Raw genomic sequence first — 72089 nt, forward strand, 5'->3', positions numbered from 1 at the left:
CCACCCAAAATCACTCGATCTATTCCCCTCACCTGACTCTCTATCCCCATTCTCTCTCACCCCCTCTCTTGCCCCCTGTCTCTCACCTCGGTCCCTCTCACTCCCATTCACGCCCCCTCTCTCGCCCCCCTCTCTTGACCCCCTTATGTCAACTCCCACTCTCGAACCCCTCCCTCGCCTCGTCGCAAGCTCCCTCTCTCGCCCCCTCTCTTACCCCTCTCTCCTGCCTTACCTTGTCCCCTCTCTCGTGCCCTCTCTCGTCCTCCTCTCTTGACCCTCACCCCTCCCCCCTCTCTCCAGCCTCCTCTGTCTCGCCCCTTCCCTCTCGCCCCCATTCCCTCCCCCTGTCTCACCACCTCTTTCTCGCCCCCGCTTCCCCCTCCCTCGCCCCCTCTCAAGCCCTGTCTCACGTCCCTCTCTCTCTCTCTACCCCCTCTCTCACCACCTCTCTTACCCCATTTCTTTCACCCATCTCTCACGCCCCCACTCTCTCGCACCCTCTCTCTTGCCGCCTCTCTCTCTCACACCCTCTCTCTCTCGCCGCCTCTCTCTCTCGCCGCCTCTGTTTCCCCATCTCTCACCCCTTCTCTCGCCCCATCTCTCGTCCCTCGCTCTCTTCCCCCTCACGCCCTCTCTCTCGCGCCCTCGCGCCCTCTCTCTCGCGCCCTCTCTCTCGCGCCCTCTCTCTCTCGCCCCCTCTCTCTCACCCCCACTCTCTCGCCCACTCTCTCTCGACTCCCTCTCTCTCGGCCCCCTCTCTCTCAGCCCTCTCTCTCTCTCGCCGCCTCTGTTTCCCCATCTCTCGCCCCTTCTCTCGCCCACCTCTCATCACTCGCTCTCTTTCCCCCTCGCGCCCTCTCTCTCGTGCCCTCGCGCCCTCTCTCTTGCCCCCTCTCTCTCGCCCACTCTCTCGCACCCATTCTCTCTCGGCCCGCTCTCTCTCTTGCCGCTTCTGTTTCCCTCTCTCTTGCTCCCTCTCTCTCGCCCCCCCCTCTCTCGCCCCCCACTCTCTCGGCCCGCTCTCTCTCTCGCCGCTTCTGTTTCCCTCTCTCTCGCCCCTTCTCTTGCCCCACCTCTCGTCCCTCGCTCTCTTTCCCTCTCGCGCCCTCGCTCTCGCCCCCTCGCTCTCGCCACCTCGCTCTGGTCACCTCTCTCTCGCCACCTCGCTCACCCCTCTCTCGCCCCCACTCACCCCCCCCTCTTCTCCTCTCTACCCCCTTGCTCTAGCCCCCCTCTCTCTCGTCCCTCTCTCTCGCCCCCTCTCTCCTCCCAACGCCTCTCAACCCATTCCCCCCGCCCGACTTCTCACTTACCTCATCTCTCATCACCTCCCTCATTCGCCTCTCTTGCCCCCACTCTCTCATTCCCTCTCTCTCGCCTCCCACTCTCTCTTGCCTGTTCTCTCACGCTCCACTCTCTCTCTACCTCTCTCTCTACCTCTCTCTCAACACCCTCTCTCTTAAGCCTCTCTCTAGCCCCTTCTCTAGACCCCATTTCGCCCCCTTTCCCGTCCACTCTCCCCCCTTTCTCGTTCCCCTCTCTAACCCGGCGATCTCGCCCCCCCAACAACCCTTCTCTTGCCCACTCTCTCGCCTCACCTCGCCCTCCTCTCTCAGGGCCCCTCTCTATCGGGCCCTCTCTCAACCTCCTCTCTCGCCCCACTCTCACGCCCCCATCTGCCCCTCCTCTCTCACCCCAATCTCTATAGGCCCTTCGCTCGTCGCTCTCTATTGCCTACTCTCTTATGGCCTCTCTATCGCGCCCGCTCTCTCGCCTCAAGTCCATCTCGCCCCCACCTCCCTTTACCCCTCTCTCGCTCCCTCCCCTCGCCCCTCTGCCTAGCCCTTCCTTTCTTACCCCCATCTCTCGCCCGCTTTCTCGCGACCTGTCTGGCCCCCTCTCTCTCTCGACACCCCTCTCTCGACTCAATCTCTCTCGACCCCTTCCCTCGCCCCCTCTCAAGCTTCCTCTCTCGCCCCCATTACCCCATCTATCATACCCTACCTCACCCCATCCGTCATGCCCTACCTCGCCCCCCCTGTCTCGCCCCCTCTCTCTCTCCCTCTCTCATTCCTGTCTCGTTCCCTCTCTCGTCCCACCTCTCTCGAACCCCATTCCTCACCCCTTTCTCTAACCCCCTCTGTCTCGCCCCTTCCCTCTCACCCCCATTCTCGCACCGTGTCTCGCCCCCACTTTCTCGCCCCCTCTCCCCCACCTTCGCCCCCTCTCAAGCCCGTCTCAAGCCCCGTCTCATGTCCCCCTCTCCCTCTCTCACCCCCTCTCTCACCCCCTCCCTCGTCCCCTCCCTCGTCCACTCCCTCGTCCCCACCCTTGTCCCCTCTCTCATTCCCTCTATCGCCCCCTCTCTCGCCCCGCTCTCTCACCCAAACCTATTGCTCACCTCTCTCGCGCCCTCTCTCTCGCCCCTCCCTCATTTTCTCTCTCGCACCCTCTCCAGCCCCCTCACTCTCTCACTCCCTCCCCTAGCCCCCTCTATCTCGGCCCCCGAGCTTTTGCCCTTTCCCCTCACCCCGCTATCTCTCACCCCTCTCTCGCACCGTTACCTCTACCCTTTTCTCGCCCCCCTCCCCCACCCTCGCCCCCTCTCAAGCCCCGTCTCACGTCCCCTCTCCCTCTCTCTACCCCCTCCCTCGTCCCCTCCCTCGTCCCCTCCCTCGTCCCCACCCTCGTCCCCTCTCATTCACTCTATCGCCCCCTCTCTCACCCCCTCTTTCTCGCCTCCCCTCTATTGCGCACCTCTCTCGTTCCCTCCCTCCCCTGCCTCTCAGACCATTCTCTCTCTCGACCTCTGCCTCTCGATCCCTCTCTCTCCCTCCTCTCTGACTCCCCTCTCTATCAAGCCTCTCTCTACCCCACCTCTCTAGACCCCCTTTTTCTCCGACTCCTACCCCCTCCCTCACCCGCCACTTACCCCCTCTCGCCCCCCTCTGTCGTGCCCCTCTCTCTCCCCCCTTTCGCGCCCTCGTCTCGCCCCCTCTCTCCCCCTCCCTCACCCCATCTCTCTCCACCCCTCTTGTCTCCTCACTCACATCCTTTCTCTTGCCCACCTCTCTCTCGCCCCCACTGTCTTTCCCCTCTCTCTCGCCCCCTCTCTCAGCCCCCCTCTCCGCCCTCTGTCTCTCCCCCCTCTGTGTCTCTCCCCCTCTCTCGTCCCCTCTCTCATTCCTCACTCACCACCTCTCTCACCCCGCTCTCTTGCCCAACTTTCGACTGCTCTCTCTCCGCCTCTCTTGCCTACCTCTCTTGCCTCCCTCTTTCGCCCTCTCTCGGGAACCATCTCTCTCCCCTTCTCTCGCCCTCGAGCCCCTCCTCGCCTGTTCTCTCTCCCTCACACACTAACTCTCTCTCGCCCTCACACTCTCTCTCTCGCCCCTCCGTCTTACCCCCCTCTCTTGCCCCCATCTCTTTTTTGTACCCTCCTCTCTCTTGCCTCTCTCTCTTTCTCTCTCTCGCCCCCTCTCTCTCACTCTCTCCCTTGCCCCTTCTCTCTCACTCCTCACTCATTCTCGACCCCCCACTTTATCCCTCTCTCTCTCATCTCTCTATCTCTCTGCTCTCTCGCTCTCTCTCGCCTCCTCTATCTCTCTCTTGCCATTCTGCCCTCTCTTGCCCCCTCTCTATCTCTTACCCCCGTCTATCTCTCACCCCCTCACTCTCTCTCTCACGTACCTCTCTTTTTTTATCTCTCTCTCCTCCCCGGTCTATCTCGCCCCCTTCCTCTCTCTCATCCACCCCCCACTCTCTATGTCTTGCCCCATTTCTCTCTCTCTCTCATTTGCTGTCTGGCTTCCTCTCTCTTTCTCTCTCGCCACCTCCCTCGCCCCTCTCCCAGTCTCACGCTTTGTCTTGCCCACTCTCACTCTCTCCCCTCTCTCTCATTATCTCCTCCCGTCTCTCCCTGCTCCCTCGCCCTATCCATCCCTTTCCCCATCTCCCTCTCCCTGCTCCTTCACTCTCTCTCTCCACCTTCTCTCACTCCCGATCCCCCTCCCTCGTTGTCTCTCTCTTTTTCCCTCCTCCCTCCTTTACCTCCTCCCTCTGTTTCTCTTTGACAGAATCTCTCTCGCTCCTGTCCCTCGCTCCCTCTCTAACTGACACAATCTGCCTCCCTGGTTCTTCCCTCTCCCTCTGACCAAGAGACTGGTGTGTGTGGGCGGCGTGGGTTGGTGGTGAGGATGTGTCTGCAGGGGGTGCGAGATGAAAAGATAGAGAGAGGTGGGAGGAGGAAGGAGTGGGTAAATGGTGTAGAGACGGATTTGCGGGAGGGAGACAGAGACGGCAGGAGAGTGAGTGCTTGGGAGAGAGTGAGAGAGAAGAATGGAGACAATTGGGGAAACCGAGTTGGGGATGTGGGTGTCTGAGAGAGAGAGAGGTGTGAGGGAGAGTGAAAGGGAGAGGTGTTGAGAAAGAGAGAGAGGGGGAGAGAATCGACGAGAAAAATGTGGGGAAGAGGAGATGGGAGGCCAGGTTGGAATTGGCGGACAGAGGGAGTTAAACCCAGCTCTTGAGCTCAGGGCGTTGTGCCCTCCCCATCCCTGAGGACCAGGACTTGGCGCTGAGTCTGTCTCTCTCCAGCTCAGCTTCTCCAAAACAAAGACACACAACAACATCGTTCACTCTGCTGCTCGGCACGCTTTTATGATCATTTTTTATTATTTCGAAATGGAAGTGATGGATACAGTTAGTGGGATGGTGCCCTTTCTCACTGGCCCCTGAGTTGTGAGAAACATTGAAATGTTTCCCTGTAACCCCCCTGTGGGATAAGGAGGGACAAACCAGCGCTACCCTCAGTCTGTTACCATAGCGACAGGCTGCTCCATCGCTGTAACACTGAACTGAAATGAGCAAATCCCGGATGGGTTGATTAATGAGGGAATTTGATTGATTGATTTATTTGGGTAAAGGGATATTTCAGCACATTCTTCAGCTGCTGCCTGAACTTAGTCTGGGTCACGGCATAAATTGCGGTGTTTGTGCAGCAACTGAAGCTCTGCAGCATGAAGCCCAATTCCCGCACAAAGTTACAGAGATGCACAGACCGATACCCAATCAAATACATCCGTCTCCATATAGAATATAGCATGAACGTTGACCATAATAGGATGAAATTGGCGGAGATCACAAACAGTAAAATGACGGATTTTTTTTGGTTTCTCATTTCTGTGTCAGAATGAGCATTCCCATTGGTGTGAGCACGGAGTCTCTTGCGGGCTCTGCTGGTCACTAAAATTTGTCTGACGGTGAGAACATTGAGCAGCAGAATCAGGAGAAATGGGACACACGGGGTTAGAATGTGATGGAGGAACTCGATTGTGACCCAGACATTGGAGAATCGAACAGCATCTGTTACATCACAAAACCAGGGGGTGTTCACCAGCCGATACCGAGCCGTGAGCATAAAATACCAGAAAATGTTCTTTAAACAGCTCAGCACAGTCACTGCTACCAGAACCACAGCCGCCGTTTTCTCACTGCAATATTTACTTTTCAGCTTCTGGCAACAAATGGCCACAAACCGATCAAAGGTGAAAGTGACGGTGAACCAGACAGAGCAGTCAGTGGCTGCATAAAGCAGGACGGCGTGGATATTACACACGGGAACGGAGTACAGGAAATAAAACTGTTCCCGATAAACAATGGGAATGTGTCTCAGTATCAGGTCGAGGATAATGACCAGGAGATCCGCCGCTGCCATGGCCCCCAGGTAACGTCTGACACATGGAGACAATCCACAATCTTTATTAATCAGGACGTAGATGGTCACTACGTTAACTGTGAGGAAGGAAAACAAACGCATTATCCATCAGCCTGGAGGCAAAGAGACCCGTTTGATTGTGGAGCCAGTGAGATTTTCAAATGTATCCCTGGAATCAGGGATTTATTAACATAATTGGAGCTGGAATAACAAATGGGAAGGTCGGAATTACTGACAAAAATGTGACATAAACCACAAGAAACCCTCCCTCCCCAAACACACAGAGATACATCCATCAGGACAGATGGTTTCTTGAACATTCCCACACACTCGATCACTCTAGAGCAGACACAGGTCACTCCTTCCCAGTTCCTAATATGGAGGGTGGAAACGTTGCTGTCCTGAAGGATTCTCTCCCAGTTTCCTGAAGACAAACGGAGTTTGGGAATTCCTGTATTTTGGTCTAAATTGTGGTCGATCCTGTGTCATAAAGATATGTAAACGCAGGGAAAACGTATTCACCCCTTTAACTGCTTGAGGGACCTTCGGAACAGTGTCTCCTTCTCCCTGGAACGGGATCTCTTCCATCGGGATCTTATCATTTGTTCAATTCACTGACGTCCGGCCGTTCACGAACAATGTCAGGGACGGAACGTTTCGGGGAATGTCAGTTATAGAATGTCTGGGACGGAACGTTCCGGGGAATGTCAGTTATAGAATGTTGGGGACGGAACGTTCCGGGGAATGTCAGTTATAGAATGTCAGTGACAGAACTTTCTGGGGAACCCCTTGACCTGTCCATCACCTTTACCCCCTACCCACCCCACCAACATGATGTACTGTGCCTGGGCACACTGTAACATTAATGGGATGAGAGACGGAGGGTCCAATCACAGGAATGGGAACTAAAGGCATTGCCAGATCAGCTAAAAGGTTGAGATATACCACATTCTCAACCCATCTCACAGAACCAGCCCAGACACCATCAACCCAGAGGAGATATCTGTTCACCATGGAACACTGTGCAGACCAGGCCAGTGTCCTGTTCAGTCCAACCCAACAATCTGTCCAGATTCATCCATTGGACTGGTCAATACAATCCAGCAATCTTTCCAGAGTGGAACACGGTGCAGACCACAGCAATGCATTGATCTATAAACCCGGAATAGATATCTGTCCAGCGCTGGGAGCTGTGCAGACCACAGCAGTGCAATGATCTATAAACCCGGAACAGATATCTGTTCCAGCACCAGGAGATGTGCAGACCACAGCAGTGCATTGATCTATAAACCCGGAATAGATATCTGTCCAGCACCAGGAGATGTGCAGACCACAGCAGTGCATTGATCTATAAACCCGGACTAGATATCTGTCCAGCACGGGGAGCTGTGCAGACCATAGCAGTGCACTAATGTGTGAACCTGAAACAAATATCCATCCAGCATAAGGAGCTAAACAAACCACATCATTACAGTATCTATAAACCTCAACCAGAATGACTGACCAGCACAGCGATCTGAGCAGTGATCACACGTGAATTAATTTGCAAACCTGGAGCAGTTACCCTCCAAGTGAGTAGAACGGTGTACACCACCCCAGTGCATTGATCTGTAAATATGCAGCAGATACCCGCCCCCAGCACGTAGGACTGTGTACACCATCCCAGTGCACTGATCTGTAAATCAGGAGCAGTTACCCTCCCAGCATGTAGGACTGTGTACACCACCCCAGTGCATTGATCTGTAAACATGTAGCAGATACCCGCCCCCAGCATGTAGGACGGTGCACACCATCCCAGTGCATTGATCTGTAAACCAGGCGCAGTTACTCTCCCAGCATGTAGGTCTGTGTACACCACCCCAGTGCATTCATCTGTAAACCAGGAGCAGTTCCCCTCGCAGCATGTAGGACAATGTACCCTACCCCAGTGCATTGATCTGTAAACCTGGAGCAGTTACACTCCCAGCATGTAGGACTGTGTACCCCACCCCAGTGCATTGATCTGTAAACCAGGAGCAGTTACCCTCGCAGTATGTAGAGCTGTGTACGCCACCCCAGTGCATTCATCTGTAAACCAGTAGCAGTTTCCCTCCCACCATGTAGGACAGTGTACCCTTCCCCAGTGCATTGATCTGGAAACCAGGAGCAGTTACACTTTCAGCATGTAGGACTGTGTACACCACCCCACTGCATTGTTCTGTAAACCAGGAACAGTTACACACCCAGAATTTAGGACTGTGTACCCCACCCCAGTGCATTAGTCTGTAAACCAGGAGCAGTTACCCTCCCAGAATGTAGGACTGCATAGCCCACCCCAGATCATTAGTCTGTAAACCAGGAGCAGTTACCCTCCCAGCATGTAGGGCTGTGTACCCCACCGCAATGCATTGTTCTGTAAACCAGGAGAAGTTGCCCTCTCAGCATGGAGGAATGTGTACACCACCCCAGTGCATTGATCTGTAAACCAGGAGCAGTTAAACATCCCAGAATGTAGAGCTGTGTACCCCACCCCAGTGCATTGCTCAGTAACACTGTGTTCGATCACTGCCCAGCGCGGGGAAACTTGCAGCCCGGGCTGGAAGTGACAGGATGTGCAGCTCCCATCCATTTACAGCTCCGTATCTCCATTGTTGCCATGACAAGGGGGTGCTGTGGGTGTTAACATCACTGCCAGAGAGAGATGGCGGGGGAATCAGTTTAAATATCACCACATGTGAGGGGTTTGGGAAATAGACAGAGAGGGGGAGACTGAGAGACAGTATCTTGGAAGGATTAGGTTAGATTACATTATAACAGTGTGGACACAGGCCCTTCGGCCCAACAAGTCCACACCGACCCGCCGAAGCGCAACCCACCCATACCCCTACATCTACCCCTTACCTAACACTACTGGCAATTTAGCATGGCCAATTCACCTGACCTGCACATCTTTGGACTGTGGGAGGAAACCGGAGCACCCGAAGGAAACCCACGCAGACACGGGGAGAATGTGCAAACTCCACACAGTCAGTCGGATGAGGATGTGTTCCCAGGTTGCAGAATGCTGAAATGTAGACACTTCGATAGCATCCTGTAACATAAGCCTGTCTTCCAAGGAAAGATGGGAAAAATTGATATTGGTGTGAGGTCAGATGATGGAGAGTTTTGGATGAGCATTTGTTCTACAGCTTTGTAAATGGAGTCCTTCATGGCTGGAGGTACACACCATCACCCAGATGCCCCTGGATATTCCGTGATCTCTGACACTGATGTCATCTTTAAAAGCCCAATGGGCACACGATTGAGCTTTCTCAGCTTGGAGCTGCTCTGCATATTTTACTCCGAGCATGGCAGATAAGGGACAATTACACCACGGTTTGTCAACAGGGCCAAGGGGGTCCTGGTGGATGGGCTAGTACAGAGGGGTCCATTCTCTTCCCAGAGGGGGCGACACCACCAAACCCACTGAGCATGGTCTGAGCTCACCACCCAGCTCAGTGCAGTATCTGCAGTCTGACGAAAAGTCCAGCAATACAGGACAAACATCAATAACCTTCCCCGCTCTGTCAGGATAAGCGTCACCATATACTCTTTGCTCCCTCACACTCACTGTATATCCCCTTTATAGCACCGACCCCGAACAAGGCTCATGGTCCACCACTCTCACTGCCGCATGCTGCACCTTCTCTCTCTGTCTCTGTCTCCCTGTCTCTCTCTCTCTCCCCCCCACCCCCTCCCTCCACTTCACCCCCACAGTAATAACACTGCATGGATACAACACTGTGGACTGACTCCCTCCGGATGCCTCACCATAACTCCCTCCCCACCTACACTAACACTAACAGCAGGACCACCCACTCCCACCCTCACTCCCTCCCTCCCCTTCTCCCATTCCAGGAGAAACAGCCTCGAATAGGACAGAAATGGCCAAGTTGGGTGGTGGAGTGCCCGATATCCGTTCCCTCACCCCCCTCCTCCTGCCATGTGGGGAGGACCCTAGTACGAGCCGGAGAGGACCGGGACGCCTCGTGTGGAGATTCAGAAACATCCACGTCCCACCGACCGAGTAAGGAGCAATGTTCAGTGAAGGACAATTCTCACTTGTCCTTCACTGTTGTCCTTCAGTGAAGGACAACCCACTGGCAGCTCCGTTTCCACCCGGCACAACTTAGAAGCCGTGGCCCTGATGCCATCTCCCTTTTGTGTTGAGATGGTACAAATGGAATCCCCACGGTCTCAGTGGGCAGGAGGGTGGACTCACAACACATCATCACCCCCACCTCTCAGGAAGGGAGCACGGAGGCTCCCTCCTACACCTCCCCCTGTAAACAGCTCAGATGCTGAAACTAATCTGTGATAGTAACTGCCCTCCCCACTTGACATGATATCTTCAACAATCTGTGCTCATATACACGCAGCGCTCTCTGCTCCTGCAGCCCCTTTATAACGGTACGGCCTGTTTTATATTGTCTTTCATTGTCTTTCCTACCAAAGTGTATCACCTCAAACTGCTCTGCATTGATCCACATCTGCCATAAACCTGAACACTGCATTAACGTGTGATTGTACTGTTAGAGTTCCACACTCTCCTCCATAGATTTCAGAGTTCTTCCAGGTTCGGTGCCATCTACAAACATTGAGGTTGTTACAGCGTCACAGTCCCCATGAAACATTTGAAATCCTGACCCACATACACGACTGTGAGCAAGTGAAATACTGATATATTCCTATGGACAAAGTCGAATAATGACATGCTGTCAATGGAGCAACAAAAGTCCTGACACACACCAAACGGAGCAAATGAAATATTGACAAACCACAGAGCAAAGGAAATCCGGATAGGTCCCACTTATTTATATTCATCAGGGTATAATGTGATGAAGTTGGAAGCGTGTACTATACCTTCAAGAGAGAGGGAATGCTGTTCTGAACTGAGAGCTTACAAGCACCTGTGGTATGGGAGGATGGCAGACCCAGAAACAATACATTGCTATAGAGCTGGAGTCGGGTAATAAGCAGTTAAGAGAAAGAGGGTCCCAGAGTTGTGCATCGTTGATGTAAAATGTTCACTTTCAGAGTGAAAAAATAAATTGATGTTTTTATTTCAACAGTGGAATTTGGCAGATCTGTCTGTCATGTTTTAACAGTTTACGAGGCGAATTGAGTATTTCTTTATGTTTCATTTAAGTTACCAGATGAGCTTCACGCCGTGTCCTCACCATCCCCGTGTGTGTATCTGTGTGTCTCTGTATGGGGCAGGTCTGGCAGTCTCTGTGGTGTTTAAAGTGATGCAATGCCACCCTCTGATGGCCTCCACACGCCACTGCACAGGCATTGGCAGAGGGTGAAAACCAACAGGGATTCATTCAGAGATGGGGAGGGAGAGGGCAGCTGCTCACAGCACCATCCAAACTGACGTCTAATCCATGTACTGATCTAAATGTCCTTTAAACGTTGTAACTATCCCTGCTTTCACCTCTTCCTCTGGAAGTTCATTCCACACACAAGCCAGCTTCTGTCTAACATAATTACCTCTCATGACTTTCGTAAATCTTTTTTCCTCGCATCATAAAAATCCTTCAGTTTTGAATCCTCAACTCTAGAGAAAAGACATCAGCCCTTCAGCTTCTCTGTAACACGCATTATTTTATAAACCTCTGTAAAGTTACTGCTTAATCTCATATTCTTCAGTTAAAAAAGTCCCAGCCTATCCAGCCTCTCCTTATAGCTCACTCCCTCCTTTCCCAGCAACATCCAGGTTAATCTCTTCTCAATCCTCTCCAGCTTAATAATATCAACGTCAGTAATATCAAATTGAATAGTCAAGGTATTTTCTAAGGGTACGGGGAGTCCAAATCTAGATGACATACGTGAGAGGGGAAACATTTAAAAGTGACCTAAGGGGCAGCTTTTTCACCCAAAGGGTGGTGCACCTATGGAATGAGCGTGCAGGATGACCAGACTGGACACAGTATTCCAGAAGAGGTCTCACCAATGTCCTATAAAACCACAACATGACATCCCAATTACGATACTCAAAGGTCTGTCCTATGAAGACATGTGTGTTAAACACCTTCTTAACCACACTATCTCTATGAGATGCAAATTTTAAAGAATTAAACCTGACGAACTAGGTTTCTGTACTATAGCACTGCTAAAGACCCTACTTTTAATTGTATAGATCCTGCTCTTGTTTGATTTACCAAACCCAATACCTCGCATTAATCCAAACTAAACTCCATCAGCCGCCCCTGAGCCCAGTGAGTGATAGTACTGTCACCTCCCCCACCCCCTTCAATTTAAAATGCCCATCCGTCTCCAGGATGCCTACACACTCCGGCCTTGATTTTCACAAAGACCCTGAGCTTGGGTTGCCTTGTGTTGTTAGGGTGAGGAAGGGCAGATTGCAGACACAGTCAGTGGGGAGGAGAGGCTGGACAGTAATCAGCGGCCTGGTGTCATTTCATGGTTTTAGGAAAAGGGGAGTCGCACGTGAGAGTTGGGTAAGAGTGATCGGCGTTTTGGGGTCAGAAATTAAGCTCTTCCTTCGTCTCTGGTGTTCAGTAATAAATATCTATTTGAGACCCTTCATTAGGCAGAGTGTGTCTGCAGGATTTATTTCCCTAATATTGCAGACTACAGATAATAGCAATTAAAGTTGTTTATAGTTAATTTCGATGGCATAGCACGTACACGCAATGTCCGACAGTTGAGACAAATATCTTGCATTTGTTTAATAATACAAAGTGTTATTTGTAATTCAGTAATGGTAACCTGATTATAATAAATCCACACCAAGATGAAAGTGGGCACTAAAATATGACCCAAAATCTGTGTATGGTAGTGTGGTGGGTAGTGTCCCTGTATCTGAGCCAGAGCTCTGGATTTGATTCCAATTCCTGAACTTGTGTGGTAGTGTTCCTAGCTCTGGGCTAGAAGGGCTGGATTCAAGTCCTGCCTGTTGCAGAGGTATGTCCCAGCATGTCAGGACAGGCTGATGAACAAACACACAGGAGAATAATGTTACAGCTTTATGGGTATTGCTGAGTGATGCTAGTGTCCCTACCTCCAGGCACAAAGGTCTCGGTGTAAAGCCCACAGAATTGTCTCAGGTTACATCTGAACAAACTGATTAAAATGGATTTAGAATTGTGACTTGATGGAGAAGGAAGAGGTGTCCGTATTGTATTTCAGAATTTAGGCCCAGGATGACTGAAAGTACAGCCATTCGTGTTGATTGGGGTCACATTTTGCAGCAGTAAAGATTTATAAAATCAAAATGGCATTATAGAGTGAGTAGTCAAGGGTTTTTCCCCAGGTTAAGGGCGTCCAAAACTAGAGGGCATTTGTGGAAAGTGAGAGGGGAAAGGTTTTGAGGAGGTCTAAAGGGCACCATTTCACACAGAGGGTGGTGTGTGTATGGAATGAGCTGCCAGAGGAAGTGGTGGAGGCTGGTAGAACTACAGCATCTGGCTACTGAGAGACCTAGCGAGCTTTTCCAGCAATTTCTGTATTTCTTTAAAAAATGCAATCAGGTTAACCCAGGTATTCTGAATAAATTAAACATTTTTATTTTTTAAATTGACCGAGACCATTTTCTGTGAAGGGTATGGCTCTGTGTATGACAACAGCAATGATGCACCTACATGGAACAGGGAATGTGATGGAGACATAGTTTGGACAATGTACAAGGAGACCTCACATGGTCCAGTTTGCGAAACAATGACATTACTGTGTGATTCAACCCTGAGAGGGAGAAAATGTAATCTGCCTGAGAAGGAATGGCTTATTGCACTCTCTCTCCTTCATTGTTCCTCATCACAGTAATGTGTGCGAGCTAAAAAAAACAACTCTACAGTCGTCAATACCTTTCGTATTTTTATAGAGTTCCTGCAGTGTTGAAACAGGCCCTTCGACCCAACAAGTCCATACCAACCTTCCCAACCCATTTCCTTATATTAACCCCTGACTACAGCACATAACAGAGAAATCCCTGACCAATCCACCAAAGCTACACAGTTTGTGGTAGGAAACTGGATCACCTATTAGAAGCTCACACAGACAAGGGGAGAATGTGCAAACTCCACACAGACAGTCACCCAAGGCTGGAATCGACCCCAAGACGCTGGTGCTGTGACGCAGCAGTGCTAACCACTGTGCTACCCTTTGGATGATCCCTAACCAGAATTCACCAAAATCTACTCACTGCCTAAAGGGAATTCAGCCTAATCCAAACTTTCCCAGGATGAAATCCCATTGCTAGCAGCTTGTGTGAATACAATATCTTCAGAAGCAGAATAACGTTTTGGACAATCTCACAATTTTTCCTTTGTCTTGAGTTCCAATAATATTTGGACCAAGTTCTTTCAAGTTAAGATTGCAGAGATTTTGTGTGTGTCAGCATTTTTAGAAAGAGAAATATTGATTAAATAATTGCAATACCCAAACACTTTGCCATTCATCTTTCCATCATAGTTTGAGTAACATTGCTCTGGATCATAAACATGTTGTTTTAGCAGATTAAAGAAACTAGCCTGACTTGCTCCTAAAACTGACCCTGACCCAGTCTGAGACCGATATGATCGGCCATATCACCAAGCTGGTTACATTTAATATTTTTTGTTAGCAGTGGAGGAGTGGGACCAGAAAAGGAAACAGTGAGCCAAAAAGCCGGGGAACTACAGACCGCTGAGCCTGATGCCAGTGGTGGGTAAGTTGTTGGAGGGGATTCTGAGGGACACGATTTACATATATTTGGGAAGGCAAGGGATGATCGGAGTAGACAACGTAGCTTTCTGCATGGGAAATCATGTCTCATTAATTTGTTTGAGTTTTTTGAAGAGGTGACAAAGAAGATTGATGAAGGCAATTTGGTAGACATTGTCTATATGGACTTCAGCAAGGTGTTCTTTTAAAGAACAAAGACCAAAGAAAATTTACAGCGCAGGAACAGGTCCTTCGCCCTCCAAGCCTGAACCGATCCAAATGTACTGTCTAAATCTGTCGGTCAATTCCTAAGCATCTGTCTTCCTCTGCTCCCCACCTACTCATGCATCTGTCTTGACGCATCTTAATTGAATCGGCCGTGCCTGCCTCTACCACCTCTGCTAGCAACGCGTTCCAAATGCCCACCACTCTCTGTGTGAAGTACTTACCGCGTGTATCCCCCTTAAACTTTCCACCTCTCACTTTGAAAGCACGACCTCTCGTTATTGAATCCTTCAACCTGGGAAAAAGCCTGTCTCTATCCACACTGGCTATACCCTTCATGATTTTGCAAATCTTAAACAGGCCCCCCCTCAATCTCCTTTTATCTAGTGAAAATAAACCTAACCTACTCAGCCTGTCTTCAGAGCAAGTATTTCATTCTGATTGGTAGACAGATTAGTAAGTTTCATTCACATAAGATACAGAAGAAGCTAGTCACAAATGGCTGGAAGGAAGAGGGATATTTTTCTGCCTGGAGACTTGTGAGCAGCAGTGTGCTGCGAGAATCAGTACTGAGTTCACAGCATTTCATCATTTATGTCACGGATTTAGATGTGAATATAGGGGCCATAGTTAGTAAGTATACAGATGACATCAGAAAGGTGGTGTAGTAGATTATCTCAGAGTACCACAAGACCACAATTAGATGGGACAAAGAGGCAAGGCGTAACAGATAAAGTTTAATTTAGATAAATATGAAGCGTTGCATTTTGGGAAGGCAATTCAGGGCAGACATTATATACTTCGTGGTCCGGTCCTGGGGCATGTTGAGAAACAAAGGGGCATAGGGCTGCAGGTGCATTGTTCCTTGAAAGTGGAGTCGCAGGTAGATAGGGTGGTGCAGAAAACTTTTAGCACATTTGCCTTAATCAGTCAGAGCATTGAGTATAGGGGTTGTGGTGGCATGTTGTGTCTGTACAGGACGTTGGTGAGGCCACTTTAAGAATACTGCGTACAACTCGATTTTCTGCAGAAATGACTTACACGGATGTTCCAGGACTGGAAGTTTGAGCTTTAGGGAGAGGTTGATGAGATTAAGGTGTTTCCCCCTGGAGTGTCAGAGGCTGAAGGGAGACATTATAGAGATTTATAAAACCATCAGGGGCATGGATATTCTGAACAGTTACGTTCTGCTCTCCAGGATAGGGGAGTCCAGAACAAGAGCTCACAGGTTGAAGGCGAGGGGGATTGATTTAGAAGGGACTTGAAGATAAATGTTTCACACAGAGAGTGGTGTGTGTACAGAAAATCCTGCATGACTCTCTGGTTCTATAAGAGGGATGATGAAAAATTCTGTAAGGTCCTTTCAAGTCGTACTTCTCTTCTCTGGAAGTTTATCGTGACTCTATGTTTACATTGATTGAAAGCTGCATTAGTTAAATTTTTGACACAAGAAGTGAGTCACGGATAATGGGATACAGACAGGAAAGTGGGGCTGAGACCCCAACCTGATCAGCCACAATCTTCCTGCCTGGTTGAGAAGGCTCAAAGTATGTAATGACCCACTCCTGCTCCTCAGTCCCATGTTCCTGTGTTCCATTTAACCCCTAATACCTGCTAGACAGGAACAGTTGGAGGCCACTTACTCCTATAACCTGGTGCACAGAAACAGAGGAGACCATTCAGTCCCTCAAGACCGTCACACACGCTTTGAGGTGATTTGGGAAATGTAATTGGAAAATCCAGGCTGGGTATGAAAGAGGCCCTTCATATCTCTTTGGAAAACTTCCCCTATCTGCAGCTTGTGCTCCATTTGTTGGTCATTTTGTAGACCCAGATTCACTGTGAATACAGCCCACATACCTCACCCAGAGATGGCTCACAAAATCATCTGGTCTCCCTGACTGCAATATGCAATACCAGAACATTCATAAAAATAACACCCACTAACTTTCCAAGAACAGAATGTGAGAACATCAGAAGCAGGGGCATGTCGTTCACTCCCCAAACCTGCCTTGCCCTTCACTAAGATCATGGCTGATCTGCTCCTGGCCTCAAATCCTCTTTCATACCCAATTCGTCATCGCCCTCAAACCTCTGACAGGTCAATATCCATCTATTTCCATTTCAAATACTTTCAGATAGCTGGCTCCTCGAACACTCTTGAGAAGAGAAATCCTGACATTCAATACCACCTGTTTGAAGAAAACACTTGGTGCTCCTATATCAGGGCTTATTGATGCGAACAAAAGAGGTTGAGACAAGGGTTCAGGTAAAAGTGACTGGCCCTGAAATCAAGACAATGGTTGACTTCTGTTGAAATCAAGGAGCTGGACTTAATGGGAATCAGAGTAAACTGTCCAGTGTTTGGTGTCAAACATGGCACAAAGGAAGATGTTCATCATCTCTGTCCTGGGTCACCTCTGTGCGAGATCTTCAGGGTAGTTTCGTCTTCACAAACATTAGGCGGCACGGTGTCACAGTGGTTAGCACTGCTGCCTCACAGCGCCAGAGACCCGGGTTCAATTCCCGTCTCAGGCGACTGACTGTGTGGAGTTTGCACGTTCTCCCCGTGTCTGCGTGGGTTTCCTCCGGGTGCTCCGGTTTCCTCCCACAGTCCAAAGATGTGCAGGTCAGGTGAATTGGCCATACTAAATTGCCCGTAGTGTTAGGTAAGGGGTAAATGTAGGGGTATGGGTGGGTTTCCCTTCGGCGGGTCGATGTGGACATGTTGGGCCGAAGGGCCTGTTTCCACACTGTAATGTAATGTAATCTAATCTAATCTAAAACATCGTTAGCTGCTTCATCAATGTCCCCCAACCATAAGAACAGAAGTGGGGATGGTCACTGAACATTCCACAATGTTCAGAACGTTTTGTCCCCCGTCAGCTCCTAAACTGGTCTGTGTCCATGTGGGTGCAGCAAGACCCAGGCTCCATTGAGGCTTGTGCTGTTAAAGTATCAGTAACATTCATGTAACAGCACTGCCTGATACTGCACATTGCCAAAGTAAAATAAGAGTTCATTCAGCACCGAACGCTGGTTTCACAGGAATATAAGGAAGCCATTCAGCCCATTGACATTATTGGAGATGAACAGAGATAGACCATTCAGTGCCTCCAGCCTATTACACAGGAAGAGAAGGAGTCTAGTGTGATGGATCACACCAGAGCCCCTCGAAAATATTTGACGGCAATAGCCTAGACTGTTATGTTTTCTTATTTTTGAGGAAATGTAAAGTTTCTGTTCCAGATGCAATATGACTGGTCAAACTACACGATGGTAAGCAAAATACCATCTATTTCAACACCAAAGAAGAAATAACACCACAGAAAGAGGAATTTAAAATAACGTAAATCTATTGGACAGCTTAACAGAATAATAGATCTAGGAACAATTACTAATGAACTGTTCCAATATAGGGAAATCCCATAAACACAGCCCTTGGCAAAAAGAAATATTCAGACACAGAATGTCACAAATATTTCTCCAATCCAGGAATTAAAAGCAGCATCAAGAGGAAATTCAGAGAGAGTAGCAACCAGGAGACATCCACTGAAACTTCCAACTCTGTGGAGACCTCAATAGTTTCTGACGTTACTGAGAAACCAAAACACACTGATAATAATCTGTGAGAGCGGGCCACGCCCATTCAGGCTGCATTAAAATTAACCTAAGGCCTCGCTAGCTGTTACTCAAGTGGTCTTAACTAGCCAGCTTGGTAACAATCGTTCAATCTCTCTCATTAAAGAAACCCGGACAAAATAACCTCTTAAAGCTGCAGCACCATCCCACTTGTCAGTACATCGAGCTGTCAAACAGGAACTAGGGGTAACCCAGTCAGGCCTTTGGCACTGTCCAATTGGACGAGGAAAAAGCCAGTCAGTCCCTTGAGTCACTTATACAGGAACAGTAGGAGGCAATTCCCACCTCAATGCACTTACACGGGGCCAGAATGAGGTAATTGATGCTGATTCCTGATGAATGTCTTATGCCCAATACGTCGATTCTCCTGCCTCATGGATGCTGCCTGACCTGCTGTGCTTTTCCAGCAATCGACTCTCTACTCTGATCTCCAGCAACAGCAGTCTGAAGTGTTTACTAAATTATGCTCTAACATGATGAACAAGTGGAGCAGAAGCTGCACAGACAGACTGCTCCACGTTGTTCCTCCTGGCTCCGTTGCTCATGATACACATGTGGGACTTTAACGTGGTTTTCCAGTGGTGAGCAGGGAAGCCATATGTCTTGTGTGACGTCTCAAGAAGGCATCTTTCATCTCTGAGAAGACAGTCTGGTGTGCTCTATGTAGGGTGGAAGCTGATGGGAATGGATAACTGTTTCAGATGGAAGGTATTGTGGCTGCTGTTGGGGATTGTGAATAACCTGACGTTCAGTACAGGGTTCACACGCCGAATGCACAATAACGTGGGGAGAGTTAAGTTAGGCCTTCCAAATAGTTATACTGATGGATGGATCCTCTAATTTCAAATAATGCTCATCTTGTTCATGTTGATCTTGTCTAGTGCACGTCCTGTTCAGTGTAACCTGTATGCCTTACTCTGTCCAAGTCTATTTCCACCCTGTGATCTGTCTGGCCATGCTGACTATGATCTTCCTCCACTGCTCATAAATAAAGCGTTTCCCTATACTGAGATACACGCGACAATAAATCAAACCAATCAATCCTGTGTAAAGTATGGAATTTCTCTCTCTGTCAATGTCTCTTTTGGAAATAAGTGATCGCTGCCACTTCTCGTGTTTCAGCATCACGATTTCTTCATCTCTCACCGCTCTACAGATTAAACACTCAGCTTATTCACTCTATCCTCATGTTACCATCACCCGTGTCTGTGGTAAGGAGATCATTCTTTACAAAGGAGAGCAAATCTGTAGAGAGTGCTCCAAATGCTCTCTCAGCAAGGCTCTACAACAGCTGGAAGATGGCTTGACTTATGTACTCGAATCATCTTACAAGGAAGCACAGCATACCATTGACTGCACCCATTACTTACACAGGGTTTGATTCAGACCGGTCAGCATGAAATTGTGATTGGGAGATCATGCTTGCCAAATTTCTTAGAATCCTTTGGTGAAGTGACCAAAAATGTTGATGAGGGCAGAGCGGTAAACGTAGTCTCTCTGGATTTCAGTAAAGTCTTTGATAAGGTTCCACATGGCAGGCTGCTCTGGAAGGTTCCATCACGTAGAATACTGGGGAATCTGGCCAATTGGATACGCAGTTTGCTTGTTGATAGGAAGCAGAGGGTTTTGTGGAAGGGTGCTTGCCAGACTGGAGGCTGGGTCCATTGCTGTTTGTTATCTATGATTTGGTTGAGAATGTACACGGCATGATTAGTAAGTTTGCAGATGACACTAAAATAAGTGGGAGCATGATCAGTGAGGAAGTTTATCAGAAATTGCAGAAGGACCTTAATCAGGTGGGCAAGTGGGCTGAGAAATGGCAAATGGAATTTAATATAGATGTGTGAGGACTTGCAGTTTGGAATCTCAAATCAAGGTAGGAGTTTCACGGTGAATGGGAGGGCCTTAAGGGGTGTAGTGGGCAGAGAGACCTTGGAATTCAGGTGCACGGTTCCCTGAGAGTGGAGTCACAGGTAGACAGGGCAGTGAAGAAGGCTTTTGGCACACTGGCCTTCGTCAGGCAGGGCATTGAGTATAGAAGTTCGGAATTTATGTTGCAGTTACACAGGACTTTGGTATGGCCGCACTTGGAGTATTGCGTTCAGTTTTGTGAACTTGTTATAGGGAGGATATAATGAAATTAGACAGAGTGCAGAAGAAATTTACAAGGACATTGCCAAGACCCAATGGTCTGAGTTATAGGGAGAGGTTGGACAAGCTAGGACCTTTTCTTTAGAGTGTAGGAGACTGAGGGGGGGACCTTATAGAGCTGTATAAGATCATGAGGGATATGGATAGGGTGAATGCTCTCAGTCTTTTCCAAAGTTTAGAGAATCGAGGACGAGAGGGGATCAGTTTAAGGTTAAAGGGGAAGGAATAAAAGGGAACCTGAGGGACCACTTATTTATATAAATGGCTGGTACGTGGATGAGCTGCCAGAAGATGTGGCTGAGCAGGCTGTATTAAAAACATTTCAAAAGCATTTGGATAAATATGTGGATAGGAAAGGACTAGAAGGATACGGGCCAACTGCAGGGAAATGGGGTTAGTGTGAATGGACATTTACAAGGTAGAGTCGAACCCCTTTGTTAATTAAAACCAAACACCCAAAAAAGCTCGCCTCACATCGTAATCTGTTAACATATGAGTGACATAGATCTCCAAGATTCCACTATTTAAACAAAAATTGGCAAGTTCGTTTCTTAACTTTAATAGTGAACACTAAACAAAAACTATTCGCAAATACAAGCCCCTCTTTTCTTAGCTACTTACGATCTGACTCCAACTCTGTAAAAAATATGCTGTTCGAACAACCCACATATTAAACGTTGCAATCTCAAGACCACACAGTCTCTATCTTCCCCGCTGTGTTCACTCTTTCAGCTGCTGATCTCCCTGGGTCATGTTTTTTTTTAACGCAAGTATGTTTTACATGAACATGTGTCTTTGATAGAGAGTGTTTGAGATGGCCAGTTAGCACTCCTGCTGTACAGCAGTTAATCTATTTTCAAAATGCTGGGTTTATTTACTTCCCATGATACAATAATTCTCATAATTGGATTGATTTCCAGATGTACGAACAATAATATTCAAATTCCATTGGCTTCTGATATTCTGAGCATTATTTAAAGTCGTTGATTGCATTTGAATTGCTGCCAAAACAGCAACCAAAAGTCAGGCTTCCACTTCCCAGCTAATTGTTACATTTGGAACAGTCTGACCTTTAGCTGGCATTTGTGGCTGTACTTTCAATTCAGCAAAACCCGTTCTGTCTTAAAGTGAACAGACATTGATAAGATTCCAGGCAGTAACAAACCCCGGGCTATCTGTTATTCTGTATACTAACCTCCTTGAACCCCTCGATTAGATTCCAGGCCGTAACTCACTCTGGGCTATCTATTATTCTGTATATAACTCACCCTGAATACCTCGATTCGATTCCAGGCTGTAACCCACTCCGGGGTATCCGTTATTGTGTATATAAACAACCCTGAACCCCTCGATTACATTGCAGGCTGTAACTCAATACGGGGTATCTATTATTCTGCATATAAACCACCTTGAACCCCTCAATTAGATTCCAGGCTGTAACACACCCCAGAATATCTGTTATTCTGTATATAAACCACCCTAAACCCCTCAATTAGATAGCAGGCTGTAACTCACTCGGGGGTGTCTGCTGTTCTGTATATAAACGACTCTGAACCCCACGATTAGAGTCCAGGCTGTAACTCATTTTGGGATATCTGTTCTTCAGTATATAACCCACCCTGAACACCTCGATTCGATTCCAGGCTGTAACTCACTGTGGGTTATCTGGTATTCTGTATATAAACCACCCTGAACCCTTCGATTCGATTCCAGGCTGTCACTCACTCTGGACTATCTGTTATTCTGTATATAACCCACCCTGAACACCTCGTTTCGATTCCAGGCAGTAACTTCCTGTCAGGGTTGAAAGGGAAGGCTGGTAGTTATAGGGAATGCTGACTGACTAATGAAATTGAGGGTTTAGTTCAGAAAAAGAAGGAAGCATATGTCAGGTATAGACAGGATAGATCGAGTGAGTCCTTAGAAGAGTATAAAGGAAGTTGGAGTACACTTAAGATGGAAATCAGGAACACAAGACGCGGACCTGAGATAGCTTTGGCAAATTGAATTAAGGCGAATCCAAATAGATTTTACAAATATATTAAGGACAAAGGGTAACTAGGGAGAGAATAGGACCCCTCAAAGATCAGCAAGGCGGTCTTTGTGTGGAGCCACAGAAAATGGGGGAGATATTAAATGAATATTTTACATCAGTATTTACTGTGGAAAAGGATATGGAAGATATAGACTGCAGGGAAATCGATGGTGACATCTTGCAAAATGTTGCAGATATACAGAGGAGGAAGTGCTGGATGTCTTGAAATAGTTAAAGGTGGATAAATCCCCAGCACCTAATCAGGTGTACCGGAGAGCTCTGTGGGAAGCTAGAGAAGTGATTGCTGGGCTTCTTGCTGAGATATTTGTAACATCGATAGTCACAGGTGAGATTCTGGAAGACTGGAGGTTGGCAAACGTGGTGCCAATGTTTACGATGGGCGGTAAAGACAAGCCAGGGAACTATAGACCGGTGAGCCTGACCTCGGCGGTGGGCAAGTTGTTGGAGGGAATCCTGAGGGACAGGATGTACATGAAGTTGGAAAGGCAAGAACTGATTCGGAATAGTCATGATGGCTTTGTGAGTGGGAAATCATGTCTCAAAAACTTCATTGAGTTTTTTGAAGAAGTAACAAATAAGATTAATGAGGGCAGAGCAGTAGATGTGATCCATATGAACTTCAGTAAGACGTTCGACAAGGTTCCCCACGGGAGACTGATTAGCAGGTTAGATCTCATGGAATACAGGGAGACGTAGCCATTTAGATACAGAACTGGCTCAAAGTTGGAAGACAGAGGGTAGTTGTTGAGGGTTGTTTTTCAGACTGGAGGCCTGTGACCAGTGGAATGCCACAAGGATCAGTGTTGGGCCCTCTATTTTTTGTCATTTATATAAATGATTTGGATGCGATGTACAGTTAGTAAGTTTGCAGATGACACTAAAATTGCAGGCGTAGTGGACAGCGAAGAGGATTTCCTCAGATTGCAACAGGATCTGGACCAGATGGGCCAATGGGCTGAGAAGTGACAGATGGAGTTTAATTCAGATAAATGCGAGGTGCTGCATTTTGGGAGAGCAAACCTTCGCAGGACTTCTACATTTAATGGTAAGGTCCTACGGAGTGTTGCTGAACAAAGAGACCTTGGAGCGCAGTTTCATTCTTCCTTGAAAGTGGAGTCGGGGGTAGATAGGATAGTGAAGAAGGCGTTTGGTATGCTTTCCTTTATTTGTCAGAGTACCGAGTACAGGAGTTCGGAGGTCATGTTGCCGCTATATAGGACATTGGTTAGGTCACTCTTGGAATATTGCGTGCAATTCTGGTCTCCTTCCTATCGGAAAGATGTTGTGAAACTTGAAAGGATTCAGAAAGGATTTACAAGGATGTTGCAAGGGTTGGAGAATTTGAGGTACAGGGAGAGGCTGAACAGTCTGGTGCTGTTTTCCCTGGCGTGTCGGAGGCTGAGGGGTGAACTTATCGAGGTTTACCCTGGGGTAAGGGAGGTTTAGTTTGAGAGGGGAAAGATATGAAAGAGACCTAAGGGACAACATTTTCACGCAGAAGGTGGTGCGTGTATGCAGTGAGCTGCCAGAGGAAGTGGTGGAAGCTGGTACAATTGCAACATTTAAGAGGAATTTGGATGAGTATATAAGTAGGAAGGGTTTGGATGGGCATGGGCCAGGTGCTGGCAGGTGGAACTAGATTGGGTTGGGATATCTGGTCGGCATTGACAGGTTGGACCAAAGGGTCTGTTTCCATGCTGTACATCTCTATGATTCTATGACTCTATAACTCACTCCGGGCTACCTGTTATTCTGCATATAAACCACCCTGAAACCCTCGATTAGATTCCAGTCTGTAACTCACTCTGGGGTATCTGTTATTGTACACATAATCGTCCCGAATCCCCTTGATAAAATTCCAATCTGTAACTGACTTCCAATTTTAAGGGACTCTGTACATTAGCCACTTCAATCATTTGATTAGACTCCAGTCTGTATCGCACTCCTGGGTATCTGTTAGTCTGTATATTAACCATCCAATCCAAACCCTGTTAAAATTGTCCACAGTGTTCAGGGATGTGTATGTGAGGTGCATTAGTCAGGGGTAAATGTGGGGAAATGGGTCTGGATGGGTTATTCTTCTGAGAGTCAGTGTGGTCTTGTTGGGCTGAAGGGCTTGTTTCCCCACTGTCGGGATTATATGAATCGCCCGGAACCCTCTCGATTACATTCCAACGTGTTACTCACTTTCATGTATGTGTGACTCGGATGTTTCAAAAACACCCCAAAACCTTCAATTCGATTCCACTTGATGGAGTTTAATTTAGATAAACACGAGGTGCTGCATTTTGGGAAAGCGAATTTGAGCAGGACGTATACCTTAATGGTCACGTCCGAGAGAGAGTTGCTGAACAAAGAGACTTTGAAGTGCATTTTCGTAGCTCCCTGAAAGTAGAGTGGCAGCGGGATAAGATAATGAAGGCAGCGTTTGGTATGCTTTCCTTTATTGGTCAGAGTTTTGAGTATAGGCATTGAGAGGTCATGTTGTGGCTGGACTGGACATGGGTTAAGCCACTGTTGGAATATGGCATGCAATTCTGGTCTCCTTCCTATCGGAAGGATGTTATGAAACTTGGAAGGGTTCAGAATAGATTTACAAATAGGATGCCAGGGGTTAGAGGATTTGAGCTCCAGGGAGAGGCTGAATCGGCTAGGGTTGTTTTCCCTGGAACATCAGAGGCTGAGGGGCGACCTTATCGAGGTTTATAAAATCATGACGGGCCTGGATAGGATAAATAGACAAAGTCTTTTCCTTGGGGTGGGGATTCCAGAACTAGAGGGCATAGGTTTAGTGTGAGAGGTAATATGAAAGAGATCTAAGGGGCAACTTGTTCATTCAGAGGGTAGTACATGAATGGAATGAACTGTCAGAGGAAGTGGTGGCGGCTGGTACAATTGCAACATTCAAAATGCAGCTCGATGGGTATATGAATGGGAAGGTTTGGAAGGAGATGGGCCAAATGCTTGAAAAAGAACTAGAGTAGGTTAGGATATCTGGTCGGATGGGCAGGTTGGACCAAAGGATCTGTTTCCATGCTGTACATCTCTATGACTGTTTGACTCCGCGATTTTGTGACTCACTACTTGTTATCTGTTAATCTGTATGTAAACCACCTCAAACCTCTCGATTAGATTCCACTCTGTCCCCCACTCCTGGGTATCTCTTATGCTGTATGTAAACCCTAAATCCCTCAATTAGATTCCAGTCTGGAACTCACTCCTGGGGATCTGCTATTGGATCTGTGAAGTGATCCTTGTTGGATGTTAGACTGAAGACAAGATAAACTACATGGTCAAGTGTTACATTGGGAGCAAGAACACAGAAAGCTGCTGGTTCATTTCTGTCCTGTTACATATCTCCAAGTTTCAGATTGGGGCTGAATTTCTGTCACAATGGGGAAAGTCTCAAAAGCTGTTTACTGTCCTGCATGAATGCATGATCATAACATGAATTCCCTTGCAAAATAGGAAATGGAGACAGCTCCTGGAAGGTGTCTGTATCTGTGTGTGTGTGATTCCGTGTGTCTGTGCATGTCTGTTTGTGTGTGATTCTGTGTGCGTGTTCAATGTTTCATATATTTTCGAACTGTATTGATGTTGCCAGTCTCTCTTGCTTTTCCTTATTTATAAACTCAATGTCATCGTTTTATTGATATAAAATGGTGGCTGTGGACAAATCTAAAATGTCTGCCTGACTGATTTGTGTCAGGAATACTTTCAGCAAGGGACAGGGGGCAATGTGTCAAAAGTCATTTCCATTCATTGATGCTAGCAGAGATAGGAAATGGAGACAGCTCTTTGAAGGTGCTTAAAATGCAAATCCCAGAACCTGTTTACAGTGAATGCGGAGAGACAATGTGACATTCCAGTAAGGTCTGCCTCACTTTCCAAGTTCCTAATATATGAGAGAAACATAATATACAAAACCTGATAGAGCTCAGCCACTGAATTGTAGATTTGCAGCGTTGGATCAGAATCCTTCCTGGCTAGGCCTCATCCCAAATTGAAGGGTTTCTCAAATCCCACACTGACCTTCTGTGGGTTCAAATTGTGTGTTATCTACAAATAAAAGAAAATAATGCACCTGCAATTGAACAAAACTCTTTCTGGAACTTCGTGCACCTGTTGGTTTAAGTATCTTTCAACAGGATTGAAGATAAATGAGACAGTGAGAGAAAGGTAGCAGGGTTTGATTCAGAGCAGTCAGCATAGACTTGTGAGTGGGAGATCATGCTTCCCAAATTTCTAAGAGTCCTTTGATGAAGTTACCAGGACGTTTGATGAGGGCAGATTGATAGACGTAGTCTCTATGGATTTCAGTAAGGCCTTTGATAAGGTTCCACATAGCAGACTGCTCAGGAAGGTTACATCTCGTCGAATGCAGGGGAACTGGCCAATTGAATACACAGTTGGCTTGATGGTAGGAAGCAGAGGGTTGAGTGGAAGGATGTTTGTCAGACGGGAGGCTTGGTACATTGCAGTTTGTTATCTATCGTTTGGTTGAGAATGTACAAGGTATGATTAGTAAGTTTGCAGATGACACTAAAGTAATTGGGAGCATGATCAGTGAGGAAGTTTATCAGAAATTGCAGCAGGACCTTAATATGGTGGGCAAGTGGGCCGAGAAATGGCAAATGGAATTTAATATAGAAGCGTGAGGTCTTGCAGTTTGGAAACTCAAATCAAGGCAGGAGTTTCATGGTGAATGGGAGGGTCTTAAGGGGTGTAGTGGGCAGAGAGACCTTGGTGTTCAGGTGCACGGTTCTCTAAGAGTGGAGTCACAGGTAGACAGGGCAGTGAAGAAGGCTTTTGGCACATTAGCCTTCATCAGGCAGGATATTGAGTATAGAAGTTGGGACCTTATGTTGCAGTTACACAGGACTTTGGTAAGACCGCACTTGGAGTATTGGGATCAGTTTTGTCACCTTGTTATGGGGAGGATGTTATTAAATTAGAAAGAGTGCAGAAGAAATTTACAAAGACGTTGCCAGGTCCCAATGGTCTGAGTTATGGGGAGAGGTTTGACAAGCTAGGACCTTTTCTTTAGCGTGTAAGAGACTGAGGGAGTCCTTATAGAGCTGTATAAAATCACGAGGGGTATGCATAGGGTTAATGCTCTCAGTCTTTTTCCAAAGTGTAGAGAATCGAGAATTAGAGGGGATCAGTTTAAGGTTAAATGGGAAGGAATAAAAGGGAACCTGAGGGGCCACTTCCTTATACAGAGGCTGGTACGTGGATGAGTCGCCAGCAGATGTGGTTGAGGGGGGTACATTAACAACATTTCAAAAACATTTGGATAAATATGTGGATAGGAAAGGACTGGAAGCATATGGGCCAACTGCAGGAAAATGGGGTTAGCGTGGATGGACATTTACAAAGTGGACGCGAACCCATCTGTTAATTAAACCCAAACACCCAGAAAAGCTCGCCTCACCTTGTAATTTGTTAAAATATGAACGACACAGTTCTCCTACATTCCACTATTTAAACAAAAATTATCAAGTTAGTGTTTCAACTTTAATAGTGAACACTAAACAACAACTATTCACAAATACAAGCTTCTCTTTTCTTAGCTACTTACTATCTGACTCGAAATCTGTAAAAATATGCTGTTCCAACAACCCACATATGAAACATTAAAATCTCAAGACCATGCAGTCTCTATCTTCCCTGCTGTGTTCACTCTTTCAGCTGCTGATCTCCCTGGGTCATTTTTTAAATTGCAAGTAGGTTCACATGAACATGTGTCTTTGATGGATTGTGTTTGAGATGGCCAGTTAGCACGCCTGCTCCACAGCAGTTGCTCTACTGTTGGATGGCAGCAGCTCTCCCTCCAGTGTTCAAAATGCTGTGTTTATATACTCCCCATGATATAATAATTCTCATAATTTGATTGCTGTCCAGGTGTCCAAACAATAATATTCAATTTCTGTGGGTTTCTGGTATCCTGAGCGTTATTTAAACTCATTGGTTGCATTTGAATGGCTATCAAAACAGCAACCAAAACTCAGGTATCCATTTCCCAGCCAATGGTGACATGTGGAAGAGTGTGACCTTCAGCTGGCATCTGTGGCTTTAATTTCTATTCAACAAAACCCGATCTGTCTTAAAGTGCCCTTCATGTTTTTGGCTTCATAACATCTTCCCGCTTCAGAAAATAAAATGAACCAGCAGAATGAAAAGATGGCTACATTTCTTTTCCTCTAATTCTTAATCCCATTATATGAAATACAAACGTATTAATCTCAGGTATATCATTCATATTAATTCTGCACACCAATACAACACTGGAATAAGTCAAATCTTATCTACACTGCTTTCCTTTAAATCCGCGAAAAGACATTTGTTAACACATTGTAGGAGCCACAGCTTGTACATTTTGTGAGTTTAAAGTCGGTAAGGTAAGCCTCCAGTAAAATAGTCTCATATTCTGGTCTTTAAATATTCCAAAAAATGCGAGAGATTTGTCGTTGTCCACAACCATCTCCGACAATTTGTTTTTCATATACACATTAAAATATTGTCAGGCCAGTGTGAAACTTAATCATTCTTGTTCAATAATGGAGACTTTGTATTTTTTTTTCTGGTGGATATTGAGTTAAATTCCATCATCCTCTTTCTGTATCAATACATCTCCGACCCCTATATCCCGAGCATCAAACACAGTTTTCAAAAGGTTTCAGAATATTTGGTGTAGCTAAAGCTGGTGTGGTGATTAATCCTGCTTTAAAATTCTCAAATGCCTCCTGGCATTGTTCTGTCTATCACACTTCTGTGTTTTTCTTTAATAAATCCATCAGTGGTGCCAATACGCTGCTGAGGTTTGTAACAAACTTCCGATAGAATCCACTCAGTTCCAAAAATTGAAGCACCTCTTTCTTCGAGGTTGGTCGTGGAAATTCCTCAAAGCCTTTCGTTTTTATATTCCATGGGATCAACCTTCCATGGCCAATGTAATGTCCCAAGAACGTCAACTCTGCCTTCGCGAATTCTGTTTTCTTTAAGTTTATTACCAAGTTTGCTTCTTGTAATCGTTCAACATGCTCTGTCAACTGTAACATGTGAGCTTTCAATCACTTGCTAAAGATCACTACATCATACAGATAAGCTGCACAATTTGTTCATATGGCTATAACTCTGTTTCTGAGTCTTAAATGTGGCTGGTGCATTATTCATCCATATGAAATACTCGATAAAGTTTTTTGTCATCGCTGGTATTTTTACTAGATAGTTTAACTGACTCCACATTTTTTTTTAGTTTGAAGGGGACCACTAAACCTGGCTTTGAAGAGATTTCTTACCACTGGTGGCAATACTAATACGTCATCCCCACGGGAAATCTTCAAAGTTTCAGTGTTTTCATCTGTCACCTGCTTCACTCTTTGCTGTGCTCTTCAGATACTGTTTATCAAACTTACCTACTCCATTTACTCTCTCCTTCACCTCATACACATAATCCAGGTGTGAGATTTCCGACTTCAGTCCTGTCAATTTATATTTAATTAATTTCAAAGGAGCTCTCACTTCATGCACGAATATTAACTCAAAGGAAGTAAAGTGAATCGATTTATTTGGGGCATCTCCAATGGCAAACAATTTAATGGGGCACCTTTATCCCAATCATTTGGCCAAACCTGACAGTACGCTGTTAACATAGTCTTCAGCGTCTGATGCTAACTTTCCAAGGATCCCTGGGATTCAGAATGGGACGCCCTTGATTTGAAGTGCTGTATGCCTAAGCAATCTATGACTTCCTTAAATAGCTGAGCGGTAAAATGAGACCCTTGGTCTGACTGAATCTCTCTGGGCAGTCCACAGCGAGTAAAGAAAGCTACCAACTCCTCCACCTCCCTTTTTGCCTTGACACTCCAATAATGGAATTGCCTCTGGAAATCTGTGAGACACCATTATGCTCAGCAAATATTGGTTTCTACTTTTAGTTTAGAAAGGGGAGCTACACAATTAATCATAACCCACGTGCAAGGTTCTTCGAATGCAGGAATTGGCACGAAAGGTGCTGGTTTTATTACTGTCTGTTACTTACCTACCATTTGGTATGTATGTCACGTACAACAAAAATTAACAGCGTCCTTGTGCATTCCAGGCCACGAGAAATGCTTCTGTCCCTTAGCCTGTGTCTTCCGTACACCTAAGTGACCGCCTGCAGTTAGTTTATGAGCTACCCGGATCACTATACGTTACTGCTCACACAATCTGGTGCACTTCAGCCCATTTCCCTTCTGCAGTAACCTATCAGGGTCTCCATTTTAATTTTATGATTCCATCTTTAAGTTAATAACGTTCAACAGTATATTCCGATTCCTTTTCTCTGTGTGTGCAAGTGTATGTGCGTGTGAATGTGTGTGTGTATATCTCTATTGTAAGTCCATTAGCCTTTCTGGAGTAAACACCTCTGCCTGATCCTCTGCCTGTTCAGGTTTTTCCTGCACCGTTACATCAAACAGGGGGTCAGTTCACTGAGCATCAACCCATTTGTCTTTTTCGTTCGTTTTTCCTTCCTGCTGTAGTTTATGACAGTGGGATCTTGTTACTACACAGTCTGGAAAAATTCTTGGGTAATTTTCTTTTAACTCACCAATACTCTAGTCTTCCTTTGGCTTCTCCACCACAATGGGTGCCTATCCCACCTCGCCTCCTGCTTATTCGTTCCCAAGAACAAACTGTATTCCTGGAACTGACACTCTGTTACTCACTGTCACTGTTACTTCCCTAATCTTGATTTGGCATTCCATCCTGATGTTACACAAGGGAATGCTTAATTTCTCTCCCCATTCCATAAATTAACACGCTCTTGATTAACATGCCAGAAAGACTTTAAAAAACTTTCATCTCTTACTATTAGAAGGTGAGAGAAAGTGAGAGCTGCAGATGCTGGAGGTGAGAGTTGAAAAGTGTGGGGCTGGAAAAGCACAGCACGTCGGCAGCATCCGAGGGGCAGGGGCGTTGATGTTTCAGGCATAAATGCTTCATCAGTAAAGTGGGAGGTAAGGGAGGGGGAAGGAGGTTGAGAAATAAATGGGAGGGTTAGGGTGGAGCTGGGTGGCAGGGAGCTTGGAAGGCGATAGGTAAATGCAAGTGGTAGGTCGGAGATAAGGGTGATATGACAACTATCGGGGATAGGACAGCTGGAACCCTCAAACTGTATAGCATCAACGTTGACTTCACCAAATTCCAAATGTCCCCTCCACCATCTTCTCCCAGATCCAACCGTTCAACCTAGCACTGCCCTCTTGGACTGCCCTAACTAGCTATCTTCCTTTCCACCTATCGACTCCACCCTACCCTCCGACATATCACTATCACTCCCACCTACATCTTCTTATTGCCTTCCCAGCGACCGTCCCACCAGGTCAGCTACTACCCTCGTATTTATCTTTCAGCCCCCTTGTTCCCCCACCATGTTCCAGACGATGGGTTTCTGCCTGATATTCGATTGTCCTTCTGTGTAGATGCTGCCTGATCTGTTGTGCTTTTCCGGAGCCTCACTTCTCAACTATTAGAGACTGAGCAGATCCCATATCTCACAAAATTATAACTACTTGTCCTTCTCCCCCTGTTCGTTCTGAGTAAACTTTATCTACAGAGGTGAATTCTTTAGAGAGATCAGGCACTGCCTCCATACCCAGCCCTTGCCTAGGCTGTGTAATTTCCTGCAGCTCCTCGGCTCCACTTGGGGTCTCCTTTAGCAGTTTCAATAATGCCACTTGGCTTAGCCTCTTCTACCGCATCTTTCCCCAAAGTGTCTTCCTTTAACGCCCAGCACGGTGTGTCCCAGCTTACTGCAGTGAAAACAACTTTTTCCCTGTGCCCTTCTTAAACCACCAACACTGTAATATTATGTGTTCCACTCCCTTATAGTGAGAGCACCTGAGGCTTTTCACCACCTTTCAACCCCCTTGGGCTTCTTTATTCACCTGTGGTAAACTATTGTGAGCTACTGTTCGCTTTGTAATGTGTGATCGTCCCTTCTCCCAATTTCTATCCCTCACAGGATGAAATTCCTGCCAGAAGCTAAATTTCATCACATGCCACAATACACATTTACCTGCCATTTCTGCCGCGCTTCTCACTTCTTGAACTTTCTATTCATTCACATGAATTCTTACTATGTCTGGAAGTAAGTCTTTTAACTTCTCCAGCAGATTAATCTCCCTTCAAGCCTCACAGGACTTTTCCATTTTTAAGGCCAGCACCCACCTGTCAAAATGACTGTGGTTAATTCTTTCAAACTCAGTATAAGTCTGACCTGGTTCAGTCTCTATTTTTCTGAACTTCTGTCTATATGCTTCTAGTACCAATTCATAACCAATCAAAATAGCCAATTTGACATCTTGATAATCTCTTGATCCCTCATCTGACAGCGCTGCACATACCTCACCAGCTGTGCCCACCAGCTTAGTCTGAACTAGCATTACCCACAAGTTCACTGGACACGTCATCTGCCTAGCCATTTTTTTCAAATGAAATAAAAAAGGTTTTGACATTTTTCTCACCGAAATATAGCAAGTTACTAACCTAGTTGTATACATCTCTACGTTCTCCCTTCATCTCCATCCTGTTAATTTAACTTTCTTGTCTAATTCCAAACTTCTGAATTTCAAATCCCCTCTCTCTTTCTTTTTCCTCTTTTTCTCTTTCGTCTCTCTCTGTTTCCATTCCTTTATTTATCTTCTAACTCCAGTTGCCACATTTGCAATTTAAGTTTTTATGACTCTACTGCAGTTGCCTATTTCTCTGATACATCAAAGTGCTTAACCAACTCCATTACAATTTCAACTTCTCTTTTCTCCCTGGTTAAATCCAATTCCAACCTATGTGCTAATTCTTAAATATGTCCTCCTTCTGTCTTTCTAAACTTCCTTGGAAAATTTGGGAACCTCTTTAGTAATGTTAAAAGCCATTTCCCTCACTTTTCATTTAACCAACCACAAGTAACAAAATTAAACGAATTTTCCCACTGGTTTTATTTGAAGATCAATGTCACTAATTGCAATGAGTTGGAATTTACTGGGACCTGTTGTATTTCAAATCTGTTCAAGTCGGTCCAAGTGCCACACGGCAATGCCCCAAACTGTTATGACATCAATGTCGAAGCCCTCTGTTAATTAAAACCACACACCTAGAAAAGCTCACCCCACATCATAATCTGTCGAAACGTGAGCGACAGAGAACTCCTAAGTTCCACTAATAAACAAAAAAATAACAATTTATATGTGTGCAAGTTAGCTCGCTGAGTTTAAAGGTATGTTTTCAGACGTTTCGTCACCATGACTAGGTGACATCATCAGTGAGAGTATCTGGTGAGGTGCTGGTGGTATGTCCCGCCTCTCTATTCATAGGTCTTGGTTTCCTAAAGTGGGTGATGTCACTTCCAGTTATTTTCACAAGAGAATGTAGACAGGAATCTACATTGATGCATTTATTGATGGACTTCTGGTTAGAATACCATTCCACTAAGAAGGTCCTTGCGTGTCTTAGTATGTATGTGTGCTTTGTCCCAGTCAAAGTGGTGCCCTTCTTTGTCTGTATGTATGGAACAGTGATAGTGCGTCATGTCCTTTGGTGGCTAGTTGGTGTTCATGTATCCTCGTAAAACGACAACAGGACAGTTTCAATGGTGGAAAAATGATTTTATATGCACTGTTTAATCAATGTGTGTGTGCAGATAAGTCGCATTTTTCATATGTGCACAATGCATTGTAAATGAAAAGCAGAGACACAGTTAACGAAAAATGATGTATATGATGTATAAAATTGATAAAACATTAAAACATGATTTGATCCTCTCAACGTTCCCTCCTTTTCTGGGATTCCCAACTCTAATCTCTCATTCTTACCAGGGTGTGTGCTCCAAATTCATGATTCTGGTGTCCCAACTTAATTCAGTTAATCCCCTTTCTACCGGGACTTCAATATGTTGGCCTGTTGGGTTCTTTCCAAAGCTAGTGTCTGTCATATTATTGGAGATAAATATTCTGGCATCAGACCTAGCATTTGAAAATATTACTCTGTTGCACATGCACTGTACAAAGGACCACAGCACACTGGCATTGCCAAAACATTGAGGGATGTTCATCTACTTCTTTCGATAATGTAGTTTTCTCATTTTCCACATCTCCATATCTATATCGTTTCTCTCGTTCTCCCTTTGTATCTAGTTAAGAAATCCACCAATTATCATTCGTGTCCCATCTCCCAAAACTCCTTCTTTCAGTTTATATCTAACGCTCACTTCAAGTTGTAATGTGGTTATAATTAAGCAATGTAACTACAAATACATGCGGGCATAGCTGGCCAGAGTTAATTGGAAGGGGAGCTGAGCAGGAAAGACCATGGAGCAGCAATGGGAGAAGGTTCTGGGGATAATTCGGAAGATAATACCAGAAATGCAACCCCAAGAACTTGAAACATACTCATGGGAGAATAAGGCAGCCATGAGCGATAAGACATCAAACCAAAAGAGAAAGGATATAATGTGGTGAAGATGATTGGGATATCCAGAGATTTCACTGACTCTGCAACTACTTAACGCTGGCATCACTGACACTACAGAGCTCTTAATCATGGTCAGGGAAAGAAACAGAGGAAAAACATTCAGTTTAAACACAGAAGATGGTATTTCTCAACGAAAAAAAATTAGGTGAATTAAACATTTGAATTAAGATCAGTTAAATGCTTTTACGGAATGTATCAGATTGGAAGCAATACCCGGGGAGACAGACCCTCCGCAGAATGAGAGTATGAAAATGGAAGTATTGTCACATCAGAAACCAGGTTAGGTCACTGAGTGCAGGGCTGATGGGTGAAGGGGTCTCAGTGAGATTTGGGGAACAGACAGCAGAAATGCATTGCAGATATTGCAGCTCGAAACTGCGTATTCATGGAGCTGTAGACCACAGCAGCAGGATAAGCAGACCTGCATTCAACCACAACCTGTAACTTTTTGCCAGGGTAACACCTCAGTCTGTCATTACCATCAACACCATCTATGACTCAGTGACGAGTGTGGGTGAACATGTCAGAGTCAGAATCACATGAACCTTAACCTGATGCTAACTCATTAAAGCTACCCGACTTGACCAACAGATCTGATCGAAGTTCTGCAGTCCTGTCACATTCAGTCATAAATGATGATGGACGATTAAACAAATGACTGGAAGAGAGGGCTCCAAAAACATTCCCATCCTAAATAATGGAACAGACCTGCACATCCGTGTAAAAGAGAAGAATGTTTTATCTGCACCATCTTCTGCCAGAAGTGTTGAGTCGATGATACGCCTCACCCTCATCATGATGCCCACAAAATCACAGATGCCAGTCTTCAACCAATTTGATTCGCTGCACGTGACATGAAGGAACTAGTGAACACAGTATGTCCCTGGGGAAACATTTTCAATCCAGCTCCAACTCTGACATCTCCCTGACAATGTGGAAAATTACTCAGCTAAGTCCCGTCCCCTAAAACGGGAATAATTACAATCTGACCAATTACCACCTCCTCAGTCCCATCATGACAGTCAAATTGGTGGGAGTTCTTTTGACAGAGCTATCAAGCAGCACAGCAATAACCTGCTCTGTATGGTTTTTGACAGGTTCCCATGTGGAAATGGTGCTGTTGTGGAAATGTTACTGGATTACTAATCCAGACCAGGCGAATGATCTGGCAGCGGGGGAAGTTAAAGACAATTAATAAAATATCGAGATCTAAAATCTGGGGTCAGTAACAGTGACCTGAAGACAATATCGATTGTAAACAGAATTTCCTTCTCCAATGTACTTTTAGGAAGTGAATCTCCCGTGATTTCCTGGGCTGTCCTAAAAGTGACTCCAAAGACGCTGACATATGATAAACATTTCAATGGTCTCTGAAATTGCCAAGCAAGGGCACTCATTTGTATCAAACTACTCCGACGTCTGAAAGGATTAAACCGGACAGAACACCCGGCCTCAGCATCAATGTCGGAAAAGGGAATGGGAACACAATCCTGTCGACCCTGCAGAAACCTCCTTCCTAACATCTGAGAGATTGTGACAGCATTTACAGAGCTTTCCCACAGACTGCACAGAAACATCGGGAATGGAAAACACATTTAGCCTCCCCATTCTAGTTCATGGAAAACATCTCTTCAATGCCCTACCCCACACGACATACATATAGTTAATGTGAGTAACCTTGAGAAGCTATAAAATAAGCGGTGCAGTAGTACGTTTGGTCCATCGAGTTTGCTAACCAATTCAATATAATGATGGTTAGCCCTTCATTTCCATACCGTACTCCTGCTCTCCCACCATCCATTTACTTTCTCTAAATCCTTATTTATAATCAGTGTCTCGGTTTCCAGATGCGAGCGAATTCCCCAGGTTCCCCAGTCAGTGAGAGCAGACATTTATTATCATCTCAATGCAGAGTGACTGCCTGTACCTAATACTGTGGCCCCTTGTTTTAGAAGTCCCAGCCAGGGGAATTATCATCCCTGCTTCCAATCTGTCTCACCCTGTCAGAGTTTTGTATATTTCACTGAGATCTCCACTCATTTTCCAAAACCCCATGGAATACTGGCCCAGTCACCCCAAACTGTGCTCCCACAACAAGCCCGTCATCCCAGAGATCAGTCTGGTCATCCTTCACTGCTCTCCATCAATGTCAGGTTTGTCCTTTATTAGGTAAGGAGACCAAAAGGGCGGCACAGTGGCACAGTGGTTAGTACTGCTGCCTCACAGCGCCAGAGACCCGGGTTTAATTCCCACCTCAGGCGACTGACTGTGTGGAGTTTGCACGTTCTCTCCGTGTCTGCGTGGGTTTCCTCCGGGTGCTCCGGTTTCCTCCCATAGTCCAAAGATGTGCAGGTCAGGTAAATTGGCCATGCTAAATTGCCCGTAGTGTTAGGTAAGGGGTAAATGTAGGGGTATGGGTGGGTTGTGCTTCGGCGGGGCGGTATGGACTTGTTGGGCCGAAGGGCCTGTTTCCACACTGTAAGTAATCTAATCAAAACTGCACACAATACTGCACAATGTTCAAGATGATATCTCACCAAGGCCCTGTGCAGCTGTAGTAAGACATCTTTTCTCCTAGACTCACATCCCCCCGAAAGGAAGATCAACACAGCATTTATCTTCTTCACTGCTTTCTGTTTCTGCAATATTACTTTCAGCGACTGGTGTACAAGGAGATGCAGATCCTTTTCAGTGTTGCAGCTCCCCACTTGGTGGGTCTGTGTACACTTGGAAGCGTGCCAATCTCATGCCCAGTATTGACTTCTGGTTGCAGAACTCACTGCGCTGCATGGGCCTCAGAGGTTTATGCAGAAGGAAACAACAAAAAGGAACATACGTCCCTTTGTAGATCAACATGTTTCAACTAATCCATTTCAAATGGTAGGCTGCCAATTTATCATTTCCATCAAAGGGCACACCGTCACTTCTATCCACATTGTTCTCCATCTGTCACGTATTTACCCATTCACTCCTCTTGTCTTAGTCTTCTCGGTGCTTTTTTACATCCTCCTCACCCATTCACAATCCCACATCTGTTCGTGCTGTCACCAGGCTGGGATATACTGTATCTGATTCCAGCAACCAAATGTTTAAAGGGCATTGCGAACAGCTGAGCCCCAAGCACTGATCCCTGCGACACCTCAGCAACCGTCCTCTTTTAATTTCTATTTATTTATTTCGTGAATATCTGAGTAACTGGCTGGGCCAGCATTTATTGCTTGTCCCTAGTTGCCCTTGAGAAGGTGGTGCTGAGCTTTCTTGTTGAACGCTGCAGTCCACCTGCTGTGGTTGACCTCCAATGCCATTAGGAAGGGAATCCCAGGATTCTGACCCAGTGACTGTGTAGGAGCGGTGATAAATTTCCAAGTCAGGATGGTGAATGGCTTGGAGGGAACCTGAAGATGATGGTATTCCCATACACCTGTAGCCCTTGTCCTTCTAGATAGACATGGTCGTGAGTTGGGAAGATGGTATCTGAGGAACTTTGGTGAATCATTTCATTGCAGCATGTATATAGTAAAACACTGCTGCTGCTGCTGAGCGTTGATGGTGGAGCATTGTGGATGAAGAGACAGTCAAACTGGCTGGTATATCCTGGATGGTATAAAGCTTCTTGAGTGTTGTTGGGGCTGCACTCATCCAGGCAAATTGGGAGTCTCCTATTACACTTCTGACATATGCATTGTAGACGATGGACAGACTTTTGGAAGTCAGAATGTGAGTTACTCGCCGCAGTATTCCTAGCTTCGGAGCTGCTCTTATAGTTACTGTGTTCATATGGCGAGACCAGTGAGTTTCTGAGCAATGATTACCCCCCCCCGGAATCTGATACTTGGGGATTCAGAGATAGTAACACCATTGAATGCCAAGGGGCAGGTTAGATTGTATTTTATTGGTGATGGTCATGGTCTGGCATTCGTGTGGGCTGAATATTACTTGCCACTTGTCAGCCTGGATACTCTTCAGATCTTGTCGCGTTTGAACATGGACTGCTTCAGTATCTGAAGTGCCACAAATGTTACAGAACATTGTACAATCATTGGAGAACATCCCCACTTCTGACCTTTAAATGGAAGGAAGGTCATTGATGAAGCAGTCCTGAAGAAGTTTTCGGTCACTGCTCGAGCGACTCCTACAGATTTGGAGCTGAGTTGACTGACCTTCATCAACCATGACCACCTTCCTACGTGTCAGGTATGAATCTAACCAGCAGGGATTTTGCCTCTGATACCCATTGGTTCTAGTGATGCTAAGACCCCTTGATACCACACAGGGTCGAATGCAGCTTTGATTTAAAGGGCTGTCACTCTCACCCTACCTCTTGAATTCAACTCTTTTGTCCATGTTTGAACCACGGTAATGAAGCCAGGTGCTGAGTGGCCCTGGGGGAGCCCAAACTGGGCGGCATTGACCAGGGTATTGCTGAGCAGGTTGCTGCTTAAAAGCACTGAGACCTTCCACCACTTTACTTATGATCGAGAGTAGACTGATGAAGTCTTATTTGGCCGGATTGGATTTGTTCTGCTTTTTATATACAGGAGATACTTGGTGTAATTTTCCACATAATGAGGAAAAGCCATTGTTGTAACTGTATTGAAACAGTTTGGCGAGGGGAGTGGCAAGTTATGGGGCACAAGTTTTCAGTACTATTGCCAAAATGTTGTCAGATTATGGACCCTATGGAGTATCCAGTAGCTCGAATCGTTTCTGGATATCGCGTGAACAGATTCAAATTGGTTGATGACTGGTAACTGAATTGCTGACGACCACTGGAGGAGGCTGAAATGGATCATCCACTCAGCACTTCTGACTGAAGATTGTTGCGAATGCATCGGCCTTATCTTATACACTGAAGTGCTGGGCTCTTCCATCATGGAGGAAGGCGTTATTTGTGGAATCTCTTCCTCCAGTGAATTGTTTAATTGTCCCCAACGTTTCTCGGCGAGATGTGGAAGGACTGTAGAGCTTAGATCTGTTCCTTTGCTTGTGGGATCACTTAGCTCTGTCTATCACTTACTGCTTATGCTGTTTGGCGCACAAATAGTCCTGATTGGTGGCTTCACCAGGCTTACACCTCATTGTCAGGTTTGCCTGGTGCTGCTCCTGCCATTCCGCACACTCCACTGAACCAAGGTTGATCCTCTGGTTTGATGGCAATTGTTCCGAGGGTGATGCCAGGCCATGAGGTTATGCGGGAGTACAATTTGGCTGCTTTTGATAACCCACAACACCTTATGGACATCCAGATTTGAGCTGCTAGATCTGTTCGAAGTCTGCCCTATTTAGCACCATGATAGTACCACCCAAAATGGTGGAGGTTATACTCAATGTGCAGGTGTGACTTTGTCTCCACAAGGACTATGCGGTGGTCACTCTTACCGATACTATCATGGATAGATACTTCTGCAACTGGCAGATTAGTAAGGCTGTGGTCAAGTATGTATTTTCCTCTTGTTGGTTCCTTCACCACCTGCCGCCAGTTATATCCTTTAGGACCCGGCCAGCTCGATCAGTAATGCTGTAGCTGAGATACTGTTGGTGGTGAACATTGAAATCCCCCACCCAGAGTACATCTTGCGTACGTGCTACCCTCAGTGCTTCCTCCAAGTGTTGGTCAGCATGGAGGAGTACTGATTCATCAGTTGAGAGAGGCTGGTACATGGTAATCAGCAGGAGGTTTCCTTTCCTATGTGCAAACTAATGCCATGAGACTTCATGGGATACGAAGTCACTTTTGAGGACTCCAAGAGCAATTCCCTTCCAACTGTATCCCACTCTGCCGCCACTTCTGCTGTGCCCGTCCTGCTGATGAGACAGGAGATATCTGGGGAAGGTAATGGGGAGTCTGGGACGTAGTCATACTCACAGAATCATACCTTTCAGAAAATGTCAGGCTATTACTTGACGAGTCTGTTTATTTCTATTCACTGTTTCCTGCCAACTGTCCCATTCTAGAAACATGTCCATATATTAGCCCCAATCCACTCAGATTTGATTTTGCAAATTGGGCTTGGAGCTTTACCAACGTTTTTCTAAAAATCAAAATGTTTTACATCCATTGCTTCAATTTCATTTGTCTCCCAGTTTGTTTCTCAAACATAATTCCCATTTCATAAATCTATGTTACTGTTGTCTATGACCATTACTTCCAGCCACAACAATTTCTGCTAAACCATTTACTTACAATGTTTATTGTTCCATGTACTCTATCATTTTCCCACACCAGACTCGGTTTTCCTTGTATTGTTAGAAAGGTTTGTGAAGACAGAACTGAAGTAGTGGCTTCATAGTTCTGCCATTTCCCTGTTCCCCATTCTCCATTCTCTGGTTTCAAACTGTAAGGTAACTGCACTTGTTTCCTCATATTTCTCACACTGACATAATTTAACAAGCTAATACAGTTCACTATTATAACCCTATGAATATAACTCTTCAGAAATCCATCGATTCCTGCATTAAACTGCTCAATAATTGACCTTCCACACCATACACTCACAGGGGCATAGACTCTGTGCCAACAGAAATACAGCACGATCTATACTAGTCCCACTTTCCTACACCAGGTCCATAGCCTGAAATGTTATGACACTTCCAATTGCTCGTCCAAGTACTTTTTAACGATTTTGAGGTGATCATTCCCCTCTCAGGAAGTAATCCCAGAACCCCACACCTCGAGGTGAAAAAATGTTTAAATAATCTCTGAACCTGAAACTTTTCACTTTAAAAGTGTGCTCCTTTGTTCTTGACCCTCTGACTAAAAGGAACAGCTGCTGCCTATCCACCCTGTCCGTGTCGCTTATAATATTATCCTTCTGAATCACTGACTCCTCAGCTTTCTCTGCTCCAAAGTAAACAATCCGAGCTTATCCAGCCTCTCTCCATAGCTGATATGCTCCATCCCAGGGAACATCCTGGTGAATCACCTCTGCACCCTCTCCAGTACAATCACATCCTTCCTGGAATGTGGCTCCTGGAGCTACATACTGTATTCCATTTTGGCCAAACCAAAGCCCTGTATTGCTCTTATAATCTACACCCTGATTAGGAAACGCTACACCCAAGGTCCAATTCTTAACTAGTCCATTAACCTGTCCAGGAGAATGTGAGGAATGCAGATGCTGGAGATCAGAGCTTAAAAATGTGCTGCTGGAAAGGCACAGCAGGTCAGGCAGCATCAAATGAGCAGAGAATCAACGTTTCGGGCATAAGCCTTTCTTCAGGAATCTGCCCGAAACATCGATTATCCTGCTCCTTTGATGCTGCCTGACCTGCTGCGCTTTTCCAGCAAGACATTTTTAAGCATTAACTTGTCCAGTCACATTCAGGGATGTGTGGAGAAGCACAATCTGAGCGTCACAGTGTACTGCCATTCATTGAGTCCTCCCCTGCCTGGTTCCTTCTCCCAAAGTGCATCACCTCATATTTATCAGGGTTACATTCCATCTGCCATTGATGTGCCCATCTGACCATTCCATCTGCATTTTCCTGTAACTTAAGGCCTTCCTCCTCACTGCGAACCACCCAGCCAATCTTTATGTCAAACATACACTTACTTATCACACCTTCCCCAATCTCCACCTCGCCCCCTCCACATTCAGATCTATATTTTGTTATGAATAACACAAACAATAAGGGACACAACACTGATCTCTGTGGTACGCCAGGGGACACTGGTCTCCAGTCACACAAACAGCCTTCTCCCACCACCATCTGTCTCCTGCTACTAAGATAATTTTCGTTGTAACTTGTCAAGTTATCCATCATATTGTGAGATTTTACTATATTTTGCAGTTTCCCAGGTAGAAATTTGTCAAAGGACTTCCTACAAAACTAAATAATCGACCTCCTCAAACTAATTCAATCAAATCCATTGGATGTGACATCCTTCTGATAAAGTCATGATGATTATCCCTGATCAAACCTTGCGAACTCTGATTGGAGTTCGATTTTCTCCTTCCCTGTTTTATCCAGTAGTGATCTCTTAACGGTGATCTAATACTCGCTCGTCTATAGTTCCGTGGTCTATCTCTCCGATCCTTACTGTGAAGTGGAATCGTATTAGCAGTTCTCCAGTTCTCTGGCACCTCCCCTATGGTCAGATTCTAATTAAAATATTCAGTCAGGGTCTTTCCTCCTTTGACCCCAACAGCTGCCTGTGATACAACTCGTTCAGACATGGAGATTGGTCCAAATGTGTACAGAACAAAACCTCAAATCCCTGCTCGTATTTTACATCAATCTGTTCAAGAGCTTCCCCGTCCATCTTCTTGAATTCTGCACCTGCATCCTCCTACTCCCAAGTAAAATAGATGTGAAGGTTTCATGTAACAATCCATCAATGTTCTCCAGCTTGACACACATATTGTCCCTTTCGATTCTAATGGACACTAACTGTTTGCTGATTATTCTGTTCTACTTGTCCGTGTAGAATATCGCGGGATTCTCCCTTATCTCGCCTACTTGTACTGCTTCATGTCCCTCTGATATTCAGTCCTTTCATGTTTCTAAGATTCACTGCAATCAACTCTCATGTTTTTAAACTCGAGATTACAGGCTGAGGTTCCCAGTCAGACAATCTTGCCATTTTACGGATTAATCTGGATAATATCTTTTAAAGTTCCTCTGTAGTCAATATATTCTTTTTGAGATTGGGACTCCAAACGATACACAATATTCTACGTTTAGTCTCACCAACGCTCGATGCAACTGGTGCACGACATCCTCTATCTTCTAATTACATTCACATGAATGTAAACCTAATTTTTACTTTCCCATTTGCATTATGTTCTTCCCAATACCTCTCACTTTAATTTTTCTTATGAACTTGTTGTGTGAGTTCTTTAAAAAAAGCTCATGAATATCCAACTATACGTTATCCAATGGTTCATCATTGCCTATGTCCACAAGAATCATCTTCAAACCATTCCAAAAATATGTTTGCCACTTCTGGGTTTCCTTTCATCGGTACATTCTCACACTTCCCAGTTATGTTATTACCTTCTAAATATCTAGTAGCATGTTCTTTGTAATCGAGTCCAACAGATATATGACTGTGGATGACAAGATAACTGGTCTGTAGTTCACCATTCTCCAAATTCATCCTTTCTTAAACTGTTTGATAATATTTATAACCTTTGCCTTATCCATATTGGCTAAATGCCTTTCGGGAATGTGACGGAAAATAAAGTGAAAATATGCGATGCAATCAACATGTCTATTGCTGCTTCCTCTGAAATTCTTGTAAGCAGTACAACTAGTCTGTCAGATTTATAAATATTCAATCGAGCTTTCTTTTCAAAGATGACCTCAACATTGATAAGAATGGTCTTAGGCTTTACTTACACAAGTCCCATGGTCACTTGGTATTTCTGGAAGAATTTCTGGACATTCTTCCATGATGATAGACACAAAGAAACTGTTTCTTTTCCCTGAGATTTCTCTGTTCTCTGCAATAAATTATCCTGAACGCGCACCAACTGTTCCATATTTGACCTTGTTTTTATTTTTTTTTCATACATTGATAGACGCTTTTTTTTATCAGTCTTTATGTTTTTCTTTCATTTGCACGCTTTTTCTCTTTCTGATTTTCTTCTCAGTTTCTTGGTCATCCTTTGCTGGATCCTACATTTCTCTGAATCCACTGGCTTACTGCAACACTTGGCATTTTTCTAAGCTGCCTCCTTTCATCTAATAAGAAGATGAAGGTGGGGTTGAAAGTGATAGTCGGAGAGGAAGGTGGGTGAACCAGATTGATAGGGAGGAAGGTGGACATATAGGAACGTTCAAAAGAGCGGTGCTGATTTGGAAGTTTGGAGTAGGATAAGGTGGGATTAGGGGAATTGGGGAAATTGGGAAATCCATTATGATCCCCTGTGATTGGAGGGTCCCAAGGCAGAAGAGGAGGCTTTCTTCCTCCAGGCTTCTGGTGGCTCGGGTTTGGCGATGGAGCAGGCCCAGGACCCTCATGTCCTTGGCAGAGTGGGAAGGGGAATTGAAGTGCTCAGCCACAAGGTGATGGATTTGTTCAATGTGGTTGTCCCAGAGGTGTTCTCTGAAATGATCCACAAGTTGATCTCCTGCTTCGCCAATGTAGTGAAAACCACATTGGGTTTAATGGATGCAGTAGATGAGGCGTTCTGTCTCCCTTCTCACCTATCACTTCCAACCCCAACTTCATCTACCTATCGCAATCCCAGCTCCCTCCCTCCTGCCGAACCCCCTTCCCATTTATCTCTCAGCCCCCTTGGCCCAGAAGCTTCATTCCTGATGAAGGGCTTATGCCCGAAACATCGATTTATCTGCTCTTAGTATGCTTCCTGACTGTGCTTTTCCAGCACAACACTCTTCGACTCTGATCTCCAGCATCTGTACTCCCCACTTTCTCCTCACACCTTCATGGCTTGCATGACTCAGATTTATAACGGTTACTGCAAATATAACAAAAATTGTCTTGTACTGAAACAACATAAAAGAAAACCAATACATTGTGGTCACTGTTCCCAAAAGGTCCTTTACAGCAAAATTTTCACTTAGCTCTTCTGATCACTCAACACCATTTCCTAAATAACCTGATCTTGAGCTCAGTGCTCGACATAATGTTAATGTAAACCATCTCACACGTGGTCATGAAATCCATTTTTCCCAGCATTAGCATTCAATTGGGTTAACACAGTTTAGATGTAATGTAAACAGTACATTGTTACTGAAGTACCCACAAATATGTATATCTCATTTCCTGTTTTATAGCATGTCCAACATTTGTACTGCAGCTTTCAATTTGATATATAACTCCCATTTATGTTTGCTCCTCCTTGCTGTTTTTGCGCTCCACCTTACTAGATCCTGGGGAATCTGAGCGATGTGGGCTCTGGGGAGATTAATGGTCGACATCTCTCACATCATTTATGATCTTCTCCAGATCTCCCGTTATGCTGATGGAGTAGAGAAGGACAATGATCTTCCAACAATGCTCTGTATTCGCCCAGAGAGCTGAGGCAGCTCTAACCCGGGTGGGAACTTTACAGCAGGCTGGTAAAGTGTTGCTGCTGCTGTACAGAGAGATAACATGTGGAGTAGTGTGTACAGATTTAGCCTCTTCTGTGAAGAAAGGATGTTGTTATATTGGAAGCAGCTCAGAGATGGTTCCCTCAACTGATTCCTGCAATGAAGGTGCTAGCTTATAACGAAAGGATGATCAGGTTGACCCAGTAGCCATTGGAGTTTACAAAAATTAAAGATGATCTTATTTGAACAAAGCTGACAGAGGGAGTTAGCAAATGAAGTGAATTACACAGGTAGTGGAGGAATCCATTTTGTTCTCCAGCCTGTTACACAGGAACAACAGCAGGATATTCAGGCCTTCGAACCTGTTACACCAAAACAGAACGAGGCTATTCAACCCCTATACATTGACAGAAGGAAGCCAATCAGCCACTCGAGCCACAACAGTAGGCCATGCTGCACCAGTATCCTGTTAAACAGCAACAGTATCAGTCCATTCAGCCTCCTCAAGTCTGTAAAATAGGAACTGGAAGCGGTCACACAGTGACGGGAGATTGATACACTGGGATAACAGGAGGCCATTCGGATCCACCGAGCCTATTGTAAGGGATTTGGATAGGATAAAAACTATCTGAGACTTCTTTCATGAGAACGAAGAGGTAATTTAGACACGTGTCTGTTGTATGGGAACAAGCGAAGACCAATCAATCCCTCGGTCCCATCTCCGGGATACATGAGGAGACCGTTCAGTATATCCACCTGTTATGGAGAAGTATGAGAAAACCCATCAGCCCCTCAAAATGTTACACAGCAACAGAAAGATTCCATAATCTCCCAATCCTCGAAAGCATCAACAGGAGGTTGTCATTCTGGCCTTGAAGATGGCAACATGGGAACACCAGAAAGACGTCAGCCCATCGATATTGTACACCAGCAGGATGATGAGTCCATTCAGCCACACGTGGCTCTTACTCAGCAGTTGGAGCAGATCTCTTAAATCCTTGTGCCCATTAAACAGGAATTCAAAGAAAACGTAAAGGTTTTCAAAAGGGAAGAGCTTGTAATAATGGTATATATTAGGGAGTAAAGTATAACAATAAACTATTGTAATTTAAGGCAAATGTTTAGTCCATTGTTCAGGACATTTGCAAACTCAAACCACAATTCTTCAGAGTCAACATGGTTTTACCAAGACTAAATCGTGTTTGAATTGCTTGCTTGAGTTATTTGAAGATGTCACAAACAAGGTGGATCGTGGGAATCCTGGAGATGGAACATATCTGGTGTTCCTGAAGGCATCGGATATGTCACTTCTCCAAAGAGTAAATGGTAAGATCAGACAACATGGGTTTAGGAGTAATTTATTAGCTTGGATGGAGGATTGGTTAACCAACAAAATGTAGTCAGATGGAATAAATGTGTCATTTTCTTTTGGCAAATGCAGTTTGTGCCGTTAATTTCAGTAATCATGCCTCAAGCATTTGCAATCGATGGTATTACTGTACTCGGTTGACGGGAGAGAAAATAAAATGCCACATTTTCAGATGACACTAACATCGATGGGAAATTACTTCGGAATGATGATGCAAGAGATTTTAAAACATATGGATAGGTTGGGAGAATGGGCCAACATTTAGCAAGGAAAATTAAATTGAATAAATATGAGGCTATTCAAGTTGGCCAGTATAATAGAAAGACAAATTATTATCTAAATGGAGAGAAAGTTCAAAGTGCTTCGGTGCAGCGGGACCTTGGTGTCTGCCTGCATATCACAGAAAACCTGACTGCAGGTACTGCAAGTAATGAGAAATGCAAGCATAATTTCAGTGTTTATTTATAAAAGGATAGAGTATAAAGGTAGGGAGTGTTGGTGTAGCTATGCAAGGCATTAGTGAGGCTGCAACTGGAGTAGAGTTTGGGTGTCCTGTAGAATGAGGTATTTACATTGGAGGCAATTCAGAAGACCTTCATTAGATTGATTCCATATTTGAAGTGTTTGTCTTATGAAGAGTAACTGAGCAGTTTAGGCCTATACTCTCGACTTTATAAGAATGAAATGAGATCTCATTGAGGTCTTTAAAATGCTAAAAGTCATTAAAAGTGTAGATGTGGAGTGGATTTTTTTCATGTGGCGCAATCGACAACAAAAGACTAGAGTTTTTGGATGGAGAGATGGCAGGAAAGTGGAACAGAGGCTGCGTTGACATTAGCCTCATCGAGGGGCTGGATACCTCACAGATGTTCCTTGTTCTTATTCAACTCTTCTACTGTTTTGCCCAGGAATAGGGAGGACTGGGTATCATACAGGAAGCAGGCAGTCAGGATAACTCAGTTAGACAGAACGTAACCAAGAGGGTCACAGAGTGACCAGCGCTGGGTTCTCAACTATTTACAATCTATATTAATGATCAGGAGGAAGGAACAGATATACAGATGCTGAGTTTGGTGATGTGCATAAGACCATGAGGCCATAAGACATAGGAGTGGAAGTAAGGCCATTCGGCCCATCGAGTCCACTCTGCCATTTTATAATAGCTGGTGGGCATTTCAACTCCACTTACCCGCATTCTCCCCGTAGCCCTTAATTCCTTGCGACATCAAGAATTTGTCAACTCTGCCTTGAAGACAGTTAGCGTCCCGGCCTCCACTGCACTGCGCGGTAAGGAAATCCACAGGCCCACCACTCACTGGCTGAAGAAATGTCTCCGCATTTCTGTTCTGAATTGACCCCCTCTAATTCTGAGGCTGTGCCCACGGGTCCTAGTCTCCTCGCCTAACGGAAACAATTTCCTAGCGTCCATCCTTTCCAAGCCATGTATTATCTTGTAAGTTTCTATTAGATCTCCCCTTAACCTTCTAAACTCTAATGAATACAATCCCAGGATCCTCAGCCGTTCCTCGTATGTTAGACCTACCATTCCAGGGATCATCCGTGTGAATCTCCGCTGGACACGCTCCAGTGCCAGTCTGTCCTTCCTGAGGTGTGGAGCCCAAAGCTGGACACAGTACTCCATATGGGGCCTAACCAGAGCTTTATAAAGTCTCAGTAGCACATCGCTGCTTTTATATTCCAACCCTTTTGAGATAAATGACAACATCGCATTCACTTTCTTAATCACGGACTCAACCTGCATGGTTACCTTAAGAGAATCCTCGACTAACACTCCCAGATTCTTTTGTTCTTTGGGTTTATGAATTTTCTCACCGTTTTGAAAGTCGTCCATGCTTGTATTCTTTTTTCCAAAGTGCAAGACCTCGCATTTGCTCACATTGAATTCCATCAGTCATTTCCTGGACCACTCTGCCAAACTGTCTAGATCCTTCTGCAGCCTCCCCACTTCCTCAGTACTACTGCCTGTCCACCTATCTTCGCATCATCGGCAAACTTCGTTAGAATGCCCCCAGTACCTTCATCCAGATCATTACTATATAACGTGAACAGCTGCGGCCCCAACACTGAACCCTGTGGGACGCCGCTTGTCACCGGCTGCCATTCCGAAAAATAACCTTTTACCCCAACTCCCTGCCTTCTGTCAGACAGCCAATCCTCAATCCATGCCAGTAGCTCACCTCGAACACCATGGGCCCCCACCTTACTCAGCAGCCTCCCGTGTGTCACCTTATCAAAGGCCTTTTGGAAGTCTAAATAGATCACATCCACTGGGTTTCCCTGGTCTAACCTACTTGTCACCTCTTCAAATAATTGTTATGTCGCTGTGATAAGCAAGAGATTAAATTATCAAGAGAGGGTGGAGAGTCTGCAAATAGATTCAGAGAGGTAAAGACAATAGATAATAGTTTGGCAGGTGGAATTTAACATGATATAACCTGTCATTCCATATACAGGAATAATGGAAGGCAGTATGTTACTGAAATGGAGAGGGATTACAGGACTTTATGATACTGTGTACTGGAGGGTTCACTCAGATCCGCTCAGACATGGGAGGTTTTGCTCCATCCCTGATCGTCAGCTCCCAGACACTCCAAGTGACCCCATTGCTCTCCGTACACATGGAATACTTTGATGTGGTTGATTGGTGGTGGGGATGGTGTTTTGAAACGTGCATCATGGGGACGGCCTTTATCCAAGATATATTCATTTCTTTCCACGTGGAGACCCGATGACGAAGGGAATGGCTGACTGCTTCTGAATGAAGAGGCCGTGACTGCTGCCAGGACAGTGGGTATTCACCAACATGATGGACGGTGCATGGGTACACTGTAACATGAATAGCGAGAGAGAGCTCCGACAGTTCCTCTACCTCTCCCCATTGACATGAGTACTCTGCAGATGCCATGTACTCCATCGGGAATCCCACTATACTGGATACACCCGGCAGCTCCCTGCTGAGGGAGAAACAATCTATTTATCTCATCCACCAAATATATCCTCCATCACCGAATGGTGACATTGATATTGAGATACTAGGATATGATGGATATGTCACGTAGTCCTGCCTGGAAAGTTATGGATCGTAGAAGCTGAATGAAACAGTGACCCTAACAGCCACTGGCAGCACCATCCTACCCCTGATGTGAAGCTGCAGGTCGTATTGAAGGAGGTGACACCGCTCTGTGACCAACTTCCTGTTCAGTCAGGGTCCCCTCACGCTCTGCTCCTGGGTTAAGTGAAACTTGGGAAGCTGTTCCTGGAAAATCCGATGTGGATACAGCAGATTCCTTTCCCCCCACACACTCACTGCGTGGTTTCAGAGCTTCCCCTCTCTGCAGCCTCTGCTCCATTTGTTGTTCATGTTGCAGACCCAGATGCTGTAACTACAGTCCACATGCTCCATCAAGAGTTGGGTCACCAAATCCTCAGGTCTCCCTGAATGTCTGAGGCAGCTCACAGCACAGCCTACAGCAAACCATCCCCAGCCCCTCCACTAAATTTTCAATTTCAGGAGCCAGTCAGAAACCCCTCGGTACAAGTGTTGTGGACCAGACCAGATCCCCCCAGAATGTTTTAAGAAGGCCGCTTAGACCCAAACATTTCCTTATTTTGAATATAGATGTGAAGTGTGCCTTACAGATATGTTGTGACTGGTCAAACCACTCAACATTAAGCAAAATATAATCTATTAAAATGCTTTAGTTAAAATACAATCAAAGAAAAGAACATTTTGGGTTAGCTTATATGTTGGAACACTTACACACACATTAGATACCGGACCTTCTTAGTATGCACCGCTTGGCACAAAGATATATTCAAATACAGATCCTTATAGCAGTTTTCCAATCCGGGGGAAACAACATCAACAGAGATCTCAGAGAAAAGCAGCTAGGTGTCCTGTAATAAAACTTCCAACTCTTTTGGGATCCCCAGCAGCTTCTGAATGCTTCAGCTCAAAACAAAATGAGAAACCCTGGTCTGGGAAAGGTGGCTACTGCCCTTCCATTGTTATCACCGTTTTAATGAAACCTAAAGGCTTTCTCAGTTATTTACTTGGAGTGTTTCCAGACAGCAGTTCTGCACCTCTGCCTTTATAACTTCTCTTAAAAAACAAACCAAGAGAAAATACAGTGTTAATATTCTCACAACTCCATCTTCAATAAAATAATCCATCAATGTACAAAGGTGGATTCATTTTAGACTTCCTAACATTCCTCTATTAGTAGACTGAAATGCATATACTTTACATTGACTGTGAGCATACAAATGTTCACAACTAGTTTCGATTTCAGCCATTTTACTCCTGCCACAGAATGGCTTTGTCTTTCTTCATCCAAGTCTCCACAAAGTGTCACAATTTAAGTTTTCTCGCCCTGTTGCCTGCATAATTTCAAACTGAATGGCAGAAATACTAAGCTCAACCGAAACAGACTGGTAGTTTTCTCCCTAAACTTCTCCAAAACCTTGAAGAGGTCACGAACAGTGATAAATATTTGTCTCATGTTATTCGCAATTTAAATGCTGAAATGTTGTAACGCCAACACCAAGCTCAAAGCGTCCTTCCCCAATGTGAAATAAAATTGTTGATGTTTCCACTGGACACTCCAATCACATGTTACATAATGGAGCACTTCTAATCTCTCCAATAATCCTTCTGAATGGCATAGCTCCTCATGTCTCAGCATAAAAGAGTTACGTACTTCTGTACGTCTTAACGCTCTAATCTCTTTACCTGCTACTCCTGGCCTATGCCAGTAAACCTTACTTTCACAGGTATATGTTTTAAGAAGATCTCGCACATTCTTCTCAATCTCTCACAGAAACCAAACTTTGATTTCTGAACTTAATCATCATCGTCAGACATTTCAGCTTCTAATCTTGCCATTGTTACTCTCTGCTCTTCCACACGAGTTCTCACGACTGCAGGAAGTGAATTATTGAAATTCTCCAAAATAAGAATCTCTGTAAGAGGGTCATAGGTTTGCTCTGTTTTTAATACCCTTACCACCTTTCAAAATTACTTTGTTTGATCCTTTCCAACTCAATGTGCTTTTAACCAGGGACCCTTTTTTAGAGTCCTGAAATGCTGTCTGTCAGCTTCTGGCACAGGCTCATATGCACTTCAGATGGCTTTCTTCACATCCTCATACTCCCCAGATACCTCCTCCGATAGGGATGCAAATACCTACCAGCTTTGTTTGGATCAGCTAACTTCACATGGTCACTGAGCACTGCATTTGTTTAGCCACTTTTTCAAATGAAATTCCAAAGGCTTCTCCATCCTTCTCATTAAATTTATATAATGCCTGGATGCATTTAAACAGAACCCCATTAGACCATTGGTTACAATAGGGTTGCTCAACCTCACTATCCTCCTCATCCCACCGACCGTCTATCTTCATCTCCGCCCTGTATGTCAACTTTCCTCTCTAACTGCTAACTTTTAGTTGAAACTCTTAGCTCTTCTTCTGGCTTTTTCTCTCTTTCTTCATTTTTTTTCATTTTCTTTTATTTCTGTTTTCATCATAATTCAAACTGATTCAATTCCTTCTCATGTTCAAGATGCCTGATTTGAAATTGAATTCTAGCCATTTTCAAAGATACTGATGGCGGTTCCACGAAATGTAATTGCCGAGCTACAGCTGTAATTATCTCTCATTTTCTCACAGACAAACGCAACCCCAACTCCAGCTTGTCTTTTAATTCCTACAGCTTTGCCTTCATTACCTTTTGTAAAAACCCCAACTTCACTTCTTCCACACCCAGAAAACTGTTAATGACAGAAAGAATCTTTATACACAAAACACTGTTTAAACCAACCGAATTCAACATCTGGAACGGAAGACGCTAACAACTACCATACACGACCTTTGAACGCAATTGTCTCCCGGTGCATAATCTCCAGTGTCTGCATGAGCTTATTCTGGATTCTCTGGTTTCCTCCCACAATCCAAAGATGTGCATGTCAGGTAAATTGGTCATGCTAAATTGTTCATAGTTTTCAGGGATGTGTGGGTTAGGAGCCTTAGTCGGGGTAAATGTGTAATAATAGGGTAAAGGAATGGGTCTGGGGTAGGTTACTCCTCGGAGGGTCGGTGTGGACTTGTTGGGTCGAATGGCCTGTTTGCACACTGTAGGGATTGTAATTCTAAACTCAATTTGGTATTATCGATTAGAACCAGACAAGAGTCCCCAGTTTGGTATAGACTAACTGGATGCCTCAAACTAGTTTAAGAAGGTAGCTTGGATGCCAAACTTTTCTTATTTTAAAGGTAGATGTGAAGTGGGTGTTCCAGATGTGATGCTACTAGTCAAACCACTCACCATTAAGCAAAAGACAATATATTTAAACACTCTAATGAAAATCCATTCAAAATGACGAGGAATTTAGAATAATTTAACTATTGGAAAACTTAACCGAATAATGGATACAATACCTTCTACAGATGAGTTGTTCCAATATACTAACATGCCATAAACACACCCCTTGGCAAAAAGGAACATTCAGGCATACATTCTTGTATACAGTTCTCCAATCCAGGAGGAATCAGCATCAAGTCAGGTTTCAGAGAGAGTAGCAGCTGGAGATAAGTTACTAGGCCGTTGTTACTACTATTTATTAAAAACCCTAAAAGCGTCGTAAGTTATTTACTTGATCCGTTTTCAGCAGGCAGTTCGGCCTTTAAGATCTCTTATTTAAAGAAAGGAGAAAATAACTTTTATTTAAAAAGTGACAACATTGTCACACAATTTAGATGCCTGGTCCTTTACTCCAGGGGTTTGCTCGCGCTACTGACCGCAAGGTCACCTGAGAGGGACCAATGCATGTACAGACCAAGTTACAAGGTTTTGTCTCATAACTTCTGAAACACCCCTGTCCATGGACCATCACGTGGGACATACCGGGAAGTGAACAATAGTCTGACACACACCATTTCACTGTTTCTGAGCTTCACAATGCACTCGATACATTAGGGAGCCAAAAGCAAAGGCCAGGGAAAGATACAGAGGGACAGAAAGATTCATATCAAAGACATAAAGAGACAGTTAATTAACTGAAGAGATGTTGTGGAAATATGGGGAAAAAGATAGGGCAGTGGGACTAACAGGAGAAGTGAGATCTTCGAGAGTAAAGTGACAAGAATGAGAATATTGAATAAAGGCATTGTCAGATCAGCTGGAATGGTTTGTTACATCAAGTTCTGAATCTGCTTCACAGAACACCACAACCAACATAAACTGGGAAAAGATGACATCCCAGCATGGAGAGCTGTGCAGACCATGCTAGTGTGTTGCTCAGTAAACTGCACTATCTGCCCAGCATAGAGAGTATTGCAAACTTTACTGTCATATGCAAACTATACTTGCATCAGATTACTGCCTACAATGGGAAGATTTGCTGTTGTGTGTGTTCATCAGAAACTGAGGGACAGTGCATGTGTGTGCGCGCGATAGGCATAGTTGAATTCGAAACTCATTGTTTGAGAAGGAACGCATATGGTGGAAATTATTTTAAATAAGAACAACTAGCAGGCTTTTTGTTAATCGAAAGAGAGAGAACGAGAGAAGTTTTCATGGACAGATGAGATATACACACACATACATACAGACACACATGTACACAGACTCGAACACAGACACTCACACACACCCTTACAGACACACCCACACCCACACTCACACGGCACTCTCTAAGAGACTTAGACCACTCTACACTCATGCGCACACATATACACTCTCTCTCACTGATACTCAAAACCCCCCACCACAGACACGCACACACACTCGCACACGCACCCCCTCACAGACTTAAGACACTCCAAATCACTACACACACACATACACATTCTCTCTCACACTCACAAGCCTCCAACCCAGACAGACACAGACAGACATATACAAACCGACAAAGTCCCACATGCACACATATATTTTGTGGGATGAATTTGTACTTGTAGAGTTACATTGTATTTTGCTCAAAAACTGCATGGATCCATGTAAAACTCTGTTATGTCAGTTTTCAGATTAGAATCAATCTATACATCATGGCATAGACAGGGAACACAGGGGGATAACACCTTCAAAATATTGTTTGGCTAACACTCACTGTTTCAGCTAACCTGAGAATGCAACGCGTTTTTTAATGGTTTTGTGATTTACACATGAAAGAAGTCAACCTATCCTGGTATTCGAACAGATGAAAGACTCAACAGACAATCAAGATATTTTTCAAGGAATAATTTCAGTTACATCACACTGTAAATGTTTGCTATAAATTCTGTGCCTTAGAAGTGTGTCCTCCACTATTACCTGATGAAGGAGCGGTGCTCCCAAAGCCAGTGTGATTCCAATTAATCTTGTTGGACTAAAACCTGGTGTTGTGTGATTTTGAACTTTGTACATCCCCGTCCAACAACGGCATCTCCAAATCACGACTGAGCAAACGGTCTCAATTAACCAGTTCCACATATCACTTTTCATATAACTACAAAAGAGAACATTGACTGGGTTTGGATGGAATGGATGAGGGTTGCTGAGGGATGGACCATAAATCTTTCAATCTTTTTTTTTTAAAACCTGGAAATGAGAGTATTAACAGAACACTGCAGAGGTCTATATATGTTCCACTCTGTTTATGAAGGAGACAGTTATAAAATAACAGATCGGTTGCATAAAGAAAGGCTGGGTGGGCAAGTTTCTAGATTCCTTATTGACCAGTGTGAGGCTACTCCTGTTTTTAAGTGCCCTGCTACCAAATCCTTTCATAACCTTGAGACAGAGCATTGAGACTGCTGCTCAGCATCTACATATGTGTGGAATCACACGAGATTGGAGGAATACGAAACAAAGAGTTCTCCTCAGTATTTAATAAGGAGGTTACAAGGGCGAGAGAATGAATACATATATAGTGACACATTGAAAAGTGTCTATATTACAAGGAGGTGTTTGACATTTTAAAACACATAAAGGTGAACAAATCCCTGGAACTGATCAGTTGTATCCCAAATGTTTGTGGGAAGCCAGGAAGGAGATTGGTCAGCATTTTGATGATGTATTATTTGTATCATTGATTTCCACAGGTGAGATGTCAAAAGACTGGAGAGCTGCTAACATAGTGTCATTATTTAAGAAAGTAAGGAAAAAGCACAGGTAACCATAGATCGCTGAGACTGACGTCAATGGTGACTAAATTGTTGGAGGGGATTTTGTGGGAAAATCCTGCCCCAACATTCACTAAGACCACGGCTGATCTGATCGTGATTCCCTCATTACATTTTACGGTGACTGTCCTCTCTGCAGCCTCTGCTCCATTTTTTGGTCATGTTGCCGACACAGATGCTGTAACAACAGTTACCATGACTCATCCAGAGGGATGGGTCAAACCGGATGAGTCAGGATTTGAAGAGTCCAATCACAAGAACTAAAACACAAAACAAAGGCATAGCCAGATGTTTAGTTCTCTCACATTCGCAATCCAACTCACATAACCAGCCCATCCATTACATATTCACTGTGGGGTGAATCAAAATTCAGTATAGTAAAGAAAAAGAACAACTAGAGAGAGAATACGACGCCTTAAAATCCAAAATGGGCATGCATGTGTAAAACTTCAAGAGATGGGTGAGGTCCTCAATTTCCCCTCTGTGTTTATCATGAAGAAAGACATGAAGACCTGTGACCTTTGGGAGGTTAGTTGCGATATCTTGATACAGTCCATATCACAGTAGAGGTGCTGTTGGACATACTAGAATGCACAAAGTCAGATACATCTCTTGGTCCTGACCAGATATATCTAAGAGCACTGCACGAGGCAACAGAAGATAGTTCAGGGGCAAGGTCCCGGAACACTGGGCAGTAGCAAATGTTGTGCCCTTATTCAGAAGGGCTGCAAAGAAAAGCCTGCAAAATATAGACCAGTAAGCTTCACATCTGTTTCTGGAAACCACTTGAGAAGGCACGGGGATATAAGATATGCATGCATTTGGAAAGACATAGTTTGACTTGGAGCAGTCAGCATAGCTTTGTGTCTGGCAGATCATGCCTGACAAATTTTGATAGAATTTTTCAGGAAATGACCAGGAAGGTTGACGAGGGCAGGGTGGTAGACATATTCTATATGGATTTCAGTAAGTCCTTTGATGAGGTTCCACATGGTAGGCCGCTCTGGAAGGTTAGATTACATGGACTCCAATGTAAACTGGCAAATTGGCGACACAGTTGGCTTGACGTTATGAAGCAAAAGGCTATGGTGGAGGTATGCTTGTCGGACTGGAGGCCTGTGACTAGTGGAGTGCCTCAGTGATCGGTCCTGCGCCCATTGCTGTTTGTTATCTATATTAATGATTTGGACCAGAGTGCACAACGCAGCGTTAGTAAGTTTGCAGCTGACAATAAATTCGTTGACATCATTTACAGTGAGGAACATTATCAGAAATTGCAGCAGTACCCTGATCAGCTGAGGAAGTGGGCTGAGAAATAGCAAATGGAGTTTAATATAGATAAGTGTCTTGCATTTAGGAAAGTCAAATCCAGGTTGGAATTTAATGACGAATGATAGTGCCTTAAGGTGTGTAGTGCAACAAAAGGACGTTGGAGATCAGGTGCACAGTTGTCTGAAATTTGAGTCACAGATACACAGGACAGTGAAGAAGGCTGTTGGCCTCCATCAGGGCATTGAGTATAGACGTTGGGACGTAATGTTGCAGTTGTATAGGATGTTGGTAAGGCTGTATTGGAGTATTGTGTTCAGTTTTGTTCAGCTTGCTCTAGAAAGGATATTATTGAACAAGAAAGTACATAGAACAAATTTCCAAAGATGTCCTCTGGGCTAAAGGCTCTAAGTTATAGGCAGAGGTTGGACAGGTTAGTACTTATTTCTTTACAGTGTAGGAAACCGAGGGGGTTCTTATAGAAGTGTAGCCCTTATACAATCATGAGAGGTGTGCATGGGGTGAATACTTCAAAATTTTTTCCCAAGGTGTGGAATCGAGGACTAGAGGACATCCATTAATGTTTGGAAAGGATAAAAAATATAAAATGGAAACTGAGGGGCAACTTTTTTACATAGAGTGTGGTACTCATATAGACTGTGCTGTCATTGGAAGTGATTGAGGTGGGTACAATAACAACATTGAAAAGGCATTTGGACAAATACACAGATAGGAAAGGATTAGAGGGATACAGAGCAAGGGCAGGGAAATGGGGTGAGTCTGGATGGACATTTTGGTTGGTATGGATCAGCTGGGCCAAATGGCCAGTCATACTGGCAGTCTCGTGCAATATGACTGTAAATGAGTGTGGTTTGGGGTGACGACAAGGTGGGGGGGGACACTGAGATAAAATGTCATGGAAGGATATGTTCACAGGTTCAGAATGCTGAAATGAAGACATTTCGATAGTATCATGCAACACGGGTCAGTATTTCGAAGAATTATGAGTGAAAGGGATATTGCTGTGAGTTCAGGTGATGAAGAGTTTTGGATGAGCATTTATTATGCAGCTTTGTAACTGGGAGTGAGGACAGCAGAGACTTCGCCTCTCTGGGCTGAACCTAACAAAAAACTGTCTCAGTGACATTTTCATTGAGTGTGACAGAGGGGTTGTCTGCACGAGGTCGAGCTAGTTTCATGGTGCTATCTTACCAAACTCATCTCATGAACTATACATGCCACTCCATAGAGTCCCTCCCATACAATGCCAGCCCGATTCTCCCACCCATCATGACTGGAGGTACTCACAGTCGCCCGGATGCCCCTGGATATTCCGTAATCCCTGACACTGGTGCCATCTTTAAAAGACCAATTAGCACACGGTTGCACCTTCTCAGTTTGGAGCTGCCCTGCACATTTTCCCCAAGCATGGCAATGAAGGGAAAATTACACTATGGTTTGTCGACAGCAGCATGGAGGTTCTGGTGGGTGCGCTAGTACAAAAGGGGACCATTCTCTTCCCAGAGGGGGCCACACGAGCAGATCCACCGAGCAAGGGCTGAGCTCACCACCCAGCTCAGTGCAGTTTCTGGGGTCTGAAGAAATGTCCAGCAAAACAGGACAAGCATCAATAAGCTTCCCCCTCTATCAGGAAAGGGGTCACCATATTTCCTCTGCTCCCTCACACTCACTGTATATCTGTTATAGCACCGGACCCCGAACAAGGCTCATGCTCCACCACTCACACTATTGCATACAGCACCTTCCCTCTCTTTCTCTCTTGTCTTTCTAATGCCCCCCACATAGAGAATATTCTGCAGAATGTCAATGTTCCAGATATGGTTCCAACTTATTCCCAGTTTCAGGAAAACGGCTGTGCCCCGGTGTGTAACACGTAGGAGGATGGAGTAGAGATGTACGTTTTTCAAATCACACACAATTAAAATCCATCATGAGGCCATTCAGTACTTCAAATATGCTCCAACGTTCAATTCGTTTGGGGGTGATCTGATGGTTTTTCTCAGCTCCATGTTACAGGAACTTCCAGTCATTCAACTCCCAGGTTCCTGTTACCGAGCAGAGATTCTGAGACACTTCATACCATGGGTTTCTTCTAGCATGTGTTCAGCAGGCATTTCCCATGGGGACGGACTCTCGGTACAATATATTTCATCTGATTTATAAATTCATGCAACAGTCAGCATCCTTTCCACAGACCAATCAAAAACATGCACTTATTTTATGGTTATCGATATCCAATCACAATTAGTCATTCTGGTTATTTCACTTGTCTCACATTATTGTATCCAACCAAAGACAGCTTCCAAACACTTGTCTCATTGTAAAATATAATTTCTAGCAGAGAACATTTTTATCTCGAATTCACCTCTTCCCTTGTCATTAAAATTTCTCTTGCACTTTTTTTTGTGACTGATTCTGTGTGCAACATTACACAGTCTCCCACTCAGTTGGCTGGATGGTTGGTTGGTGATGCAGAGGGAGGCCACCAGCGCAGATTCAATTCCCCACACTGACAGAGGTTACCATGAAGGGGATGCTCTCTCAACCTCACCCCATCACCCGTGTGGTGACCTCCAACGTAAACCACCATGAGTGGTCTCTCTAATGAGAGTTATTTGGGACTCTAATCTATCAATGTTAGCATTTTAATTTTTTAACAAACGATTTTATTGAAAAAGCTATTTTATTATTAAACAATAACGAAACAACTCAAATAACTGAACAGAATTACACCCATGTGCATGTATATACAAAATAAGTTAAAGTCTCTAAACGGACAGAAGAAAAACAAAAATAAACAACAAATAATAAATAAATAATACGGCTCAGCATAACAAAGTGATAGCTCTCGTTCTTCGAGAGCATCAACTGATACACATTCATACGTTCATAATTCTTAATATGTGATTCATTAGACAATATCGTCATGGCGATTAACAAACATTTTTAGAGTGACAGATAAGCCTGTATCGTGGTAATCCAAAAAGGGTTGCCATATCTTATATGAATCTCTGCTTTTCGGTGCACCGTACTGGTGAGAATGTCCAAAGGAAATATTCTCCATGATGAGCTTACAACCACCCAACAGACCCGGGGGGGGGTTTCAGGCATTCAACACCACAGAATATTTTTCCTAACACGGGAAGTATGGGGGAGATACCAAAGGAGTATTGTGCATCAGTATTTACTGTGGAAAAGGATATGGAAGATATAAAATGTAGGGAAATAGATGGTGACACCTTGCATATTACAGAGGAGGAAGTGCTGGATGTCTTGAAATGGTTAAAGGTGGATAAATACCAAGGACCTAATCAGGTGTAACCGAGACCTCTGTGGGAATCTAGAGAAGTGATTGCTGGGCCTCTTGCTGAGATATTTGTAGTATGGATAGTCACAGGTGAGGTGCCGGAAGACTGGAGGTTGGCTAACGTTTTGCCATTGTATAAGAAGGGTGTTAAGGACAAGCCATGGAACTATAGACCAGTGACCCTGACATTGGTGGTGGGCAAGTTGTTGGAGGGTATCCTGAGGGACAGGATGTGCATGTATTTGGAAAGGCAAGGACTGATTAGGGATAGTCAACATGGCTTTGTGCGTGAGAAATCATGGCTCACAAACTTGATTGAGTTTTTTGAGAAAGTAACAAAGAGGATTGATGAGGGCAGAGGGGTAGATGAGATCTATACAGATTTCAGGAAGGGTTTTGATGAGGTTCCCCATGGGAGACTGAATGGCATGGTTAGTTCTCATGGAATACAGGGAGAACTAGCCATTTGGATACAGAACTGGCTCAAAGGTAAAAGACAGAGGGTGGTGGTGGAGGGTTGTTTTTCAAACTGGTGGCCTGTGACAAGTGCAGCGCCACAAGGATTGGTGCTGGATTCAGTACCTTTTGTCATTGACATAAATGATTTGGATGCGAGCATAAGAGGTACAATTAGTAAGTTTGCAGATGACTCCAAAATTGGAGGTGTAGTGGAGAGCGAAGAGGGTCACCTCAGATTGACCAAATGGCCAATGGGCTGAGAAACGGCAGATGGAGTTTAATTCAGATAAATGCGAGGTGCTGTATTTTGGGAAAGAAAATCTTAACCAGACTTATACACTTAATGGTAAGGTCGCAGGGAGTGTTGCTGAACAAAGAGACCTTGGAGTGCAGGTTCATAGCTCCTTGAAAGTGGAGTCGCAGGTAGATAGGATAGTGAAGAAGGCGTTTCCTTTATTGGTCAGAGTATTGAGTACAGGAGTTGTAAGATCATGTTGCGACTGTACAGGACACTGGTTAGGCCAGTGTTGAAATATTGCGTGCAATTCTGGTCTCCTTCCTATCGGAAAGATGTTGTGAAACTTGAAAGGGTTCACAAAAGATTTCAAGGATGTTGCCAGCGTTGGAGGATTTGAGCTACAGAGAGAGGCTGAACAGACTGGGGCTGATTTCCCTGGAGCGTCAGAGGCTGAGGGGTGACCTTATCGTGGTTTACAAAATTATTTGGGGCATAGATAGGGTAAATAGGTAAACTCTTTTCCCTGGGCTTGGGGAGTCAGAACGAGAGGGTAAAGGTTGAGGGTGAGAGGGGAAAGATATAATAGAGAACCACGGGGCAACTTTTTCACACAGAGAGTGGTACGTGTATGGAATCAACTGCCAGGTGATGTCAGGGAGGCTGATACAGGTGCAACATTTAAGAGGCATTTGGATGGGTAAATGAATAAGAAGGGTTTGGAGTGTTATGGGACAGGTCCTGGCAGGTGGGACTAGACTGGTTTGGGATATCTAGTCGGTATGGATGGGTTGGACCGAAGGGACTGTTTCCATGCTGTACATCTCCATGACTCTATGATTCTATGACTTATATTAATCTCTGTTTTTTGGTGCACCATGCTGGTGAGAAAGTACAAAGGGATATTCTCCATGATGAGCTTACAAAGTCTCAACAGACCCGGGGGGTTTTCAGACATACAACACAACATAATATTTTCCTAGCATAGAAAGTAAGGATATTTTTTTTTTCCCATGTGCATCTGCGTAAGATACTCTGGGCAGGCCCAGGAAAAGAGAAACCCGGTCCATCTCCAATTCGGTCCCCAAGACCCACTCTACCACACCTAACGCAGTGCTCCAATATATACAAAGCCTGCAGCAGGACCACATGCAATGAGTAAGAGAGTCTGCAGTCATTCTGCATTTAGGACATGCTGAAGATAACCCCACTTTGAATTTTGAGAGAAAATCTGTGGTCAGATAGAATCTATGAAGATTTTTTTAACTGCATGGAATGGGTTCTATTACAGATCAAAATCCTTCGAGCATTTTCACAAATATTCTCACATGTCTCCGAAAAGATTTAAACCCCCAACTCTCTCGCACAGACGTCACGAAGCTGCACAGTCTTGTCTGCGGGGACACTCTCCAACAAATGGTAAAGGGTACGGACAGAGAGTGTATTCTTTACAATAATCACCTGCTTCTCTATATTGGATCTATATGTGTCTGTTAAAATTGTGTTTTAAAATCAAATCTCTAATCTAGAAAAAAAAACAGAAGAAGTCTTTACTAGGTAGTCCATACTTACGAGTGATTTGATCAAACGGTATCATTGTTTCTCCTTGAAGTAACACGTGGTGGCTCGGTGGTTTGCACTGCCGACTCACTGCACTGAGGTCACAGGTTTGGTTCCAGTCTTGGGTGACTGGCTGTGTGGAGTTAGTATATTCTCAACTGTAACTGCGTAGGTTTCCTCCCACAGTCACAAACATGTGCATGTTAGATGATTTGGCCATTGCTCAATCGCTCACAGTGTTCCAGGATGTTTAAGTTGGGGCATTAATCAGGTTAAATATAAGATGGTAGGGGAATGGGTGTGGGTGGGTTACTCTTCAGAGGATCGAAGTGGACTTGCTGGACCCAAGGACCTGTTTGCACACTGTCGGGATACTACTAATTCTAAATCACCCAAACAAGCTACCCCCATGACTGCCCTCAGTTTAAACCTGGAATCCATTATCCCCGGTATACCAATTATAGGGGTAAGAAACATGGTTTGGCTGTATTGCCTCTATCTGACGCATTGTCCTTCAAGTTTTAACAGAATTGAAAATCATTATTTTATGACAATATTCCATAAATGTTGCCATTTTATCTAAGAACAACAGACTAATAAGGGTTCACTTTGTCTGAGAGGGCTCAATGTCGAGCCATACTGATGCCGAGACCTCAGCGGCTCAGGCACGAACATACGATGAAAAAAACTTAATTGATTGCTTTTAATCGGGGAGATCTACTCCTCACAATCTGTGGTGCAGTTGCAATTTTGTTAGCTCGATAAAGAATCGCTTATGGTGCCAAATAAAAGAGCTAGACCAGCCATTATGTTTCCGAAATATCTGTCTGGGAAACGTCATAGAAAGCATTTGAACTGGGTGTAGGAAATGAAGAAGGATATTCATTTTAATAACAGCTATCCGACCTAGCCAGGATATTGTAAATGCCTCCCATCTTTGAAGGTCTTGCTTAATTTTGTCAAACAAATGGACATAGTTCATGTTAAATAAATGAGCAAAGACAGATGTAATGGATATACTGAAATAAGGAAACTACCCCCGTGACCATTTAAAAGAAAACCAGGATTTGGCCTCAGTATCAGGTATTTCCCTAAGACCTCCCATAGGCATGGCCTCCAACTTTGTAAAATTAATCTTATCGCCCGGAAAGGCAACAAGCGAATCAATGCATTGCATCACATGAACTACCGAAATTGCGGGATTTGACAAAACATAAGACCCTAATCTGCATACAATGTAATCTTTCGAGACTTCGATCCCACCTCTGGGGCAGATATGTTGGCATCCCTACGGATGGCCTCCGCCAGTGGCTCAATCCCCAACGTAAACAAGAATGGCGAAAGGTGTCAACCTGTGTGGCTGCCTGGAGAAATATTAATGTTACTGGTTGGCACACCATTAGTGAGAACCGCAGCCAGAGGATAGCGGTAATTGACCCTCACCAACTTGAGAAAAACTTTGCGTATGCCAAAACATTCTAATGTCCAGAAGAAATCCGGCCACTCAAACCAATCAAATGCCTTCTCTCATCTAAAGAGATCAATAATCCCTGGACAGATTGTTGTTAACACTCCTGGATCATGTTGAGTAAATTCTTAACATTGTAGCAAGATCTGCGGCCCTTTACAAAGCCTGTTTGGTCCTCTTTGGCAACGGAAGGCAGCAAAGTTTCCACCTTAATGCACGGATCTCAGACAGGATTTTCAGACCAACATTTAAAAGTGAAATTGGCGTGTAAGAAGCACAATCCTCCGGGGTCTTCCTTTCTTCAGTATCAGAGAGATATGAGCCTCTATTAAGGATGGAAGGAGGGGTTCGTGACTGTATGAGTGACGGAACACGTTAAACATCAGCCCTGACAATAGGTTTATAAATTATTTATAAAATTCACTAGGAAATCCGTCAGGAACGTGCGCCCTTACATTCCGAACCTGCTTCAAACCCTCCTGCGCTGACATTGGTGCATTAAGGCACAACACCTATTCAGGGGTTATTCCTGGAAGACCCAGGTTCTTGAAAAATGACTCCATCTTAATCCATCTATCCTCAAAATGTTCAGTCTGAAATAATTCGGTGAAAAATCTCGGACAGGAGACATTAATCTTTTTGGAATTGAAGGTAAGGATCCCAATACCTTTCCTAATTGAGGTAATGGCTTAAGAGGGGCGATCATTTTCCTGGCAAGATAGAATAAATACCTGCCTGGCTTATCACCATGTTCAAATAGCCTTTGTTTTGCAAAAGTAAGTTCCTTCTTGGCTGTCTGTGTGAGCGTGGAATTCACTGTATACCGAAGCGTTGTAATCCTCTGCAGCTTAGCCACTGAGGGACAATCACAGTATGCACTCTCGGCTGTCCTCAGATTTGCCTCAAACCAGCATTCCTGCTCGCCCTTCTGCTACATCATAAGGAATAATTATTCCCTTGGCATAAGCCTTAGCAATTTACCATAGAGTGGATGAGTTACTGGTTGAATCTGAATTAATGGCTAAGCAAGATCTGAATCCATTGGATGGGTCAGCACAGTGGCACAATGGTTAGCACTGCTACCTCACAGCGCCAGAGACCCAGGTTTAATTCCTGCCTCAGGTGACTGTCTGTGTGGAGTTTACACATTCTCCCTGTGTCTGCGTGGGTTTCCTCCCACAGTCCAAAAATGTGCAGGTTAGGTAAATTGGCCATGCTAAATTGCCTGTAGTGTTAGGTGAAGGGGTAAATGTCAGGGGGTGGGTCGTCGTGGACTGTTTGGGCCGAAGGTCCTGTTTCTACACTGTAAGTAATCTAATCTAACTGCTCAATTAACCAACGAGTCTTAAGAATTCGCTAGTGTCTCGAATCTATTATATTGCCCTTAATCTTAATCAATAAGTATACTGCTTCATGGTCAGAAATGGTAATATTCCCAATTGTGCAGGATGCCACCGAATCTAAGATTGTTGCAGGAATGGGGAAGATATCAACCCTCGTGTGGCATTTATGCCGGTTAAAGAAGAAAATAAAATCCCTACTTATGATGAGGATCTGCCACCAGACATCCACCAGCTCTCGTTCTGCACACATATCCACTAATTGCTTACATTATAACGAGGGTATTGGGGCACCTTTGGACATTCTGTCCACCGTGGGGTCCATAAGACTTTTAAAAACTTCTACAATAATGTGGCACGATGCAAGATAACCGAAGTTGGAAAATGCATCTACCAGGAATTTAAGAGGGTACGCTGAGGTTGGGGGGGGGCAATAAACATTCAAAATACTATATTCTTTACTATAGTTCAAGGCTTTGGGTATTATGAGCCTCCCGTGAGTATCAAATACAATCTAGTAGATTAAATGGAAGATTTTTTTTATCCATTATGGCTTCTCCCCTCCTCATAATATTAAAAGACGAGAAATAAACCCGACCAAGCCCGACCTACTGTAATGTCAAATGTTCCTTGTCATCAAGGTGCATCTCCTGCAATAGGACAACATCCACCCTCTCTTTTTAAGACTAGAAAGTAAATTTTTCCTCTTTTCTGGCCAATGGCTCACCTTAATGCTCCAGGTGGACCATTTAAGCACATCATTACCCAGAACACACTGTAGCAACATTTGAACTCGAGAGAGGAAGAACTCGAATTCATTAATAAACAAAGTATCATAGAGCTTAAAAACTACACAAACTAAGGCTACTACAAGTGCCAAATCTCAAAACTTCCAAAAACTAAGCATTTTAAATAAATGGCTGGGATGGAGTGAGTTAGGGAACCACTTTGCCCGTGCTGTGATGCAGAGCCCAACAAAGCAGACCTTCTAGATCGCCACCATCTTGGATTTCCCCTTAACATTTTATCGATATTATCATTTCATTTTGCATTATATTCCTGGTTGTGCTGGAGCAGTGTGATTTTTTTTACCACTGTCAGCATTTCCCCAACACTGCTCATTCCTGCAATTCCCCGATAATCCTTGACACCGTTATTCTTTATGAACCTTCTGTCTGTGCCTCAAACATATTCAATATCTCGGCCTCCAATGCTCTGCAGGGAAGAGAGTTCCAAATACTCTCACCATTGAGAAAACAAAAAAAAACTTCATCTGTGTGAGAGATTATTTTTGTCTCCTTACCTGAGAAAGGATATAATTTAATTGGAAGCAGTTCGGAGACGTTTCACTTCATGTATTCCAGGAATGATGGTCTTATATTATGAAGGCTTTAACAGGTTACTCTTGGAATGAGAAGCGATCTTATTGAAACATACAAAACCTAGAGGAGAGTGGATCAGATAGATACCCACTGGGTGTTTGTATCGTCCAAACATCTTGTTGTTTTTATAGAATCTCTACAGTGTGGAAGCAGGACATTCCGTCCATCAAGTCCACATTGACCCTCGCAACAGTATCCCCCCCGGACCTGCCCCCCCCCCCCCTCCTACTCTATCCATGTAACCCTGCATTTCCCATGACTAACCTATCTAACCTACACATCCCTGGGCACTATGGGCAATTTAGCGTGGCCAATCCGCTCTAAGCTGCATATCTATGGACGATGGGAGGAAAGTAGAACGCTGGGAGGAAATCCACACAGACATGGGGAGAATGTTCAAAATCCACATAGAGGGTTTCCCGAGGTTGGAACTGAACGCAGCTACTTGGTGACGGGAGGTATCAGTGCTAACCATAGATCCACCATGCACATCCGTTAGTTTTATTAGTTACTTGTGGCTAACTAAAGAAATCTGCCTGACTTGTTCCTGTCACTGAACCTGACTCAGTCTGAGAACTTTATCATCGACCATATCATCAACCTGGTTACATTTAAAATTTGGTGTCAGCAGTGGAGGAATGGGACGAGAAAAGGAAACAATGACACCCTCCAACATCCGTCAGAGCAGGAATTAGGATAAATCCACAAAGTGGGATTTCAGTCAAGTGGGAATTCTCTTTCCCAGAAGTTTGGGGTGGCTGGACCTTTATATTATATCGAAGCTGGTTTTGTCTGATTTTCCATGGACAGGTGAATCAGGGATAATGGTGCATGGAAAGAAAAGTCCAGCTGGGATCACAATGAGATGACCTTATTTACTGGTGGAGTAATGTGAAGTGGCCGAATGGCCCACTTGTGTCCCTCAGCCCTATGTTCTGATGTTCCTTTCAACCCTCGGACATGCTAAACAGGGGCAGATCGAGGCCACTCCGATGGTTAGGTGTAGTTTTTGAAATGTACTTGGAAAATCCAGGCTGGATCAGGAAGTGAACATACCCCCACCCCCCAGTCCCTGTTTCCAAGCTTCCCCTCCCTGTAACTTCTGCTCCAGATGTGGGTCATGTTGCAGACCCAGATACGCTGGGAATACAGACACATACCCCACCCAGGGTTAAAACAACAAATCCTCTGCTCTCCCTGAATGTAACATTGCACAACACGATTTCCAGCAAAATAACCCGTTACTTTCCAAAAGCATAACATGTGAAATTAATAAATAGGGACAGGAGTAGGTCAATCGGCCCCTCAAGATAACCCTGTCATTTAATAAGAACATTGCTGATCTACTCCAGGGTTCAACTCCACTCTCTTGCAGACTCCTTGTATCCCTCCACACCTCTCTGAGTTCGGGAATTCCAGACATTCACTACCTTCGGAGAGAACACATTACTCTGCATCTAAGATCGAAATCGATGTTCCTTATTCGGTATCTATATCATCGAGTTCGATACTTTGCTCAAGAATGGAAACAACTTCTCAACATCTACCTTCTCCAACCCCTTCTGTGTCTTGTTGGTTTCAGCATTATCACTCCTCATTCATTTAAACCCCAATGAATTATCGCCTCACCAACTTAGAGATTCTCAATAACACAACTCTTTTTTCCCAGGAAACCGCCTAACGTACCAACCAAGTTACTTGCTGCATCAGCATGCTGACTTTATGTTTCATACACAGGAAGACTGCAATGCCTTTACTATTCCTTTTCTGGAAGTCCTCTCCATTAAGTAGCAGCCTGCCGTTTGATTCTCAGTGTCATCCTCAAACTCGGATGCATATTGTACTCAACTCCCTCCTTCAGGCTGTCAGCATAAATTGCAAATAACTGATGCCATCAGGCTGATATTTGTGGTACTCCAGCAGATAAACCTTTACCATAAAGATCCATTAATCCTGACTCTCCGATTTCTGTGTTAACCAATCATCATCCCATGTTAATACAGTATCCGACGTCCTGGTGCTTCTGTTTTGTGTAAGAACTTTTGTTTTGTAATACCTAGTGGAAAATCTCTGGAAAGCCTCGTGTCCACCAGATCCCCTTTATCAAGTCCGTTGTTACATTTTCAGGCATCTCCTGAAATACTTTGCATGATTTTACCGGGCAAAATATCATTTCCCTTTCACAAACCCACCCTGACACTGCGTGAAGCTTTTCTAAATGTCCATGCTTGCCAGGTTTACCAAACTATACTAGTCCTATCTGTTTTCATTAGGTCCATGTGCTTCTAAATGTTTCCCATTCATATGTTTGTCCAAATGAGTTTTAAATGTTGTCGCTGTCCTTGCATCTCCCACTCTTCCTCTGGAAGCTCATTCCATACCCACACCGCCCTCTGTGTAAAAATGCTGCCCCTTAGTCCCTTTTAAATCTACCCTCTTTCATCTTAAACCTATTCCTTCTATGTTTGGATTCCCCTATCCTGTGGAAAAGACCTTGACTATTCACCCTATCCATACCTCTCATGATTATATAAGTTTCTACAATGTCACTCCTCAACATCCTACACTCCACTTGATGCTAACTTCAAGAACAAGCGTTTAAAGATAAGCACTGCAAAATTGAAACAATATTAAAAATGACAGGTAACTAACACTCAGCCCAAACGTCATACTGTGATTTGTTTTTCTCCTTATTACAATACTAAGGCAGCATTAAAAGCTTGCTAGTGCCAATAAGAAGTCAAGCATCTGAATTCCTTTATCTAAAGGGGGTAATGTTCATGACAGTGAAAACGTATCTGTGGCCAGATCTTTATAATACCAGATGGTCAACATTCTCCCTCCTGGCCTCCGTATAACTTTGTGTGGTTGTGTCTTTTTTATCTTGCATTCAATAGAGAGAACCCCTTTCACCCATTCACATCTTGAATTCGACCGGTTATACAGAATATTTTCGTTCACCATTGCTAAAAGCCCGTTTTTCTTTGGCCACACCCTCTTTTCCCTGCCATCCAGCCTCCACATCTGCCAAGTGATGAAAAGACCATTTTGCAATTGTATTCAGTTTTGAAGATTTGTCATACTGGACTGGAAACGCTAACTCTGTTTCTCTTTCTCTGCAGATGTTGACAGACCTGCTGAGTTTCTCCAGAAATGAATAGGCGCAGAACAATTTTTCAATTAAATCAATAATTATGGATACTGGAAATAAAAATAATAAACCTTTATGGAAGGTTCACTGAACCTGAAAGTTTAACTCTGCATTCACTCCAGAAAGTTCTGCAATATCTTTAGCAATTTCTGTTTATGAACAACGACATATTGTCAAAGATGCCCAAACATGCTGTCCAACATGGAGCGTCGTAAACTGGGAACTGAGCAGTAACGCATGGTGACAAGTTCCTTGACTCTGAAACTACATAAGGCTGGCATTATTGATACTGCAGAGCTCTGATTCATGGTCAGGGAGAAAAACAGAAGGAAACACATTCACTTCAAAAACAGAAGATGACATTACTGAAAGGAAAAGATTCAAAGTGGAGGCGTGACACCAAGGAAAGACTTGCAGCAGAATGAGAATATGAAAATGGAAGTATTTCCACATCAGAAACCAGAGTAGGTCACTGAATACAGGGCTGATGGTGGAATCGGTCTCGGTGTGAAATGGGGGGGGGGGGGGGGGGCAGTCAGTAGAATTGAATTGTAGATATTGCAGCTAAAACTGGGTTATCACCTGATGCTGTAGATTTCAATGACAATCTGTAACTTATCCCCCAGAATAGTCCATCCATCTACCATTTCCATCAAGCCGATCCATGGGTCAGTGTCGAGTGTGGTGAACATGGTCGGGTCGGAATCACGTACACCTACACCTGATGACAATCCATTAAAGCTAACGCATTTGACTGGTTACACTACGAACAGCAGGACTAACATCTGATACAGAGAGAGAGATGATCCCAAGACTAACAAATCAGATATAAGCTCTCTCGTCCTGTCCAATCCATGCGTAAAAGTCGATGGACCATTAAACAACTTACTGGAGGAGAGGACTCCACAAATATCCCCATCCTAAATAATGGAACAGCCCTGTGCATCCATGTAAAAGATGCAGTATCTGCACCATCCTCAGCTAGAAGTGTTGAGTCGATTACCCACCTCACCCTCACTATGATGCCCTCAGAATCACAGATGCCCGTCTTCAACCAATTCAATTCACTGCACGTGACATGAAGCAACAGCTGGACACTGTAGATACGACAAAGGCATTTGGCCCTGGCACCATTCCTGCAATAGGACTGAGGACGTTTGCTACAAAACAAGCTGTGTACCTGAGGAAGCTGTTTCATTCCAGCTGCAACTCGGACAACTCCCTGGCAGTGTGGGTAATTAGCAACTGCAGTTCTCACTTTCTCCGAATGTGGGTAATTACTCAACTATGTCCCATCCCCTAAGAAGGGAATAATTACAATCGGACCAATTACCACGCCCTCAGTCCCATC

This window comes from Chiloscyllium plagiosum, unplaced genomic scaffold (assembly GCF_037043375.1).
Source record: "Chiloscyllium plagiosum isolate Xiang-an unplaced genomic scaffold, Cpla_swu_hap1 HiC_scaffold_50, whole genome shotgun sequence".
Taxonomy (NCBI): domain Eukaryota; kingdom Metazoa; phylum Chordata; class Chondrichthyes; order Orectolobiformes; family Hemiscylliidae; genus Chiloscyllium; species Chiloscyllium plagiosum.